Here is a 69,949-nt window from a genome sequence, read left to right as displayed (position 1 = left end):
TGATGTAAGTAATAACCGTTTTGTAGGAGTTTTCCCGGAGGTTGTGCTTGAATTAAAGACACTCAAGTATCTTGATCTTCGATTCAACAACTTTGAGGGTTGTTTACCTCCGGAGGTCTTTAACAGGCCTTTCGACGCATTATTGCTCAACGATAATAGGTTTAGGTGTGCCATTCCAGAAACCATTGGTAACTCAACAGTTTCTCTTATGGTATTAGCAAACAACAAGTTTACTGGATGTATCCCCAAAACTATAGGTAACATGGCAGGTAAGTTGAATCAAATTATTTTCAGAGGAAATAAATTAAGTGGTTGCATGCCAGCTGAGATTGGGTTGCTTCATAATGTGTCCGTTCTAGATTTATCTAAGAACGAGCTTGTTGGTCCTATTCCAACGTGTTTCTCGAGCCTTGCAAGTTTGGAATCTTTTGACTTGTCAGGAAATAAATTCACTGGATTTGTTGCTGATGATATTTGCAAGCTGCCCCTATTGGAACAATTTTTGTTTTCTAGCAACTATTTTAAGGGTGAGGGTAAGAGTTGTGACCCATCTCTAAGAAGGAATGTTGATTTTGAAGACAAGAAGAATTGTTTGCCTAGTAGGCCTAATCAAAGATCCCCTAAAGAATGTTTCCAAATGGTGTCAAACACAGTTGATTGTGAAAAGTTTAATTGTGGTGGGCAACCTTCTAAGCCTACCCCTGGTAAAGGCAGCGGTGGAGGTCATGGAGGAGAGCAACCCAAGCCTCCTACACCTGAGCATAATGATCATCATGAAGATCACCCCAAAGCACCAACACCGGCTCCAGAAGATGATCACAAAAGATCACCAGTTAGACCATCTACACCTCCAGAACCGTATGAACAAACACCAATGGCACCCTCCCCAACACCAGATGATCATAAAAGATCGCCTGTTCGACCATCGACACCTACACCTACACCAGAAGAGTCTCTACCCCCTACCCCAGTGTACTCACCACCAACACCAGTACATTTGCCTCCCTCGCCAGTATACTCACCACCTCCACCCCTTGTATATTCCCCTCCACTGCCTGTTTACTCACCACCTCCAACACCAGTACGTTCTCCTCCACCGCCAGTTTTCTCACCACCCCCACCACCGGTTCACTCGCCTCCACCACCCACACCATCTCCTCCACCACCATCACCTGTTTATCCACCACCACCAGTTCGCTCTCCGCCACCACCTACACCATCTCCTCCACCACCATCACCGGTTTATCCACCACCACCCGTTCACTCTCCACCACCACCTCCTGTCCACTCACCTCCTCCACCAGTTCATTCTCCTCCTCCACCATCTCCAATTTACTCACCCCCACCACCACCAGTAAAATCACCACCTCCACCCGCTCCAAAGCCATCACCTCCCCCACCAGCTCCAAAACCATCACCTCCCCCGCCTGTTTTCTCACCCCCACCCCCGCCACCCGTTTTCTCTCCTCCACCACCTGTTCGATCGCCTCCTCCACCTGTACACTCCCCACCTCCTCCAACTCCATCTCCACCTCCACCTTATCCTGAAGTTAGCCTTCCACCAAACATAGGCTTCCAATACTCATCACCTCCACCACCCATGTTCCCAGGGTATTAATCAATTAGTGTTCATTACAGCTAATTAAGAAGGTTTTTTCATCAGATTTATTAAAGTCATACCCACTCATTTTCTTGTATTATTAATAGAAAAAAAAGGAAGAAAAGAAGAAGATGATGATGTTCATTGTGCAAAATACTTGTACTACTAATGTTTATGTAGTTAATACTTTGTATTGCCAATTATTTTTAACTACATTTTAATACTGATGTCTATTTTGTAAACATATATTTACTCATGTTGAATAATTAATAGAGTATATAAATAGGTGCCAAGTGAAAAACACTTCTTTCATACAAACCATACAATTTTTTACAACATTGTAATAAGAGAACATGCATTTATTTCCTTATAGTATGTACAATTTTCTTTACTTGGGTTTGATGGAGGAAACTGTTGCTAAACAAGCAATGCAGAACAATATCACAAGCAAGCATAAATTAAGTATTATATATAATACAAAAAATGGGTTTGAGTTCCAAAAAATGGTGGTTTATTTACTTGTACGAGTATTTGTTAAAAAAGTTGATCAATGGCAAGCCAAACACAAAATGCTCATAAAATCAAGTCTAAGAACAATTGATATAACTCAAAAATGTAATTCATCTTGAACAAAACCAAATGTTGTAACTTGTAAGAGCTTAACCATAAGTAAATTTTGATATTATATAAACTCTGTACATAAATAGTACGGAGTACTCCGTAAGTCCGTAGTCCATAAATATATATTAAACCTTAAAATTTTATCATCACTTAAAATGTGTACACAATGATTATTGATCGGCGCAAGATTTAAATGTCCTGAAATGTCATTTCTTAGAATCAAAATATAATATTCAAACAAATATCAACCTTAATGGTATATCTAAACTGAAAAAGTTTTGAACAAATGAATAATATACCAAATTTGACATTTTAATCTCGATCGATATATATTAGTAATAAAATTCAAACACTTACCTCTTAATCTATTAATCGAAACAAATCCACGTAATTAGATACATTTATATTAGAATTAATTAACTTTTTGATACCAACACATTCTTATTTCATATTCTCATTAACAAACATGCCAATTCTAATACAATACCAAGACATTACTCCTATTCTTCAATTCTAACTCAATTAGCAACTGATGCAATGGCAATAAAATCTATTTGAAAACAAAAAAAAACTATACGACGTCGTTTAGCACTTCAAGCATAAGGGTCCGTGTGCAAAGCACGTGAGACTCAGAGGGGTAAATCCGTAAAAAACCACAACGACCTCAAAATTACGGAACCTTGAATCATCATCGTCATCCAACCACCAAAATCAAACAGATCTCAACTCTCTTTGTTAATGGCGAAATAGCACCAATCACAACACGACACCAAACATTTTCGATTTTATTTTTGAATTTTTTTATTTTTGAAACGCCGCCATTTTTATGGAGGAAGCTAACACCAAGTCTTCAATGGCGGAGGAGAGAGAAAATGAGGTAAATACTGAACCAGAAACCAAGGCACCCGTCGCTGATGGCGGAGGTGGTGGTGGAGGCGGCGGTGGTTGGGGAGGATGGGGGTTTTCGCCATTGTCGTACCTCTCAGATCTTCAGAAAGCTGCCGCGCTTGCCGCCGAGGAGATACGCACTGTACTATTTTCTCTCTCTCTCTATCTATGTTGTTGATTGATTTCATTATAATTGTTGTTGTTTAACCTAGATTGTGAAGAAATTTGAGAAATGATTTTTGATATGGAAAATTTAGGTTTAGGAAATTCGAATTTAGTGTTAAATATAGTGAAAGTTAGGTTTTATGAGTTATTAATGTGAAAATTATATGTTATGAAATTTGGTGGTAGGAATTTGTTAAATTTACACCAATGATGTTCATTTATGGCTGGTTTGGTAGGTGATTAGGTCTACATTTGTGTATGTTAGTAGTATTAAAGGCGTTTCTTTGATGAGGTACTCATTCTGTTGCTATATGTAAGATGCTACGAATACTCGAGCTATGGCGAGTAGTTTGAAATGAGAGAAGTTTGTCATTCACGGTTGGATTAAAGCGTTTCTTTAATGACGCACTCGTTCTGTTGCAATATGTGAAGTGCTATGGATACATAAGCTATGAAGATTAGTTTAAATTGAGAGTATATTGATAATCACGGTTGGATTATGCATTTACGCTTTAGCTCGGTCTTAAGCCGTGAAATTTTGTTAAGTTGATGTATTATGGCCTTGTGAGGGATATAGGTATCTGGGCGATTGTGCTTTATTCAACTCAATGTGGATTAGCTGATATGATCTTCCCTAAACCAAATATTTGGTGGTTAGAATAATGATTAGTCTATCTTGTTGCTGTAGAAATATCAGGTGCCTCAGGAAGATGATTGAATCGTTCAGTTCCCTAAAAGTTGGAGTGGTTTATTTCTGTACTCTGCCCTTTGGCATTTTTCTTCTTTAATTTCTTTCAAGAGATACTTGTGTTCTTCCGTCTATTACTTTGGCCCTGATTGCCGCTGTCCACTATCTTTAAGCCATTTGCTATTTATGACCACTCAGATTTATCCCAGCAAACATATCGTAATGTGAAGTGAACGGTTCTATGTAATTGCCTAATACAGGAACCTTTTTTGGGGGAGTTGGGTCACTTGGGTGTATCTAGTAATTAACGATCACTTGTGAATTCTTATTACCTCTCTGAAGGATAAGTAAAAAATAATCGTGAATATATTTTCCTTTGCTAGGTGGTTAGTACAGTTGAGAGGAAAAAATGTAGTTCTTTAATATCAGGTGTCTATTAACATTACTTTGTGGGAGAATTTGTTGTATCTGGTGCCTCTTTAGACGCATGATTATCAACTCATGGACTATTTGTAAAATTTCGGCTTGAAAGACCCGAGTCCTGTATCTATGTCCCTTAATCTTCAGAGTGCAGAGTGCTTGTCCTCCAAGTATTTTCTGCTTCTTTCAGTAACCTAAATTGTATCCTTATAAAATAAAGTAATTAGGAGTAGTAAACATTTAATGTTTTCTCTTTTCTCTTAAATCTTTGTAATAATTTCTTATTGACTGAATATATGTTTCCAAATGTAGGCTGCTGAGAGCTTTGGTAACATAGAAGCTGTTGCTGAAGAGGAATCTTCTATCGCAGAGGGTGACACTAAAGATTCTGTCACAGAAGGGGAAGATGGACAAGAAAAGGAAAAGTTGATGTCTGCTCTGGATAAGTTGGAGAAGGCTAGTGAAGACACATTTTTTAGCCAGGTAAGTCATAAGCAGGAAAAAAAGCACTCATACAACTTTATAGTCTAATATAGTAATATTTGAATGTAACTATCTTAGATGGCTTATGTAAAGCTGTATTAGATTATAACGTTGATATGTTGAAGAATTCTCTGGTGTTTGGTACTGTAAGATACTATCATGTGACCTGTCTGATATTTTTTTTCCATTGGCAATAACCTCATGTTATCTCTAGTTTGTTTAAGGCAAATGCTCCATTATTATTTTATTTGCATCTTATTGTCACCACATGTTTTTTGTACATATGTCATTCTGAATGTGTTAATCTTCATTTTTCAGGATCTTGCCTATGTTCTTTCTTTGCATGTCGTTCGTAGTTTCACTCATTCGTTGATTCTAATATGGGCAGGGTTTGAAGGTGATAGATGGTTCAGTGGAAAATTTTGCATCTGGAGCCTGGAAGGCACTAGGAAGTGCATTTCAAGGCGGTTCCAACCTCATTCAAAAGTAGGTTTGAATCTAAGAATGCAAGCTTGCTTAGATATGGTCTCTTGCATTATTGTGGAAGACTACATTATTTGTTGAGAATTGGTGATCATAAAATTCTTGAAATAAGCATATTGCTATCTTTATCTCTTTGACTTTCCTAATTTTGTTTAGGCCTACAAGACTTGTTCAATTTAAACCAGTTCTCTATGTGCCCTTTTCACTCTTCTTAGTTCTTATTGTTCATGTTTTGCTAATTAGCATAGTTGTGGTGTGAATAGGAGGAACTAGGGAGTAGTAGAAATGAATGTTGATTCACAAAAATGCTTCTAGTTGTTCTGATAGTATCACAAAATTAGGATCTTTGGGAACGATAGGTGTGATGTGGTCTAGTATTGCTCCAAGTCAAACACGCAAATATTCATGCATGATTTTTAGGCCTAGGCTCTCACTGCCAGCCTTTTTCTTTTTCAACCAAGGCCAATGTTAGAAGAGGTACCCATGTGAAAGCTAATGGGCATCATGTTTGTTTTGACACTTTTGGAAGCTGGTGGAAGATCTCAGTAAAATTGGAGGAAAGCCACTTGGTGTCTTATTGACCTCAGCCAAGCTTGAAAATTTGTTTATAAGAAAATGACTTTTTAGTAGTTAGAATTAAGTTTCTTTATGGAAACCTTATAGTTTAATCAAATTTGAACTAAAGTAGTACAAGGGTAAGTAAATCTAGGAAGATTATACAAGACTTTCAGTTGAAGATCTTTTGAGGAAAAAAACTTCACAGAATTTGTCCTTCACGGTCATTACTTTAGTATTATTATTATATGGGGTTTCCCTCAACTCCAAAACTGATCTCTGTGGAGCCCTTTTATATGATGGTGACTTGTGATCACATGACCTTACCCTTATGGTACTTCCTCAGGCCTCGCCCTTTATAGTCTACTGGGGTCTCTAAGATTCACCTGACATAGAATGTGCTCCTGGATAAGGCTTTCTGAACTCTATAACTCACACCATGAAACCGTTTTGGTAGCCTGTCGAGATATCTGACAAATTGCCTCCCTGGTCTAACACATCATGAAACCTTATATCTGACCGGAGATTTATGGTCCCCCCTACCAAATGCGAAACCATTTTCTGATAACTTGCCTTTGCTGGGCTTCCATAACATAGCATATGGCTGATTCTATTTTGATGGTAGAGGTTTTGTTTTATCTAGCAATCCCCAATCTTCTCTTTCCACATTTATTGTTTCAAGTGAATAGGGCCTTTCTATATCACGATAAGCATTTTATTCATCTTAAGTGTCCTGCTCTACTTCTACGTAGAATGTGCTTTTATTTTGTCGACATCTTGTATATATAATTCTCAAGATATGTATAAACTCATGATTTGTTTTGGATACCACTGATAATTGCACTCAAGATCTTGTCTGCCTGAAATTGATAGTCACATTACTTTCACATACCTCGGAGTAACTTAGGATGTTTGGATAAGTAGTCATCTTTTCACATGGAGTAATATAACTATTGCAAATAATCTTTTTGTGTAAAGATTTAGTTTCTTGTTAATTATGTGAGGTTGGGGTTACGTGAATTAATTTTCTGGACAGGGGGAGTTGAAGATTTAAGGAAGTATTTTACCCATTCTAAAATATGTCACTTTTTGCTGAAATATCTGTTCAAGATGGAATATTTCCCCCCTTTAAATTGTTGCTGTCTATTTGAGCTTCAGAATACCACACGTCCACACTAGGATCATTTTATTGATTTTGTCCATGGAAATTTGAGTTACGTTTACTTAAAAGTTAATTATGGAATTTCTTGTTCTACAGACTTGAGCATTCTGCTGTTAGCTTAGCTGATTCTGTTCAACATGATGCAAGTTCTATTGCTCCATCGTTCTTAGAGGTTTGAATTGCTTTCCCTATTGTGTCTTTAGCATCCTCACTTTTTGATTCCGAAGGAAAATATATTCAAGCTTTTATTTTGTTAGACTGGAAAAGCTATTACTTTCAAGGGAATGCAAGTTCTTGAAAACGTGGGTAAGGAGACTATGGATTTGTTGATCTCTGAGACTGGTATGGAAGTTGATAAGAAGTTTGATGGAGATGATCATGAAAGTCACGACAACCAGTATGAGGAAATGACATTTGACCGGTGCTTCTATATATATGGAGGCCCCGAACAATTGGAGGTTTGTTTTGTTGAAAAAGGAAGTTTCATCCAGTGAGATGATTTATTGATCACCTAACAAACTTTTACATGTATTTTAGGAATTGGAGGCATTGTCAAGCCATTATGCTCTAATTTTTAACAGAAGAAAAGGCAAGTTATCATCAGAGGAGAAGTCATTATATGAGGGAAAGGTGAAGCAGGTTGAGGAAATTCTTAATTTGAATACTGAAAGTGAGAGAACCACCCTGCAATCAGATAAAGGAAAGAATATAGAAATTGGGGCTGTAGACACTGAGCTCAAGAGCTTACATGACTCAAGTCTTAGTAAGGCTGCTGACTTGGCCGCAGGGTAAACGTCAGCTATTTTCCTTTTTGTGCTATTAGTATATATCTCATGAAGTCGTGGTAATTCATGTAGACAAGATTTTGTGGATAAAGCTCATTTGTTAATGCTCTTTCCTTGATTGTGAGGACTATATGGCCCTATGCTTAATTTGTGCTCATGGGATCCATTTTGATGACGAAACTCTACAGTAAACAATAATGTAGTCATAATATACTAATGTCTGGAAGAACAAATAACAATAACTAACTGCTAAATATGAATTTCTTACAAGCAAATCCTCAAGATCTCATTCCAGAAGCTAAAATTGACTGTTATTCTTTATTTGAAATAATCATTATGAATTGTCCTTGTTCTGCTAGAGGTGGAAGTCTAGGTCCCGTTTCTTGTAATTTGAGGCTTTAATATAGTAGTGGTTTAAAGATGCTAATTGTACATATATGCTCTCTTCTTTTTGTTCATTCTATATTGTCAATTTTCAGGGACATGACTGTGCAAGTGTTATCTTTATGGACATATTTCTGGATGTTAATATATGTCAAACTTGATCTCTCTTGTGTTTTTTATGTTTCAGGTTTACTAGTGCCCTAGCTGGGGTAAGTGCTAATGACATTATCCAGAGGACTACTGGCAGACTGGAAGCTTTACACTCTGAAGGGGTCCATGTAAGTGGTTACTTCACATCTTTTTTCTAAATCTTCTTAACGTTTCAAGTTTATTTCAATTAATTTTTTCTTTTTTGAATCTCGCAGAGGCTGTCAGAGATTTGTTGTTTTGCCATGACTCAATTACTGATGTTGGGGAAATCCATGATATCCAGTGCAAACAAAAATCAGGAGGAAAATGCAGATGAGAATATGATTAAAATTGAATGGCCAGAGGATTCTCTTGAAAAGGCTAAAATAATCAGATCCAAGGCTCAATCTATGATCGAGAGCATGGAAGCTGTTTCTAACAGCTTCATTACTGGTAAGTTCCCCCTCAAATATGTGAAAATTTTGATTAATTTGTCTTGTGCAAAATGCCTTAATTTTTACGTCAGAACTAAGAATTTGATATTCCCACAAGTCAAATATGTCGATGATTGTCAGTAAATTAGATTAGCCTTTTCCTACTTGCTACAACTTTGCGATTTGGCCTTTTAGAATGTTCATAATCTTGCTTCTCCCTCAGGTATATCCGATGTGACTGAAGCTTACCTTGCTGCCATGAAACTTGTTTCAACAACTGATTCTCATGAAACTCCTCAAGAGAAGTCAATTCAAGACAGAGCCGATGCATTTTCAGAACATCTCCGCGCAGATCAGACTATTGCTGTGGATAAAATTCAAGACGGCCTTCAATACTTGTGCTTTGTTGCCGTGTCCACCTCCATGCCTCCTGCTCCCTGAAGAAGCAGGATTTCATCTGTAAATAGTGACCTAACTAGATTTCTCACTTCTGTTTTCGTCCAAATTGTTCAATGAAGGGAAGTAGCATGTCCACTCCATTGAGACATCTTGTGCTAGTTTTTGATTGCACTAGAAATAGGGTCAGTTGCATAGAAATACAGAAGCCAGAAGTAAATTTGTTAGTAGATGTTATAACGTACAATTTGTAGTGCTGTATTGTGATTTAGGTTTCTTTGAAATTTCAAAATGGGATGAAACCTTGGTGTGAACTGTGAAGTGCAATTGTAAAGTTGTCTTTATAAAAAAAAAAGTACAATTGTGAAGTAGGAAGGAAAAGTTACAAATATAAAGCCACAAAACCTAATCAAACGCAAGACTTGGTAAATAAGCAAAACACTACTCGGTAGTAATTACCACGGTTTATAATTATTTACTTTTTGTATTCAGTTTTACCGGACGCTCTATTAGGCGAACATTAGTCGTGCAAAATATTATTACTCCCTACTCGTATCAATTAAGAGATTAAAGACTATAATTATTTATTTACTTATGTAGTATTTATTTATTTCGTTATTATGACTAGTACATGTGTTGTTTGAAAAGATTATATGGGATAAAATGATTATACAGGTCCAGTATTCGAGTGTGAATTTCAATGTATTATCCAATCAATAGTTTCACGATGAATTTATCAAGTTATGGAGTAATTTTGACGTAATAACTAGTGTAGGACAAGAAAATTTATGTAGACATTAATTACTTTTTTAGTTTTAAAAACTGCAAAACCAGTTTTGGAATATTAGCATCAATGATGACTTAATTGACTATTGACACCCAAAAAAACACAAATGCACTACTACTCCCGTAAATAAAGAATAAAACTTACGAACATTTGTCAGCTTTATTTCAGTAACTTCTTTGAAAAATGTAACACCTTACCTTATTTTACTCCACAATTAAACACCATTTCCATTTTCATTTCTAACTTCTGTAAAAAATAAAAAAATTCAGTAGCTAGGATCAATGAAGAAAAGGAGAAGAAGAGAAGAAGGGAGTAATAAAGATAAAAAATTTAAGAAGATAAATCCCAAGAAATTCTTCAAAATTATTCTCCCTAAAATTCTCCAATCCAAAACCCTGGTAAGTACTTCTTCTTTCTCTCTTTTTTTAGTTTATAATTTTTTTGCATGATTATTTTTTTAATTTTTTTTGGAGGCATGCATGATTTATGGTTGATAACTTGACATCAATTTTTTTTTTTGGTATAATTTATGACATGAGCTAGCAAGGTACTTGATGTGGTTCATTTAGTTAGAGGTAATTAACATGGACTTGGCTTACAATTACGAGATGTAATTACGTTGATAATTTTCAATTTTTCATAATTATTGAGACCAAATGCTCCATCTTGTACGGAATGTTAAATATGCATCAAATCTTACACATAGTATGTTGTAAAAAAAAAAAAAAAACACTTACAAATTGTATGTGAAAATTTATAGAGTAGTCCTGAAGAGTGGTACGGCTAGAGATAGATAAAGTGTCATATCGGATTGGAACGTCACTTACATATGTTAAGCCTATCCGAATAAAGCGGACAAAGTTCGTGAGAGTCTAGGTAAAAGGTCCACCCTCAAGCTGCCCTCAACGAGGATTCGACCAGATCAAGTATTACTTGGCCCGAGATAACGTGACATAAGTACTTGTATTAAAGTATGAGTAGAATATAAATCTTTATAATCTTTTACGGTCCACTGTCGAAAAATATTATTTGTCCTGCTTTCATGATGATTTTTCACAAATTATGTTCGACACACCCATATTATGTGTTCAATTGTTTGACTCGGCTATTTTGTGAGAAGTTTACTTAATTTTGACTCAAAGTGAAATGTCCAATTGTTCGTCTTGGCTATCCTTATTCATTATATCGGAAAGATAAATATCATATCGGAAAGATAAATGTCCAACATGGGTACTTGAGTTTAATTGAAGAGTTTGTAACATAATTTCGGATCATTTGTATTACCTTTGTTACAGGTTATGTGCAACGATTTGACATAAAGCAGAGAGGGAAAATGTCTAATCGTTGCACATAACCTGTAACGGAGGCAGTATAAGACTACAAATTACAGAGTAAGGCTTAACAATTTATTCAGTTGAAGGCCAAGTTTGTCAGTTCATCAGGTGCTAGATAGCAGTGATTATTGAGCATATTGAGTGTAACTAACTTAGTTTGTTGTATGAGAACAAAATCGACGACTGACTTCTTTTCGATGGAATGGAGTATTTATGAATGTAATTCTGTTCTTCTTTCTGTAATGCATATCATAATCCATAGTATAAAATATACTTGTATATGATATGATTTGGTTTTTTGACAGAGTATTCCTGATGCATTTGCAAAGAAATTTGGCTCTCGGCTTCCAACAGATGCCACACTTACAATCCGAACTGGTCTTTCGTGGGAGATTGCACTCGAAAAGGTTGATAACAAGCTTTGCTTTACTAAAGGACGGGCAAATTTCATGGAACAGAATGCTATAAAATATGGGTACTTTCTGGAGTTCGAGTATCAAGGTAAAAAACATTTCAAAGTTTACATATTCGATTTATCTTGTAGTGAGATTGACTATCCTACAAAATATCATCAATATACCAAGCATAAGTTTCCTCATAATCAAGGTCATGGTGCCAATGTTAAGAAAAAGGTTGTAGAGGACGACGAAGATGAAGCAGAAAAGAATATGCACAGGAATGGCAAAGTATTGGAGCGTAACAGCAACAGCAAGAGCCCCTCATTCACCATTACAGTGCGAAATTCTCATATCTCGGACCAGTGCGGCTATTTGGTGAGCCCTCAAGCTTATGTTATACTTAGCTTCATATTGAATACTAAATTGTATGCTATCATGAATTAACACTACCTTATATAGTTGTCATGTTGATGCATTAGCCTGCGTAACGTACTAGCTAGTCCAATTTACTCTTATATGTTGTATCAACGTTTGTCACGTTGATGCATTAGCATGCATAATAGTTCAATTTACACTTATACTATCTCCGTTTCTTATTATTTGCAACAAAGGGGTATTATTCTCATCTGTTTTTTCTCAGCAATTTCCCCTGGGGTTTAGTGACAAACACATGGAGAGGTCGTACGAATCTGTCACGTTACTAACAGAGGGTGGAAGGGAGTGGCATTTAGAATGCCATGTTTATGAGAAACTTCTGCGTTTGAGGGGGCGAGATTGGAAGAAATTCATGCAAGAAAACCATTGGAAGGAACATAAAGGACAGGAGTACACATTCATGTTGGTGGACAAGACAAGTAGCAGTGTTACGTTTCAAGTGATTAAAGAATAGATTACTTTGTCTAATCTTATGCTAACTTATACATTTTGATCGTAGTTAGATGTTTGTAATAATTTATGAAGAAGCTAGCATTATTACTATACCGGTATACCCTTGCTATTGGCTCGCGTGACATGTGTGATAAAGTTATAAGAAAAAGAATGTTGGAAAGTGTGGAGAGAATGAAAGAAATTAGAAAACTTGATTATATATTATAAAAGAATAATTCTAATACAATTTCTATGATTCACATAAGGATTTACAAAAATCAAATAACATACTCCGTAATTAGTGATTACAAAAGATAATAGAATGAAAGAAAACTTGATTATATTACTAAAGAATAATATCCTATACAATTCTATGATTCACCTAAGGATTTACAAAAATGAAATAACATAATTAGTGATTACAAAAGATAATAGAATGAGAAAAAGCTTGATTATATAATTATATGACTAAGGAATAATCAATACAATATTTATAACCTTATTATTTTTGCTAAATTAAAAATATTTTACTGATTTTGTATTACATTTAAAGTGAATAGAGCCTTGTAATTACAAAAGATAATAGAGAGAGAAAGCTTGATTATATTACTAAAGAATAATTAAGAACATGTTATGAAATATTTGTGGATATCCATTATCCTCCTTTGTATCATTCCAGAACAATCTAGATCTAGGGTTTATATTCTTATCTATTCAAACCCTAATGTATTGTATTTATATATACCCCATTATATGGAATAGAAATACACATATTTATTCTCTTTCTATCTCTCATCTTTCCCCTTATTTTACAACACGTTATCAGCACCAAACCTCTAATTATTATCTTCTTATGTCGCATCTTGGGAAGAAATTAGAAGGAGATTAATTTTGATCATGGATTTTGATATTTTAATAATGAAATCACACGTTTCAAGAATGTCATATCATTCCCAATCCTCCTTAATTAATTTAGGTCTAGTACAAGGAGTCTCATGGTATTAATAATTTGGAATGTTAATGGTAGTGCCGCTTTATTTAATTACAAAGAACTGCTCATATTATTTTTCGGTTGCATTGGTTTGTTTATCTTGAATTATTGCTATACTTTATTTTCTTTTCATTGACGTTTTCATGAGTTTCAGGCTTAGCAGATGACGTTGACAACATGAATTTGACGATAAGGCTGGTTTTTATAGTGGGAAAGATTTTGATATCAGGAAAGTTCATTCTTAACTATCCTGTTATTGTTAATTTTAAGCCTTTACATAATATGTTTATATTGTTTCCCAAATTTCCGTATCTTTATTATTCCTAGAGTTCAATGAGCAATTTGAGAATAGTTGGATTTGATGCAGAAAATAACTAATTAGTAGTTTTGTTTTGACTATATAAAAGAGTATTTAGAATTATTATTGGTGTTAATTTTATGAACGTATGGTTTTCATGAACTTGTATTACATATATTTGCTAGATTTTGGTATTATTTTTCCTATCCGTAAATGAGTTTGGTTACTTCTCTACACTTCATAGCAAATATGAATGGTTTGATTTAGCAATTATTTACCCATATAATTTGTTTGTGAAATCCTATGTCTAATGTCTTGAATGTTTGTAAATTGTACGAAGTAAGCCTAAGGTACATGTGAAACTATTTATAATTTATGTATTGAATTATGTTTTTATATTTCAAGTATGATATGAACCATGTGGTTTCCACTAACGTGAACGTGTTAATTTTAGTTGCTTATGTGCTTGTTTCTATTTTCTAATTAAGCTTTATCAGGCAATATATTGATATAATTGACCCGACAATATAGTTGATTCAATCGATTCAGGTATGTTTTTATTAAAGCGTGAAGTAGTAGGTTTTCATATTTTTACCTTTTCATTCAATTATAGTATTATGTACTTACTTAAAGTTTGATTATTGGAATAAATGTAAATTGAATACGGTGTGCGGACCTGAAGTTCCTTATATTTATAAAGAGTATTCACACTAGCTTGAATATATAAATGGCTCAAAACCCTTAAGGATAATGCAAAGAAATGAGCATGATCTACAAAGCTAAAGCATATTGCTTAGATTTCCACTACATACTAACGTGATTCTATAAACACAATGTCAGATGGATTGGTATATATTCTCGTACATATGGACTTGAAGTTTCTTAATTAATTAAATATATAGCAAAAAGTGTGTTATGAGTTCAAGTAATTAAACATGACATTGTGAGAAACTATACATAATCAACGTTTTATTATGCCCATAAATATAAGAGGTTTTGTTTTTTTAAAATGAATGTAATTGGGCATGAGGAACATGATAAGTGTTCTATAAGTATAATTTTATATAAGCATATTTTTGCTAAAAGGAACACGTTACTTGATACATGACATTGCCAAAAGAATTGGCAAAAGAATTTATGGCTTAAAAGTTGCAAGGATTTTAAAGGTTGTTGGATTGATTCATTCCATACCCCCATATGCAAGGATTAGGGGGAGATTGTATGTAACCCTTGCATATAAATAAAATAAAATAGATTGATAGTCAGTTTGATACATACAATAACTTAAATATCAACGATTTATTTAATAGAAGTGACCACATGTTCATTAAATATTTTGAAATGATATCATCCTGAAGATGGATATAAACAAATGACATTTATCATATACTAGTTGTAAATGCTCTAATTTAAAATTGATGTCCTAAGAGTACAACATCAATTGTTGAAGAACCTATAGCATGCCTGAAGCGTGATAAATCAATAGGTTCTAAAGATAATTAAGTATCTTTGAAAAGGAAAGGAGTCACTATTGACAATGACAAATTTGAGGAAGTGGTAAATATCATTATATTTCTAGAAGAAATCACTTTTAGTAAATTAAAGTTCATATGTTTCATGATTATATAAAAGACTCCAGAAGAGTATGAAATATCCAACAAGATTAACATGTATCAAGTTTATAGTTTAAACTCCAGTAGAGTATGAGTAATTATTGGATAAAATATTAATTGATTGTCTTGCCAATTGTATAAAGAAACACATGTTGGTGTTCTAAAATCACATGACATTCATGGCCATGCATATAGTAAGTTTAATAAAGTGATCACTAGTGTTGAAAACTGACCAGAATTCAAATTTAGAGAAGTGATTGGATGTGATAATTAAATTAGGCCATCCGGGTTTAATAATAATTACCCGTAATGGAAACCTGAAGTTTCATTTGATAATGTGCTGACGCTTTCTCAATGTTAAATATATAAAATAAATTGAATGGCAAGACGTAACATTGAGATTGGGTTATATTTGGATTGTGAGTTATAATAATTTGTATTGATGAAAATTTCTAGATTTAATATGTTTTGATTTTTTTTTTTTATATAAAGGAGTATTAATGGCTGACCAGAAGTTCACCAAAATAACTTATATATTATTGTCAACTATCAAGTGATTAGAAGCTCACCAAATATACTATTTAAATCTTTAAAGATCCAGAAGATCATCACCAACTAGAATTACGAGCAAGTGATTTATGCTTGTATAACAATTCTTTTGATTGGGGCTATTATATGTCAGCACATATGAAATAGGAGAAGAAAAAAAAACGTACAACTGCACAACATATATCTCCCCATTGACATTGATCTCCAGAAGAGAAAATATTATTGAAAATTTAATAATAAATACACATGAAATATAAAGTTATGAATAAATAATTCTTCATTGAAATTGTTCTCCAGAAGAGATAAATTTTGATTGTGATCCTCCTAATGAAGTGAATTTTATTAATGCAAATTTGTCTACTAAGTTGGTATATAATAAGATGCCCCTATAGATGAGATATTTTACCAACTTAGGGGGAGAAGAAAGAATTAGCAAAAGTTGGAAAAATTAATTAAAAATAAATAAATAATAAATATGATCCCTATAATGGTAGTTTGAAAAGTTATATATATGCCAACTTTTGTATATACATTATCAAGATATGTTGCACATTTATGATTTGATTTGTATTCTGTTATGACTCATGTTGCATAGCGTTGAAGATACATTTTGGTCATATTAATTATGTGTATACATTGAGATAAAATCTTGCCAATTGTACTTGAATCACTACACCTGAAATGTAGGTTGTATATGATCGGTTCCAAAATAAAAATATGTTTAATAGATATGATATTTGGCAAGATAGTGCAGTTGACACTAATAGTGTAATAGTATATAAATACCATAGTGTATGAAATACCCTAAAAGTGGTATAGATATCTGAATTATTATAATAGATGGTCTATGATGTAAGAAAAATTATGATGGTACCAATGAGAATTGTATTCTGATATCATAGTAAAATAGCATGCGGAATGTAAGTTAAAGGAATTTTATGATACCGGTAGATAATGGAACCGATGAATAATATGCATATGCATAATGGAATGGACTAATAAGTAATGGATCTGAAATATATGTACATTTTGATGTCGACATAATGATAATGATCATAAGTTTATCATGGACCCGAAGTCCAATGAAATATGGATTTTTAAATCCACACTGTACAGTGTCTTGAATCATTTTGAGTCTTATATTCATGTGCATGTGAGTCATATGTTAATGGTTTATTGCATATGTAGGAAGTTAGATGCTATACTCATTGTATAATTTGTTTAATATGTATGTTATCATGTTTTATATATCTCATATTGCATGGATTAATTTCTTACAATAATTGTGGTATATGTGAATGTCTGTTCAAAATATATATATTTGTAACTTTGAAGGAAAATTACAAAGAAATATTTATATTCCAATGGGCTTATAGTTGTGATGAAATTATTGAAAACGTCGATTTAATAACATGTTATGAATCATGTAAAAGGTGTTCCCGAAGAACTTATATACGACGTATTAAATGCCCAACCCTACAAATTTTTATGTCTTGAATATTGCAATTATTATCAAACTCTTGAAAAGTCTATGTGACTACATTATTGACATCTCTACCTGAAGTTTGAGCATATGAGAGTTAGTAAGATTTACTATTTGTATTTACAAGAGAGATATCCTGTCAATCATGAAACATCTAAATAATATCAATGGAATACTTATGCGCGAGAATGTTTTCTCGTGGTCCAGAAGAACCATGATTAGCATACATAATTACATATGTTATATTATAATTCATATGATATTGAAGAATGACATTAATGATATCAAATTTTGTCATCAAATTATTATTAATGAATGTTAAATCAAATAATGATCACCAATATTTATTATTAACGACTTCCAGAAGAAGTCATAACCGCATGAGTTTAACCTTTTTAATCAACTATTAAATAGAGATTTGGAATGATGATATTAGAGATAAACACATATATGGTGAAATGAAGACACTTCACATGTTCACATGAAGACTTGAAGAATTGAAGATGCAACTTCGGCTTAGGAGAGTCGAAGATCAACAAGTGATATTTTACCAACTTATTAGAAGATATCCAACATATTGGATTCATTGATGCGACACTAGAAGATCTCAAGTTATGTATTCATCAGGGGGAGAAAATACGCGCTGCACTCTTTTTCCCTTGACCATGGTTTTGTCCCAAATTGGGTTTTCCTGGTAAGGTTTTTAATGAGGCAGCATCTTGAGCGTATTACAAATAATGATGTACTCTTTTTCCTTCATTAGGTTTTTATCCCACAGGGTTTTTCCTAATAAGGTTTTCACGAGGCACAATCTTCGATAATGGACATCCAAGGGGGAGTGTTATGAAATATTTGTGGATATCCATTATCCTCCTTTGTATCATTCCAGAACAATCTAGATCCAGGGTTTATATTCTTATCCATTCAAACCCTAATGTATTGTATTTATATATACCCCATTATATGGAATAGAAATACACAGATTTATTCTCTTTCTATCTCTCATCTTTCCTCTTATTTTACAACAGAACACAATTTCTATGATTCATACAAGGATTTACAAGAATCAAATAATATAATTAGTGATTACAAAAGATAATAACTAAGATGTTTACATAACATAATATCCAAATATGCCAAAGATGATAGATACGACCTCTAGGAGTCTCTAGGATCATATTATGATGTCCATCGATGTTGCACAAGTTGCTACATGCATTTGATTTTTGGTGATTTTTTTTTTGGTTGTTGATTAGAGAGCCACAAGGGTGGGGGTGAGCATCGATCCCATGATCTCCTGGAAGTGAGAGGGAAGCTCTAACCACTTAAGCTATCCCTCACTCTCATTTTTTTTGATGATATTCTACATATGCATTCGATAAATGTTAAATACGGGTCTGGGCAGCACCCGTCACGGGAGAGTGCAAGTCCACCACTTTTACAAGACCAAGGAGGTTCCACCTCAAAACCATATGGCAATAAGGGGAGTAGCCCCTTAGCCTTATATAGTGGTGGTAACTCTTGAATTCTTTCAATGTGGGATTTCATTACCACTACTGTAGACACCCATTTGTGTCTCCCCAAAACCAAACCCGGTGATGAGTACCTTTCACGTCGAATCATAATCGAATGAAACGAAAGTGTGGAAAGGTCTAGTGTTGCGGAAAGTTTTATTTCTTTTCTCTTCTCCCTTTTTTGAAAACTTTATTTTAAGAAAACAGCCAATCCAGTTTGGTTGGTCCATGATATGGGTCCAATAGTGGTGTAGTTGGACGGGGCTTGCAAAAACCTTTCCAACGATATATTATAAGCCCAATTCCGATGAATGTTGAGGAAGTTATGGCCAATTTACTAAACTGGGCCCGGTTTGAGCTTTATGTACGGCCCAATGATCTAGGGGAGGGCCTAATATGATTTATCATTCCTAATGCAATTAGGAATGGTTTTAGTCTTCTAGAATCTTCTAGAAGGTTCTTTTCATTCCTAATTCAATTAGCATTGATAAGTTAACTTTGTTGACTTTTCAGAGTTTTAATCAAAATCAAATAGCATTTTTCGAAGGAATTATATTATTTTATCTTCCAGTACGGTAAATTTATCAGATTTTCGAAAAGGTGTTGAAATCTAGTTTGGCGTCCAACCCCAGGCCTTGGCGCCTGAAACCAGGCTTGGCGCTAGGCGCTAGCCACTGGTGCCTGGCACCAGCTAGCCAGGGTTGGCGCCAATCCTGTTTTGCGATCTTCAGACTTTGTTTTGTTAAATTATCTTTTTTGGATGATTTTCTCTATAAATATCGTATCAAAAACTCCGTTTTCATTCACGAATTCTCATCAACAATTAGTTTTAATTAGCTTTCATCAACAATCATTAATTCCTTAGTATTCAATTCTTTCTTGCTTTTTTTTCATACAAAATTCCGCATTCACAAGATCTAGAAACACCTAGCCATATTCGAAGTTGCCTTCGCCCTAGGCGTGAAAGGTTTTAATTTATGAGGGTTTGGTCCCAAATCTCTATTTAAATTATTTAATTTAATTGTTTTGATTATTATTTTTCCTTGAAGTTACTAACGTGTGTATTTTGTTATTAGAAAGAGGTACGAGGCATCCAAGTAAGTGCTTTAATTGATCAATTGATATTATGATGTAGAAATCATGTTTATATTGTTATTATGATTCCTAGTATCATGTCTAGGGTAATAAATATATTAAATATGATTGTTACGATGCTTCCTATGTTCTTCCTAATGTTTATGATTGCTAGTACCATGTTAGGGCTAAAGATTTGATTTTTATTGCTTAGTGACATGCTAGGGTTTGTTATTAATCTTGTTAGTATCATGCCTAGGATCTTGCTATTTTTATTATGCTTTAATATTAACATGAATATGATTATGATTATAATTGTTATAATGATTATGAATATTATTATTTTGATGATTATTTTATTTATGATAATTATTTCAATTATTATTAATATGATGATTATTTTCTTTTATGATTATTATCATGATCATTTCAATTATAATTTATTTTTATGATGATGATATTCATTATTATGTTGCTTGATGCTTATTATTTATTGCTTGATCACACCTTTATTGCATGTTTAAAGGGAATTTGTACTTGTAATAACGCTTAATAAGATAATTAATAATCTTGTTAGGGTTAATTTGATAATAATTCAAGTGATCGCCAATAATATATTTATTTGTGCATTAATATTCAACCAACATAGATTAAACAGGTTTAGGGTTAATCCTATTGATTGCATGTTAATCAGAAAGCACACATGAATACGAGCAGAATAAAGTAGAGGCCTATTATTAGGGCAGGTTCAATCTCTTTTAGGTTGGATTTGTACCATCATCCCCGAACCCTTATTTGGTTCATGACCTTATGGAGTTGACGATCTCTTGGATCGTTAAGGGGTGTAACCTTCACCGTACTTTAGTGTATGATCACAGTGGGGTTCAAGCTAGTGGGATTTTAAAGGTTGAAATTATTCCTTACAACTACACTCCCGTTTTAGTGTTTAGTGTTTTAGTGTGGGACAAGAGAATGCTCACATGTGGGTTGTTCATGGGCTCAACACTCCCCCTCACATGTGAGCTGTCCATAGTGTTTGGCCCAGTATACATTAGTCATTAAGGCCCTGATCGTGGGTCTGGCTCTGATACCATGTTAAATACGGGTCTGGGCCACACCCGTCACGGGAGAGTGCAAGTCCACCACTTTTACAAGACCAAGGAGGTTCCACCTCAAAACCATATGGCAATGAGGGGAGTAGCCCCTTAGCCTTATATAGTGGTGGTAACTCTTGAATTCTTTCAATGTGGGATTTCATTACCACTACACTCCCCTTTTAGTGTTTAGTGTTTTAGTGTGGGACAAGAGAATGCTCACATGTGGGTTATTCATGGGCTCAACAATAAATGTGATATCAAATTATGTGACAAATGTGTGTCTAAAAATTGCATTCAAAGAACAAATAATAACCAACCTAATTTCGAAAAATACAATGTATCTTGACTCTTGTAGAGTCTAATATAACAATGGAATACAAAAAAGATAGAGTAAATATAATATAACATAATATAAATTTCACTTATAAATTGAATATCAAGGCTTCCATTTAGAATGATCCATTACATATGATGAACATTAAAGTATGAAAGCTCCTTATTTTTAATAATTGGATAAGAGAAGTAGGTATAATAATCATTGCGAAACTATAGAATATAGATCAACAATAACAATGACAATAATGATTAGGGGGAGGGTGTGGGAAAACTTTGCAAAAGCCTCCTTTAGCGCAAGGTCTGTTGAGACATAAAGTGTTACAGTTGCTTTCACTTGGAGATCCTGGAATACATTCTCCTATATGGTTGTCTTTACAACATGACACTTGTAAAGTTCCAAGATCATCCGCTGCCAATATCATAATGATTAATAAATAAATAATAATTACATGTAATTTATTATGTTAATGAAAAAGATAAGTAATGTACAAACCTGAACAAACCACAAGGGCAACAAAGAGTAGAACTATCATCATACTGATTTTCTTCATGTCTTCCAAAGTTTATCGAGGTCCTAAAAATAAGCAAACTTAAGTATTCACTCTTATATGATATACTCTAAAAAAAAATATGGATGTAATAAAGTAATGAATTTAATAGAGGGAAAAAATTGATCTAATACCCTAGAATTTTGTTGACAATAAAAATAATTTTTTTTTGTTTTTAGGAAAATATAAAATAAAATTGAGAATATTTATATTTATAAAATTACCTTCAAATCTTCAATAGACAAGTCTAGTGTAGAGACATTAACACCAATGCTATTGATTGTTGACAAGAATTCTTAGAGTAAATATAATCATATATATAGTGTTGAATTTCATCCAGAAGAAAAAAAAGTATAGTTGTAAATAGTATTTTAATATGGTAATTATATTCTTATTATCTTATATAATATTTTAATTTGGTAATTATATTCTTATTATCTTTAATTTGGTAATTATATTCTTATTATCTTATATAGTAATTTTAATTTGGTAATTATATTCTTATTATCTTATATAGAAGATTTCTTACCTCAATATGAGATTTCCTCTCTTTGCATCATTTTTACTAAAACTTATTTTTTAAAAAAAAAAATCTAAATAAAGCAATTTGATAACCATAATTTTTTCTATGCGGCCTGCTGTATCGTGCGGTAGGGGTTACTTGAGTTATCGGTCATGGGTTACTCGAGTTATCGGTCAGGGGTTATTCGAGTTGTAGGGGTTACTTAAGTTACTCGGTCATGGGTTACTTGAGTTACTCATGACCGAGTAACCCCTCAAGTAACCCTTGGTCGAGTAACCCCTCGAGCAATCCATGACCAAACCCCTCGAGTAACCTCGACCGATTAACCCCTTAAGTAACTCTTGACTAAACCCTCAAGTAACTAACCCCTGTCTGAGTAACACCTCAATGAACCCCTGATTGAATAACCTCTCAAGTAACCCCTGACTGAACCCTCAAGTAGTAGCCCATAACCGAACTCCTTAACCCATGACAGAATTACTGACCGGATTACTCGAGTAACCCTGACCGAACTCCTTAAATAACCTCTAACCAAGTAACTTGAGTAACCCCTAACCGAGTAACGAACTCGAGTAACCCTTAAAAAAGTAACTCGAATAACCCCTGCCCAAGTAACCCCTTAAGTAACCCTTGACTAAGCGAACCCCTTTATGAACCCCTCAAGTAACTCCTGACCGAGTAAACCCCCGACTAAATAACTCGGGTAATCCCTAACAAATTAACTCGGGTAATCCCTAACAAATTAACTCGGGTAACCCCTATCACACGGTGTGGCCTGCGTGTTGCACCAAAAAGTTATTGTTTTGATAACTGTTGACACCAAAATTTTGTTAGTTTTTAGGTGTTAGATTTATGTAAATAAAAAATATCAAAAATTATGAGATATTTATCTTTAGAATATATGATTATTATTTTGGTAACTACTCTACTACTCTCTATTTAAAGAGGGTTATTTCTAGGGTTTAATTAGGCTCAGATGGAATAAGTCACAAGACCCCATCTCCTCCCTACAACCAAACATTGTAGGTACAATCAGAATAAGTTGATGGTAAATCAAACTTTTGGAGAGAGGAATCAAGAGATCTACGAGAGTTGTATTCCCATAAAACATCAATGAAATAATTATTCCCGTATATTTTCTACCTCTTTATTTGTATATTGCAGTATTGAAATTTTATGTTTTACAAATTGACACGATCGGTGGGACAATTTTCGATCTTCAACTCCGATAGCTCTTCAAGTTTCAAAACTCGTAGTTTTAATGGGGGCATGCCAAATTTGCTTTTAAATTCTACAGGAAAATTTTCTACATTGTAATATTTTTTCTAAAATTAAAGATTTAGGCAATAATTAGTTTTTCCTAATGATGTGATTGTGTTATATTCTTTCTAAAATTAAACATTTAGGCAATAATTAATTTTCTACAATTATGGTTATTTACATTGTAGTCAGCCTTTTGTTTTACCTCATTAAAACTTTACTTAAAGAAGATTTTTCCAAAATAAGAAAAGAAAAAAAAAAAAATTAAGAACACAACGGGAGATAACACATGTCATTGCTTGTGTGTCTTACATTTTAGCCAACTTTTTTTTTACCGCATGATTAAAAATTTACTACACATGTCATTGCTAGCTGGTGTGTCTAGAATTTTACTCAACTTTTTTTTTTTTTTACCTCATCAAAACTTTACTTAATAAATTTTCCTAAAAAGAAAAAAAAATTAAGATCACAACAAGAAATCTAACATGTATCCTTGCTAGTGTATCTTGTAATTTTAGGAGTTTTCTCCAATTTAGGAGTTGTTGATGATTGATTGATGCCTTAAATCTGTTAACCCTTTCAAACGACCTTTACGGTGGTCTATTCATTAATATGTCTCTCATCATTGGATGTAAAGCATGCCAATGGACATATTGACAAATTAATTCTCTTAATATTTTTTTTTCCTTTTTCCGTCACTACATCAACTAAATAAAAAATTTTCCGCTTTTGTCAAATAATAATATACTACGTATAAAAAGATTCCAACAAGCATGTCAAATTGTTGCAAATAATATGAAACAGAGATAGTAGAAGAGTTACAACACGAATCACACTTGCATATCTTTATGAATCCAAGGGATTACTACAATTCATAGTAGTCGATTGTTTTGTTACATCCTGGTTTGGAAGACATTTTTCCATATGTTATCATACTAAGCTAGTTAAAATTAAAAATTATTGTTACAGTTTTCGTTCAAGCCTCTCTTGACTGATTGTTCAATTCACTAACAACACGTTACACGAATTAGAGCCAGTCTAATAAGAGACAAGCAAATCTTAGAGGTACCATTATACCTTACTACTTCTCAATACTTTAACCAACTAAGATAGTTGACATTCACATGTCAAATTATGACTTAACCAGCGAAGTAGCACAAGATGTGTATGTGCATGGAGCTTAGGATTGCCGGTTAACAGGTATAGTGCTAACTTGCTCTTGATGTACTGCACAAGCTAAGAATGCTGGTGGCTTGATAATCCTTGCACAAGATTATGATGTTGATCGCACTAGTAGAAAAATACAAAAAGGCACCGCTCTATGACCACCGATTTTCAAAAACAGGTGGCTTAAAAAGTGGGCGGGATACGCTATTCACATTGCCACCGGTTCAAACCGAACCGGTGGCATAAATGGTAAAGGCCACCGGTTTGAACCCGTGGCAATAATCAATTAAAAAAAAGCCCCCCTTATAAACCCCAAACCCTACCTCATTTTCCTCTCAGCCGCCCTTTCTCTCTCCTGCTCTCCCCTCTCTTCTTTCTCTTTCAATTCCTCTTCTCCGTTCTCATCTCCTTTTCTTCGATCTTCTCCTTCGATCTCCTCGTTTCCTTCTCTTTCATTTCCACCATCACCAAGAACACCACCGCAAACAATGCACCACGAAGACATGCACCACGAAGACATGCACGAGGTTTGTGTTTAATTAATCGATTTTTCTTGGTTAATTAATCGGATTTTGTTGGGTTTAATTGATTGATTTTCTGGGTTTAATTAATCATTTTTGGAATTGTTTGAGTTTCTTAATCGATTTTAATTTTGTTTTTAATCGATTTTAATCAATTAATTCTGGGTTTTTGTTTTTTGAGTTCGTGAATCAATTTCTTGGTTTTTTTTTCCTCGGTTTTTAAAATTATTTCTGGGATTTTGTCTTTATTTTTGTTTAATTTTTTTTTTCTGGGTTTTCTTCTCTGTTTTTGTTTCATTACTAGTTATTGATTTTCCTGGGTTAATTAGTCGATTTTGGATTTTTTGAGTGTTTTCATCGATTTTAATTCGATTTTTAATTGATTTTAATCGATTCTAAGTCGATCTCCTTCTGGGTTCTATTCGATTTAATTCTGGTTTTTTTTTTTCTTTTTTTTTGAGTTCGTGAAAATCAATTTGTTTTTTTGAGTTCGATTTAATTCTCATTTTGTTTTTCATTCTCGTTTTGAAAATCACTTCGATTTTTTTTAGTTCGATTTAATTCTCGAGTTTTCACTAATTTCTGGGAATTTTGTTTAATTTTTTTTCTGGGTTTTTTTTTCTTTTTTTTTCTGGGTTTTAGTTTTCTGGGTAATTTTTCTGGGTTTTTGTTTAATTTCTGGGTTTTGTTTATATTTTTGTGTGTTTTTTCTGGGTTTATTTAACCGATTTAAATCGATTTATGGGTACCTGTTCTGGTTTTTTTTTTTTTTTTTTCGCAGCTTATTTATTTTATTTAATCGATTTTTTTTTTTTTGATGCAGGTATATTGATTTAGATGTAGATGTTAAATCGAAGAATAAAGATGCAGGATTATTGATTTAGGTGTTATATGAGTTGTTTTTTTTTTTAATTTTAATGTTGTAATTTTTTTTTGGTTTTTTATTGTAAATTTTTTTTTTATTTTAATGTTGGAATTTTAGTTTTGTGTAATTTGATTAATTTAGTTCTTTTAAATTGGAATTGTTGAGTAATTTAGATGTAGTTATTAATTTAGTTTTTTCACTCTTAAAAAGTGTACAATTACTAGATACTGATGAATATATATGTGTTTTTATGTATTTTACATATATATATATATAGTTTCTACTACAATTTAAGTGAAATAAATGCAATTTTTTTTTTGTTTTTTGTTTTTTATGTGCATTATTGCCACCGGTTAACCGGTGGCAATACTTGTTAATACCATTAAAAAAAAAATTGCGGGAAGCATTATTGCCACCGGTTAACCAAAACCGGTAAAACCGGTGGCATTTGGGGGGTGACAATAAATCTTATTAAAAAGCCACCGGTTCAAAACCGGTGGCATAGGGTGATTTTGAACCGGTGGCCAATTCATATTTTCGTCTAGTGTGAAGGGCTCGAAGTGGCCAAATTATAATGGTGAAGGGATCAAAGAGAAACCATCTTTTGTGCTTCTATTGTCAATGTTGGTGATACTATTAAGCAACACATGTTAACTATATAGTATATATCCACTTATATTACAAAGTATTATTAGATTATGAGAAGAAAATTTTAGAATTTCCAATCCCTCTAATTAACCCAAAAATTGGACCGTCCATTTAGCGGAGAGAAAAAAGTGTGAAATAATTTTGCATAAACCTCTTATTATGATAAAATCAATATGAATTCTTTTCAAAGTACTAATTGAACATAGAGCTAGAGTTAGAGACAGAGATGAAATCATCATTCGGGTCTAAATAGTTTTATACTTGGATTTTATTTTATTTTATTTATTTTTTGAAGAAACTTGGAATTTTTTTTACGTTAGGCTTGTTTTCTTAGGGCCTGTGCTCATAGTTGAAATTCAATTCAGTTCAGTTCAGTTCATCTTCTAATTTTCAGCTCCTAATTTCCTTTTGTTATAAAATATTCATTTCATTTCGGTTCAGCTCAGCTGAGTTCAGTCAATGAGAACAGACCCTTAAATCTTATCTTTTATTAATAAAATTCTTTTTCTTCATGTCAAAAAAAATAAAAAAAAATCTTGTATTCATATGAGATGGTTTTACAATAACTTATCTGAAATGAGGTTAACAATTAAATATTTTCAGGGACTAATGACATTTAGTGTCCTATAACAAGTTATTGTGAGATTGTATCATCCAAGACGTGCTCTTTGTTATAAAGTACTACACCATAGGAAGAATTTTTTCATCTAAGACAACTTGATTTATCTTGAATGCGATAAGACATATGTATCTTAATACATCACTGTACTTGGTAAGAAAATATCAACATCAACTAGGTCAAAGAACATGTACATAAACACAAGAGATAATGCATGGTTTTTGAAAGAGAGAATTCAAGATGTTAAACAAACTTCCAATTTAAAGATATATAGATAGATAGCGAGACATTCATTCGAATCTCTCTCTCTCTCTCTCAGACTCTCACTACAAGATAAGCAATCATATTATCGAGGAACATATACCCTGAATTCATGAGTTCAACAAATGGTAGTAAAAATTACAGCTATATTACATTAAGTCATGAATCAATTGAATGGAATAATGTAAAGGAATTTGTCATCCAAATTGGATGATTATTCTTTCTTACATGTGATAAATGTAAATTTATACCATAAGATATAATGTAAATTTATTCCATGGGATAATTTGAACTTTGCATTACATTTTACATAACATAGGAGCTTGTGCGGTGTCAATCAACAAGCCTTCACATCACGAGAAGGTGGAGAAGCATTTTTTACTGTGCAACAAGCTAACACACCACCAAAATACTGACCGGGTAATCCCTGAATAATCCCGGCCACATACATATAAATTTATGCATCACTATCACGTGGATAAAATAAACTCATCACATTAAGTGGATTCAAGAGTTTACTCATGACTCTAAAAGAAATTAAATTTCTCTTTCGAATACCCTTTATTTGGTCAAGAACTGAAAAACCTAAAAAAGTCCATAAATATCGCCAAAATATGCCATAGTGAGTGTAACCTTTCCTAGGAATCTATCATCATTTTGTACCACAACATAGAGCAGCTGGAGAACTAATATTTGTCTTGCAAATTGAAAGCATCAATGCATTACAGCATACTAACATAGTATGTTCGATTAGTATAACTTTATTAATATAGATATTTAGAAGTGCTTTTTTACTATTTAAGTTCATGAATCATAGCTTCATGCCATGAACAAAACAGGAATAGTTTATCCCATGAATGATTCATGAAAACTGGAGCCCGGTTATAAATTTATACTACATCTAACAGTGATTTTTCCCAATAACTTGTAAAATAAGGTTTTATTCTCTTCATGTAAAAATGTCCATACTAGTATTAAGTAAAAATTAGTTAAGTTTAGTAAATATAATCTTAGTTCTTAACAAAATTAACTAGTTATTAGCACGGGCAATGCCTCAGTACATCGCATTTTATAATTGTTTGATCAAAATTAATAAAAACGGTTAATGGATAGATTATGATAAAAGTGAGTGATAAAATTATAACCTTTTATTAATATATATATATTTGAAATATGCATGTCAAATTTAAATATGGAGGTTATACATGTGAATAGTTTTTCATGAAAATTAAATATTATTATAGAAAATTAAAGGTATAGAGTAATTTTAATTAACTACACATCACTACAGAATTCAATGCAGTGAGAAAAAAAAAATGATAATCCCTTTGTGTTTTTTAAAGTGTTACATTTTCTATCTTCGGTCGTGTTTATTTAAGGGTTACACTTCCTTTTTTGGCAAAAAGCTACATTAAAATATTATATCTCTCTCCTCTCACGATCCCCACCCAAACTCAATACTACTTTTTTATTATATCTTTCCTCTCACATTTATTACTTTTCAATAAACTATTAACCCCACTATCTTTCTCCTACATTTAATACTCCAACTATCTCATTTACCTCTTATTTTATTTAAGTCAATTAAATTGCCTAAAACTATGTGCCGTTCAAAGTGTAACACTTAAAAAAAATGGAGGGGGTGCACATATGATGATACATGACACATGTGGCACTAAATAAAAATCAAGGGTGACACATGACATTAGCAATTTAGCAGGTTATTCCTATGAGTTTTAATAATAATATAGATAAGTTGAGTTTAATAAAAAAAAAATGTGTTTGTTTTTTTTTTTTTTTTTTGATTTTTTTTAAGAGAGGGAAAAGTTGAGTTAAAAAAAAAAAAAAAAAAAAACTTTTTCAAATAAAAGCAAACCCTGTGGGCTCCACAATTGATGATAACTAGGGGTAAACAAAAAAAAAAAAAAAAAAAAAAAAAGTACCTTGAACTGGAGCCGGAACTTGTACAAGAGGCTAAGTTCCAGCTCCGAGTAGTAAAATGAAAAATATGTACCAACAGTTTTCGGTTCATTTTTAGAACCGGAACCTATATGGTACCATATTATTAGATACACTTAAGTTTAAATTATACACTAATTCTAACTAAATTTTAAAATGATAAGTATCAAAATAATAATTGAAATTTATAATTATATGTATTACATTTGCTAAACAACTACTATTAATTTGTTTCATTTGCGAGTTGTAATTATTACATAGTAGGGAGTATAAATTTAGTGACCATCCACTTTTTTTACAAAACATAGCAAAAAGTTATTAGTATATTAAAATACATGGTACCCTGAATTAGAACCTGCAGGTTCTGGTTTTTGTTCCCAACTTCCAAAAACCTGTTCAACAGGTTTTGGTTCTGATTTCCATTTTGAGGAACCTGTTGTAACCTCTTTCAATTTCGGTTCCATGAATTTCAACATGGTACCCTGTTATGCTCACCCTTGATAACTAGATAAGATTGTATATTTTATTTACCAAAATGTCAATAAGCCTAAACATCCTTGTAGATTAGCATACTAGAGAATATGGTACATTCCTTAAACCTAATTTTGATAACCTACCAGGCTAACATATATGTTTAGTAGAAGTATTTATTTTCCAAAATATTATTCAGTAAAATTCTATTACTACGGGTCTGTTTTGATTTACTGAGTTGAGCTGAATTGAACTAAATTGAAATGAATATTTTATGAGAAAAGGAAATTAGGAACTGAAATTAAGCCGAAGAGAACATGCTCTACGTATATCATTTTTATTCGCTTACGTGCTACTCGAAAATCGATAGCATTTTCGAAAAAACATAAACTTTCAGCTTTTGCTTTACACATATTAAGCATAAATACCATGTCACTTGACCAACGTTGTAGCCAAATTACCATGGCAATTATCTTCACACATATCCAGGATATAGATGCTTTAAATAGAGAACATCTAACAGTATAAAACTCTATAAAGCATTAACCAACAATTTCATACTCAACCCTCAATTTTATTCAGCTCATCCCATAAAATGTCAGAAATTGATCCAGCATTCATCCAACCCATTGAACATAGGCCTAAACCCTTTACAATTGAAGCTGAAGGAATCCCTATCATTGATCTTTCTCCAATTACCTCAAACAATCACTACGAAAATGATCGTGGTGATATTAACAACATTGGAGTTCTTATAGCTGAGATAGGCAATGCCTGTGAGAAATGGGGATTCTTCCAAGTGATCAACCATGGTGTGCCACTAGAGAAGCTTGAGAGACTTGAGGTCACGGGTAGGAAATTCTTCACCTTACCTCAAGAGGAAAAGAGGAAGGTGGGTCGAGATGAGGCCAACCCAATCGGATACTATGATTCCGAGCATACCAGAAATGTTAAAGACTGGAAACAAGTTTTCGATTTTACTGTTAAGGACCCCTCTTTTATTCCAGTTGATCCTGATGATCTTAAACCCAAGGAGCTGGTTAACTGCTGGCCACAATCTCCTCCTGAGTTCAAGGAGGATGCCCAAGGGTATGCAAGGGAATTGGAAAAACTTGCGTTTAAGCTGCTGGAGCTGATAGCCTTGAGCTTAGGCCTTGCAGCAGATAGGCTGAACGGCTATTTCAAGGATCATGCAAGCTTTGTGCGACTTAATTACTATCCGTCCTGCCCTTCTCCTCAACTGGTTCTTGGCCTTAATCGACACAAAGATGCAGGTGCCTTGACAATTCTGGCACAAGATGATGTTGGTGGTTTACAAGTCCGATGGAAATCAGATGGTGAATGGGTCAGTGTTAGACCCAACCCTGGTGCTTTTATCATTAATGTGGGTGACATTGTCCAGGTAAGCATTACCCCACTTTCGGGATGTATGGGGCATTGGGGCTGTGATATAAACTTGGGCTTCTCTAATTTACAACTAAAATTCAGAAGTTGGTGACAAGTTCTTCTAACATTGTATATAATGGCTAATTAGAGCACTATTTTTCTTAATTTTGTGTGTGTCTGTGTTGCAGGTTTGGAGCAATGATAAATATGAGAGTGTGGAGCATAGGGTGATGGTAAACTCAGAGAAGGAGAGGCTATCTATCCCATTCTTCTTCTACCCAGCACACTACATCATGGTCAAGCCTTTGGAAGAGACAATTGACAACGAAAATCCCCCCAAATATAATGAATATAATTGGGGAGTTTATTTCGCAACCAAAAGGAAAAGTAATTTTAAGAAGCTCCAAGTTGAGAACATCCAGGTCGCTCACTTCAAAATAGTCTCACAGTGATTATGAAATCTGGATGGAAGGAGTATTACAGTTTACAGTAAATCATACCAAAAAAAAAATCTGTAAAATCAGGTAGAATTATCCTCTAGCCTTCGAGATATCTAATACTGTATTAGAGCATAATGTAGTCAGCTAATAGCTGATAAAGTGTTTAAGAATCATTTTGAGTTGTACTTTAGAATATGTATTCTATCTATATGTTAGGGTCAAGTGACCCTTTTAACTATCTCTTTACTTACCTCTCTATTCTGGCTTAGGGCCATGGATGAAAGTACCTATCATATCAAAGACAAAGTTTGATGAAAGACGATCTTACAAGAACATTGCAAGACAAAGTGACTCCTCCTGTTTAAGGGGCAGATCATTACATTTTGGAGGGTTTAAATTAGAAGTTTCATGATAAAAGTCCTCTACTTTCAATTAAAGTTGCTAATACCTCCATCCAAAATCAGTTGTCACGTGCTTGAGTAGACTTTATAATTTAGCAATCATATAGTACTGAATCGGATTCAGTAAAGTAGGTAGAAACATAACCTACATTTTTTTAGACCATAAACATAACCTACATGAGGTAGAGTAGGATGTTCAATAATATTTTTTCAAGAACATGACATTATAAATTTATAATCAGGAGGCTAGCTATCTTGGAAATGAGATTTTCACTGTGCTAAAGGAAACAATGTAAAAGATACATGTTTATCATACTTTGACACAAAAAATAAATTTGGCGTGATCAAGATAGCAAGTTACCATAGAATGTTGCTTTCATTCTGGTAATGACTCTGCCGATGCATCAGTGGCGGAATTTTGTGCTTCCAACAATTGCATTTGGCGCTCTGCATGTTCTCTTTCACAAGCACTAATCCCCATTATAATGTACAACATGGTGCCTATCGTTCCAAAGAATACCAGTGGTGCAAGAGATTTCTTCTTTATTCCAACTGGAATAGCTACCAAAGCACCCAATACCGAAAAAACCCATGTTCCTAAGGCACTGCAAGGAAAACCTAACTAATGAATATTGCATTTGAACAGCTGACTTGCATAATCAAGATGCAAATAGTAGGAACAACAAACACCACAGCTAAATATGTGAGGCAAGTCTTTCCAAACGTCAAAGCCAAAATCAAGGTTGTTTTACTTAAAAGCTATTTATCTAAGAGGTCAGAGTAGCAAAAAGATCCTATGACATTACAAGCTGGAAATAGTTGTTTTACTTAACTAGATTATCCTCCCACAAACACATGAACAAATGTGCACATTGGTATGTGGTATATGGTAGATGCCTAGATGTCACAGAGGTATACTTTTAAATCAGTTTAACAAAACTTAGAAATTGTTTTCCTGTACTCAAGCGTACTAGCTTTCACAATCCTAACAGTTTCATAATTCTATTTTACTGCTATACAATATGAAAGCAGTCTGTACTCAGTATATTACCGGTAAATTACTCATAACCATATCTTTGATACTTCTAGTCTCAACATTACACAGACAGCTATTTCCCCATTAACATCACCCACAAATTGAAATCTTAATTCAAATAGAGTTGGTGCAACCAGGAAGCTACAAGAAAAAGAGATGTTGATCACAAGGAGTTGCACAAAGTACCGTCTATGTTGAGTCAAAAAATCGACATGGGTTTGTGAATCATGAGTTATCCAATATCAAATAATCTGATTCAAGGTAAACTTACCACTGACATAAATTATTATATTGTAGCACTTGTATTAACATAATGCAATTATAAACCATAAATTTCTTCTCTTTCCTTTCATTTTTTGTTTTTCTTTTTGTGGGAGGGGGGAAATAGATGATTACCATAGAAAAATAATATAATTGTCAGTTAATCATGAAAAATTGAATTAATGATCAATAAATTAGCTCACAATTAGCAGAAAAATGCTTAAAAATAAGCAATTAGATCAATTAGGGGAAAAACCCCATGAAATAAAGACAGCAGAACCCCAGAAAAACAATATCAAATTCCAACACATTAAATTGAGTAGAAAATTCAGGGAATTCAAGGAAAGAGACAAACTTTGAAACAGAGCATTCCTCAAGATGCTTAACTTCTTCTTTTCCAGCCATTTTGATCTACTTTGCACCGATATATCAATTGTCTGTTCAATATTAAAAATTAATTGATCAGTGAAATTGGAAATAGGCCCACATTGTAAATGAATAACAGAATTACAAGCATTTAACAGATGAGGAGAGAGAAGAGGGAAGAGGGGAGAACTTACTGATGATGAACCGAAATTAGCAGGGTTAGGGTTCTTTCTGGAAAAGGTAAGAGTAAGAGGGGTTGAGGGAAGACGAGAAAGAAAAGAGAACCCGAGCGAGGGTGACCAATTGTACAAGAATTGAGTCAACTTGTGAGATTGGGTTTGGTTTTGGATCGGGTTCAAGTCAACTCGATTTATGTAAATTGTTGTGAATGAGCCGAATTTAAGTGTATTTTTAATCTTGTAAATCGATATCAACAACCAACCACAATATATACTTGGTTTTGTGGAAATGATTGTCACCTCACAATCATGAAGTTATGGGATTGATTTCCATTAGAGGCAACTTGAGGGTGGAGATTCTCTTACCTTTCCCCCTATTCCTAATACGTAAAGAAGTTTAAAAGTCCAAGTACATAAACTTGTAAATCAATATCATTAACACTATTCAAAAAAAAAAAAAAAATCAATATCATTAACAAGTCACACCAAGATTAACTCCTAATACGTGAAGATTCTGAAGAAGTTCAATGAGACATTAAAAGTCCAAGTACATAATCAGGTAAAATTTGATTTAAACATGTAAAATTGTTCAAGTATATTTTCTATGCATCGTCCAATGTTATCTATATTTATAATTTTATATTAATTATTAGTTAAATTAGTGGTCAATGAGACTAGAACAAACTCCAAATGCTCCCCTTACAAAGAGCCACCTCACTTGCCACATCATAATTCGAAAAAGGCAACCAAGTTAATTATACTTTTAGTAACACATCAATAAAGGATAATACGGAGTAGGATAATTTGTCATCAATCAATCCCAATCAAATAACAAGATGCATCAAGGTTTTAATAGAAAAAATAAAAGAAATTTAATTATTTCAATGTTATTTTCCTTTGCAGATCGACACATTAGTATTTAATTTAAAATTTTCACTTCTAGTCATCTTATCTAATGCTCAGTGACGTCTGTTAAGCTTTTACTTTCAATAATTCCATTTTTTTTCACTTTTCTTTAACACTTCATAATCACATGAAAATGTCGTTAAGGTATTTAACCATCCACTTTCCACTCAATGATGACTCTACCATCTCTGAAAATCAGTGGCGGAGCCAGAAAATCCCTTGACATCTTGAATAATATCACATGAAAAAACCAATTCCGATCATGTACACCAAAATCAATGACAATTAAGAGCAAATTTAATAAATATCTTGAGCCATGGGGGAGGCCAAGGCCCCCGCCAGCCCTCCCTTGGCTCCACCCCTGATCAAAATCTCAATGATGACTCTACCATCTCTCAAAATAAATACGTATCTTGAAAAACGCAAATATCATTCACTCAATTCACTTTCCATCACATACAATATTTCACAATATCACAAATATGTTAAAATCTTTAACCTAAACAAGATAACATAATTGAATATCAAGAGTATCTTTAAAGATATGTATATGACACACCTTACTCAGCAATCTGATCCAATCCAATTCAATTCATCCAATCCAATCCAATTTCTAAACGAACATTATAACACTGAAACATACTCGTATCTTAATGTCTAACACTCTAAGCGAGAGTAGCAATGTACAAGTATATTTTATAACTTCATTCCTAAGCAATCCTATACTTAGCATTAACACTTTGGAACACTTTTCCAATCTTATTAATCACATTGAATTAAAAAAAATTAGCGTTACAATAAAGCTACTCGTATTGGGCTTGAATTAGTTCCATTTATAGTTGGTTACTTGCCCAAAATAACCCAATTTCTCATTTTCCCTTTTTCATTTTCTCTCTCCTCTCAAATTCATACTTTTTCAAAGACAACGGTTTAACCTCAACTTTTTCGAACATTTCAAATTTCAAAAACCCAGAAAATCTCAAATCTCCATTTTCTCTCTCCTCGATCCCACCTTCAATCTCCATCAATGGGGGCAGCCAACAGTCGCGAAGGATTAGAGCTTTCAGATTCCGACGAATACGATGAGCGTGATTCTGAGGGTGAAGAAGAAGAAGATTACGACACTTCTGAAGAACACCAAGATGAAGGAAACCTTAGTCATGGCGGTAAAACTGCTACTACTCCATCTTCGTCTTCTTTAGATGATGTTGAAGCTAGATTAAAGGCTTTGAAGCTTAAATACTCAACTCCTGCTTCTGGGTCTTCTTCGAGGAAGAACGCTGTTAAGCTTTACAAGCATGTTGGTGGTGGGACGGCTGATTCGAAATGGAAGACTGCTGAATCTGCGACGTCGTATTCATTTGTGAAGACTCGTGGGGAAGATGAGGAGGAAGAGGAGGAGGAAGAAGAGGGGGATTTGTATTGGGAATTGCGAGTTGGGTCGAAAATTAGGGCTAGGGTTTCGACGGATTTGCAATTGAAGATGTTTCCGGATCAATTGAGGATTGATTTTGTGTGGAATGGTGTTTGGGCGATGAAATTCTTTGAGAAGAATAATTATTATGATATGTTTGTGTCTGAATTTCAGGATTGTTTGTTTGAGAATGTTCATGGGGTTGAGCCAACTGAGCAGAATAAGGTGAAGGTTTATGGGAAGGATTTCTTGGGGTGGGTTAATCCTGAAGCCGCCGACGATACGATGTGGGATGCGGTTGATGATGAAGGGCCTGGATTGAATACCCCTAAGTCTACTCCGGTGAGGGTGAAGCAGGATTTGCTTGAGGAATTCGAGGAGGCGGCGAGCAGTGGGATTCAGAGCTTGGCATTGGGTGCTCTTGATAATAGTTTTCTTGTTGGGAATGAGGGTATTCAGGTTGTAAAGAATTTCAGGCATGGAATTCATGGAAAGGGGGTTAATGTTAAGTTTGATAGGGGTAATGGTTCTAGCTCTAATGGGAAATCTTCGAGTTATTCAACCCCGAAGAAGGCGATTTTGATGAGGGGGGAGACTAATATGATGCTTATGAGTCCTGTGTTGGAGAATAAACCTCATGCTGGAGGGCTGCATCAATTGGATATTGAGACTGGAAAGATTGTGACTGAATGGAAGTTTGCTAAGGATGGTGCTGATATTTCAATGAGGGATATCACTACTGATAACAAAGGGGCTCAGCTTGATCCTTCAGGGTCTACATTCTTGGGATTGGATGATAATAGGTTGTGTCAATGGGATATGCGTGATCGCCGTGGTAATGTGCAGGACATTGCCTCTGCTAACTCTCCTGTGTTGCATTGGAATCAAGGACATCAGTTTTCTAGGGGCACCAACTTTCAGTGCTTTGCTTCGACAGGGGACGGTTCAATTGTTGTTGGTTCGATTGATGGAAAGATTAGACTGTATTCTAAGACCTCTATGAGACAGGCTAAGACTGCATTCCCTGGCCTCGGTTCGCCAATTACCAATGTGGATGTTACCTATGATGGCAAGTGGGTGTTGGGTACTACTGATACATACTTGATTCTCATTTGCACCTTGTTTTCTGACAAAGATGGAAGGACTAAGACAGGGTTCAGTGGCCGTATGGGTAACAGAGTCTCGGCTCCTAGGCTGCTTAGGTTAACTCCTGTTGATGCTCATATGGCCGGGGCAAACAACAAATTCCATGGCGGTCAATTTTCATGGGTAAGACGGATATTACTTGTGTGCTTATAGCATTTATACTATTTAGTTACCTCATCTGATTGCTCATTCATGATTTCAGAATTATTATTATTGGATAGGAAGATATATTTGCTGATTTCTAGCTATCTGTTAGCTTATGTTTGCTTGTTGTTTGTGTGAAGTGTGAACGGTTTGTCTATAGTGCATATGCTAAGTTACAAAATTCAACAAGGTGCAAATGAAATTATTCTCTTTAGGCAAGGTAGTGAGCATGGGGATAGTGGATTTTAATAGGGAAATTTATAATTTAACTCAATTTTAGAGTAGTTAAGTATGAAACTATTCTCATATTGTTAGAATTCCAAATTAACAACAATATCAGAGCCTTAATCCAAAGGATGGGGTTGACTACATGAACCAAGGTTATATATCCTGTTGATATTCTCTCCCTCCCCACATGCCCTTCTATCTTTGTAAGCCCAATTTCTTCATATCATTCATTATTCCTTCCATCGGTCCATCCTAGTGTTTTTTTTGTTAGAATAGTTTGATTAATAAGGATTATTGGAAGTGTTGTGTCGGTCATATATTAATTTCTTTATACTAATAGATTGCTTCAAATCTGTTGCTGTTTAAAGGAACAGGGATGGCAAACAAAGTTTTATGCTCTTCTTATGTGCCTTTTGTTTGGTTTTGTCTATGTTGACGCGATGTCAATTAATGCCTTGTAGTAGAAAAGAGGGATGGTGTGGAAATAGGTTATTGGCCTTGATTCCTATTCCTCTATTTATTTGTATGATATGGTGTGTATACACACACACACACACACACTTCTGATTTAGATTAGTTTGGGTCACGTTTAATCCTTCTATTCATCAGAAGTTTAGAACCTTAATATCATTGACTTCTATGATGATCCGGAAAGCATGGGAGTTTTGGGCGCAGAAGAAGAAGAGCTAACACGGGCGGGATACCCAGACTTAGTCCTGAATGATATCATCAACTGCACGATTGAGCTGCTCCCCCTCATTCCACTCGTCCAGCCCATCCCCCCGAGGGGGTTTTGGGGGGAAACGTTCCTTTCCTGCCTCCTTCGATAAGGAAGGTTTCTTTAAATTCAAGGTTTTGTAAGCTCGTTTTCAATATCTTTCTATCACGCCTATAGGCAAAAACCACTAAAAAGCAGTCGACTTCAAGGTACCTATACTTGAACCCCTCTGGGCGCAGTCCGGTTCACTTCATTTTGCTAAACCCGAACAACTCGGTTGACTGCTTCTATAGATAAGGCGGAGCGTCCTTGGCTCAGTATTTTCTCACATAGGGCTGGAGTTCGGGAAAGGAGCGGGGGCAGAAACAAGCAATGACTTCCTCTTTCATTACTTCATCCTTTCCATATCCTTCTCCCGAAAATTCTATGGCAAGGACGTCTCGATGCGAGTCTCATATGTATAATGGTTCCGCCGACTCAAAACTAAGAAGGAATGCCGCCTACTACGGTTACTGAAGGTAAGAGGACGGAAGAGCCTATAATCCCGCGGGTACTGAAACCATTAAAAGAACGCCGTTATGTTAGAAGGTGCAAAATCAACGGGTGCCGGAGCTAAGATTAGGAAGGAGATCCTCAGTAGTGGTGACCCTTTCAGACTAGGTTTATCTCAGATGCGGGATTACCAATTCTACCGGGGGATGGTGGCAGAGAAGAGGGGCGAGAAGTCAGAGTTCTATTGGAGACTTCACTGCCCCGGGAAGATGCGGATGCCTTGCAATCTTGCATCAAAATAGGTAGGATTGGATTGATCTTGTTTTCTATGTTTCTGTTTATTTTTGTGATATGGTATTTAATTTGCCTTGGTTGGGGTGATGTTGTTAGACATAGCCCCCCCTTCTCCTTATGTGCTTTGTTGATGGACCCTTGGAGTCTTACGTGACGTATGGATGAGTGTTTGATTAAGTTTATCTAAGCAACTAGGCCACTTTTGATGTGTTGGGTCTTTCTGATTTGAAATTTTTTTGTCGGATGTTTCTGATGTGATGAAGGATTTTATTGTCTTGCTTAATATTCTCGCTTTAAGTAATTGGTGAACTTGGTTAAGGATTTTTATTGTCATGCTTTGTACTTGGGCTGTTTGTCAAGCTTCAACAAGCTATGTAATTGATGTAAGTTATCACTGAAACATATTTAGCTGGCCTGAGTTTCTTTATAGAGATGTATGTGTTGGTAATTTGCTGATTTTTACCCCTTAAAATTTTTGAATGCTGTATTTTTTCAATGCATTGTATTTATTGAAGGTACATCAGATAATTAATAGAGTCAGAAGACAAATGGGAAACAGAGGTTGTCACAAAATATTGACTTAGTTATTTTTTGCATGTTTGCAGGTCACCGAGGAAGGGAAACAAGAACGTCACATAGTTGTTACAGCTGGAAAATTCAGTGTCATTTGGAACTTTGAGCAAGTGAAGAACAGTGCGCACGAATGCTATCGGAATCAACAGGGCTTGAAGAGCTGCTACTGCTATAAGATTGTTTTGAAAGACGAGTCTATAGTGGACAGTCGCTTCATGCATGAGAAGTTTGCTGTTAGTGACTCTCCTGAAGCTCCTCTTGTGGTGGCAACCCCTATGAAAGTGTCCTCATTCAGCATATCAACCAAGCAATGACAGTATAGTACTGCCATTGTATGACATGTATGCCAGCTATCTAATGATTGTGAAGAGCATGCCTGCTGCATCAGTAGAACAATTTTTTTTTCCTATTAGAATTTGTAAGTAGGAGTGCAGCACGTGTTCTCGAGTGCATTTCTAAATTGTGTGCTTGAGAGTGTTCTATAGATTGTATTGCTTTAAGTAGAAACGTTTTATTTCACTAGTGTTGATTAGGATATGGAAGACAGCATTCTGAAATCTGGATGACTAAAAATGCAGGTATTGAAAATTTCCGAATTTGTTTGGAAATGAGTGATGCTGTCCTGAATTGTGGTTCTGTATTTTGTTGAAAACAATTTCATATAATGTTGAATGAAATTGAACAAGCTCTTTCTGTTTTCTTTCTTCTAATCCTATGGTGCTACGTCTTTTTCTAATGATATTAACTCTCCAATAATTCAACTAACAAGGATAGTATTGGCTGCCAAAGTTACTGTATTTTTTTTGCAGGGTAATTTTATTTCTCGGCAGCTAAACACGACGAATTAGCTTAATACAAGTATATCTTACCATTTATAGACAAAGAACTGCACCCAGAAAATTCCAAATTTATAGCACATGATAAAACCCCCCTTAACCCAATAATTGGGAAAAGGGGGAGTTACCAAAGTTCATACTTTGTACTTATAAAACATCCTAAAATACAGAGTTGTTGACAAGAACTAGGTCCGAGGTTTCAGTAGTGATGGGGGATGTAAACCCAGAATTTATTCAACCCACTGAATTCAGACCAAATCCCACCTCAACCATTGAAGCCAAAGGAATCCCAGTTATTGACATATCCTCTGCAAATGATGAGGTGATAGCAGAGATTAAGGAAGCTTGTGAAAAATGGGGATTTTTTCAAGTGATTAATCATGGGGTGCCTGTGGAGAAGAGACAGAAAGCGGAGTTGGCGGCGAGGAAGTTCTTTGGCTTAACCCTGGAGGAGAAGAAGAAAGTAAGAAGAGATGAAGAGAACCCTTTGGGATATTATGATTCAGAGCATACAAAGAATGTTAGGGATTGGAAAGAAATATTTGATTATACTGTTTTGGACCCAACTTTGATTCCTGCTTCACATGAGATTGGAGATGAGGAGATCAGAGAACTCAGGAATCAGTGGCCTGATTATCCTCCTGACTTCAGGTACTTTTAGTTTTTTCATCGTTCATTACAAATTTGGTACGGAGTAACATATTTTTTTCGATATTTGTTCAATCTGGAATGCATATTTTTTGATATTAAAGGTATATCATAGGGTGTTTTGAAATATAAACTAGTGGTTGTTCTGTTGACACACACATATACATGATCAAGTCTTGGAGATTGGTGAAGTGTTCTGGGAACAGCGGCGGTGCTAGAACGGTAAACTTGTATTTGATATTCTGTGATTATAATGAATTATTTACCTTTTGATTATCTTATATAAGGATGAGAACTTAAAGAAAACTAAATTATTATTTCAGATAGTTTATTTGTTATATGCTGACTGCCAAGCACTTTTCGTGGATGATTACTTATGTTAGCTCCCCAAAACATTTTGGGACTAAAGGATTTGTTGTTGTAGTTGTTTGATGGACCAGATTGTTAGATTGATCTGGGAGATAGATGAGGTAATTCTATATATTTGGTAAGAATCATTGCAGAATTGAGATTGAGCAGGACATTAATCGGTGTCACACGTTTCCTTCTTCTCCTGGATGATCAGTTTTTAATCTGATCTTTCTACTTGGAGGATTACAATACTCTCAAATTGTTATTTCTTTCATGCTAGTCATGCTGCATTATAAAATGCCAATACTTCAGAATTGTATTTCTGGCTGTGTTGGTTTCTTGTTTCTTTCTATTGCAGTGGCTTATAAGTTCTTGGTCAGTTTGATTGAATTTTGGTGCATCTCTTTTTGATTGATAACTCGCCCAGGGCCGCTTGTGAAGAATACACTCAAGAAATGGTGAAACTATCTTACAAATTGTTGGAGCTTATTGCATTGAGTTTAGGTGTCCCTGCAGATCGTTTAAGTGGTTTTTTCGAGGATCATGCATCCTTTGTTCGTATTAATTACTATCCACCTTGCCCCTACCCTGACCTGGCTCTTGGAGTTGGTCCTCATAAGGATTCCGGTGCCTTGACTGTCCTTTCCCAAGATGATGTTGGAGGACTAGAAGTTAGACGGAAAATGGATGGGGCTTGGATCCTTGTGAAACCCACCCCAGATGCATATATTATCAATGTCGGAGATGTAATTCAGGTACTCTTCTTATTTTTCACCCCCTCCCCAATAAATAAATCACGCACACAGACACATCAGGGAGCACCAAAAAAATCATTGTATTTTCCATTAGCTAGCACTGGTCCTGTTCTAGTTATATGCACTATATAAATTTTAAATAACTCGTGGTGATTAAATTCTTTCTGTTGAACTTGCTAATTTCTTATATGGTTAATATAAATGTGCCAAAATCTAGGGATTTCTAACTAGAAAAAGTATGCAAATTTAATGATCATTAGTTTTTGGGTACTTTGTATTCATTTTGGAAAGTGTATTTTTAAAGTGCCTCAGTTAAGTACCATACTGTAACTTTTCCTTCCGTTAAAAAGATCAATTTTGATGATTTAATGGAGTGAAGAGGTTTTGAATTTTGAAGTTTGCATAGAATTATATTATTTACGGGCTATTTACAATTTATTTGGGAATTTGATGAGTTAGCCGAACTTATGTGATGATTTTTTACTCAAACCTTGCATAGGTAAGTTTGACAGTAGGATCCCCTTGTCTAGAACATGATGGTGATTTTGCACTGCTTATTATGCCGGTTTGGAGCAATGATAAGTATGAGAGTGTGGAGCACAGAGTAAAAGTGAATACTGAGAAAGGGAGATTATCAATTCCATTTTTCTTTAACCCGTCACACTATGTTACAGTCAAGCCTTTGAACGAGCTGATTGACAAGCAGAACCCTGCTAAGTACCGGGATTACAACTATGGGAAGTTCTACACGACAAGAAGGCTCAGCGACTTTAAAAAGCTCAATGTTGAAAATGTCCAAGTTGCTCATTTCAAAATAGTTGAATAATATAGGATTGGTTGCAACCACAAAATATGTTACTGTGTCTGTGTGAAAGGACATTCAGAAACTTCTGATTGCAAAGTCTGCTGTTTCAGTAAGAAGTATAAAGCTTTTCTCAATAAAAGATGATATACTAGATGTTTGATACCTTTTGTGTTCTCATAACAGATGATATACTTGCGTAAATTTGCCAAAATATGATGATAACCTGCCCATTGTTTTGATATATATACTGATGCAAGTATCACAAACTTCGTGTATATAAGATGCAGATTATGACTATGTTCGTTAACTTGGCTCACTTGTTAAAACATGTCTTTATGAGACTTTTTGAACTATAATATTTCAGTAACATATTCTTAACTTTGTAGCCATTGTCTTCGGCTGATGTTACGAATCTATGATTCTATGCTGGCCTACATTTCTATAGTAATATTAATCTGTCCAGAAATTGGCTTTTCAATCCATATGCTTTCATCAACTAGCATGATTTTTGGAATTTATTGTTTGAATATGAAAAAGACTTTTTAGTTATATTGTGTTTTTGCCATATTCTTGAGGTTGTTGATACTGTCCAAGTATTTTCTATTAAATTTTTGGAAAAAAATATCTGATGCCAGAAATCAACAACTTTCCTGACCACATGTAGAGCACCTTATCATTAAAATCTTGCACATTTATTCTTCCAGATTGATTTCACAAAGAATTTTGCAAAACCAGCCTAAAACAGAACTGTAAAATTTCCATGGAGAAAACTATGAGACGTGTAATATCCGTTGCCCTCATCCTGTTTCTGTTCTTTGCTGCTGCTTCTGCATCCACAGCGAAAAATTCTCAGCTTGAAAAAGATTTTTCCAAACATTTTGTGTTAATTCATGGGTCTTGTTTTGGAGCATGGTCTTGGTACAAAATAGTGCCACTGCTAAAATCTGCAGGACATATGGTCACAGTGATTGATTTAGCTGCCTCTGGGATCAACCTTTTGCACGCTACAGATGTTCGATCCTTCTCTGATTACACTAAGCCATTTATGGATTTCATGGAGTCCATTCCCCCACAGAGTAGAGTGATATTAGTTGGTCATAGTTCGGGTGGGGCTGTCATATCCCAGGCAATGGAACATTTTCCGGAGAAGGTCTCTGTGGGTGTATTTCTGACTGCTGGAATGCCTGGTCCATCCCTCAATTATTCAGTTATTGCTAAAAAGGTGACATTCATGTATGTGGTTTAATTTGAGTATGCTCATTGATATGAATTCAACATTGCTAAATTCTCTTTAACTGTAATGCAGGCATCGAGTATAGTGGCTCATGCACTGGACAACAAATTTACATATGATAATGGTCCTAACAATCCTCCAACGACGTTTGTATTTGGCCCTAAGTTTCTATCACAAGTAGTATTACAATATAGTCCATCTGAGGTATGCAGCAGTATTTTTCAAAATTCCAGTTTCTTTTGCCATAAACGCGATTTCATGTGAATATATGATGTACTTGATAGTAGATATGTAATTAGCCATTTGTGAATTTATTGACAGGATGTGGCTCTTGCAACAATATTGGTGAGACCTAGACCGGTGGTCAGTATAGAAGGTTTGATCTTTACGAAAGAAAAATATGGGTCAGTGAGTAGAGTTCTCATTATTTCGGAGGAAGACAAGATTGTGACAAAAGACGCTGTGAAGTTGATGATTGAGAAAAACCCTCCAAACAAGATTTTTAAAGTAAAAAGTTCAGATCACATGGTTATGCTATCTCAACCCACACAAGTTTTTGCTCATTTACTTAGTATTGCGCACGAATTTTCCTGATTGTTTGCTTCTTCAGAATCAGCAAAGTTACAAGGTTGCAGATAAAAGTATTCACAGTTATACTGTTATACCTTATATACTCTGTCAGAAAATATGTCAAAGTTCTTTTGCAATAATCAACTATCTGTACAATTAAATTCATCACTCATTCATGAATTTTCTATATGTAAAGATGACCTGTTTTGTTTATAATTGTATTCAATATATGAACCAATGATGTTCCATTTTCCAATTTCAATCAAAATACATTATTCTTTTTGTGTGATTTTTCGATAGTTATATATTTATACCATTACTTGCAAAGGACGGAGTAATATAGATCATGTTAGCACAAAGCTTTAGATATTTCCACTGTTTGTGGATTACAGGCATGCTTGTGTCATTTATTTAACTATTTACATTTTAACCGCGAAGTTTCCTTTTACTAGGAGAAAGCAAACTTAAGTTTTGGTACACTAATCAAGATCATTATGAGGAGATCTTCAACATCCCTCAATAATTATAATTACATAGCCATAATCCAATTTATTTTTTATTTTGCTTAGCTGAATTCAGCAGCTTAGCTTGTTGCAGAAAAGTCAATGTCTTGAGTTCTTTGTTACTGTATTTTTAATTTTTTTTCATTGAAGTTTGAACTTTCTTGTTTTTAAGTTTAGCAAAGTAGCAAACTTTATAATCTGGTATTGCTAACCATTTCTAAGCTTCTGCAAAGGGTTACCATAGTCAAAACGCGAAAAATGCTGAAAAGAAATCTGCATCAGGGACTGATTTCTCTGAAAATCCTTCTGATTTTATTTGTTGTGATTGAGGCATCCTATGAGCAGCTTGATCATCAACATGATCATAAACCTTTGAGCAAGCACTTTGTACTGGTTCATGGATCTTGTTTAGGAGCATGGTCCTGGTACAAGCTGCTTCCCCTCCTTAAATCATCTGGTCACACAGTCACTGCAATTGATTTAGCTGCTTCCGGGATCAACCCTTTGCAGCCAAATGATCTTCAATCAATATCCGAGTACTTTCAGCCGTTGACAGACTTGATGGTTTCTCTTCCCTCTTAATGAAAGGGTAATCCTTGTAGGTCATAGTTTAGGCGGGTTGGCTATATCTCATGCTATGCAGCATTTTCCTGATAAAATCTCGGTGGGTGTTTTTGTCACTGCTCAGATGCCAGGACCATCTCTTAATGTCTCCATTCTTAGCCAAGAGGTAACCTTATGTTTAACTTGTTTGTAAACCTCTGACAAATTTACTAACAGTATATTTTCCTCATCTGAATATCTGTTATTTTGTATGAACTACGAGTATAACAAGTTAAGAATCGATAACATTATGGCTTCTGACATTGTTTGCAGTTATTGAGCAGAAGTGGACCTGGATTAGATAATAAATTTATGTATGACAATGGTCCAAATTATACTCCGACTACCTTCTTATTTGGTCCGAATTACATGTCAAAAAAGGTGTATGACCTTAGCCCTCCCGAGGTAAGTTAATAAAGGAGCAGCAAAATCCACACATAGTGCATAATTTTACATTCTTAACTGGATCAGTATATAACTCTGTGCCTGCAGGATATTGCGCTTGCAACAACATTAATGAGACCATTGCGCTTATTCAGTATGCAAGACATGTCCGAGGTGATTGTCTTAACAGATCAGAAATATGGATCAGTTCCTCGCGTATATATCATCTCTGAAGAAGACAGGATAATGGACAAAGAAGTTGAGAGATGGATGCTTAAGAAAAACCCTCCCAACAGAGTGGAAAAGATAAGAGGGTCTGATCACATGGTCATGGTCTCCCAACCCCTGCAGCTTTGGGCTCATCTGCAGAGCATTGCAGCAGATTTTGGTTAACTGTTATTCTGCTAGCTCTTTTTCTGCAGTTTGCACTGATATAAGTTGAGGGGTGGAATTCGGGAACACGGGTAGCTAAGCTAGCCATGGACCCATGGTTGTGCTCCCTAAGAATTACAATACTTGGTTTTCGGGGGATCAAATTCAATTCTTTGCAGATTATAGTATAGGTTATAATGTGTTTACTGTTATTCACTGAAATTAAAAAAATAAAATAAAATGATTCTGTCTGTATCTATTGAAAACATGAGCAAAAACCACACTGTACTTATCAACCTGTTGCTAGCCCATTGACGGTCCATTTGGTAGCCGGTTATAAATGATGATAATTGAAATCTATTTAGTTGCACTTTGGCTAACAAAATAACATCCTAATGACCTAATGTTCACAGTAATGCATGTAATCTTCTCCTTAAATTTGTGTTTTCCTTCATCAATTTCCGTTTTACCACCCAATCTTGGCCTACTCCCAAAAGGTAAAGATTGAGAATGATAATTCGGGGTTATCATACGGTTAATATGGGAATGATCTTTGAATTCACATACATATTTATATCTAAATTCATTCTCATTACCACTATTGAATACAGGGTACCAATTACCAAACAAGGAATTAATATAGTGGGCAGAGGGAGTAAAATGTTTTCATGGATAAAACATGCATATGTATAAATCTTGATGTCAATGTGATAAAATTAATAAATTATAGGTCTTAAGTACGGTACAAGTTTGTTTAGTGTGAAAGTGGATTGTCAAACGAACTTCCACACTCATTGGCACATTGCCATTTGCTAATTACTTCCTTTATTTAGATCAAAATCATCAAAACCCTATTCAACCCTTAACTTGTGAGAAATTAAAGTTATTACTCCGTGAATCTACATCAAACAAAACATTATTTGAAACCAATAGCTAATCATCATATGTTAATACAAAAATCATTATCCTAAGCTTTTTAAAGAAGAAAATAACATTTGAGTGATGAATGAGTTCCTAAAAGGATATTTAAAAGATTCCTCAAAAAATTATAAAACTTGGTAGTATATTGATGTAAGAAGCGAAATGATTGATTACATATGGATAAAAATATTGTCGACTTTGATCATATTTTATCCAATTTATCAATTTGACTTAAAAATTGTTATATGCTTTCGTGTCACTCTCTCATACAGAAGGATGACATTTGGCCGTTTGTAAATGGTTGCTAACTTTTAGGAAACAATCTAAATTATTTTTTTTTTAGAAATAAAGGCGATAAATGTTTTTTTTTATTTTTATTTTTAGTATTTTAATTACAATAATTGTTTGGTGGTCCTAGATCCATCTAGATAAGCTAAGGTATGATACGCATTGATTTCATTTTATTTTAATATAGAACTGTACTTTAATCAACCTACATAATACAAGTAAAATATTGAAATTTTCTCTTTTGAAGGGAATATAATGGTAAGACCACAATTAAAAGACTTTCAACAAAATATAAATTTAGACCATGATTAAGGGTGTCATTGTCAAACGTAGAATTCTATTCAATGGAAGATGCATGGGGTTGCTATGTCCCAAACCTCCCAACCACCCCAAAAAGAAAACGTTATTTATTTGCTTAATTTGCCACAAGTGGGTCCCCCCTCACTCCGCCTTTGCCAACCGTCCCAACAACCACCCCGAACCACCACGACTCTACTCGTGTCCGGCCTAAACTTGCATTGTCAAATTCATATTGAACCATTGACTAGTTGGTGAACCCGTTTTCAAAAAAATAGCTATGTTGCCTATTCTCGATATACATTAGGAAGGGAATTTACGAATACTCAAAGTCATACAAAAAATTACGAGTTTTAGCAAAAGATTCTCTTTATAACCGTACACATTGAAATATACACTAAAGCATAAATAAAAGTACGAGTAATAATAACGATAAAACAAAAATGTAACAATTTAACAAACAAGTTGCCGTGAAAATCAATTACTACTAATCAAAACTGTGATAATAAAATCACAAAGAGTAACTAATCAATCAACAACATCCACTGTATCACTAAACTTCTCCTAACCATCAACTAAAAACATAAAACGAAAATATAAAAAACAAAGAACAACATAGATCTCATTTGTTCTTATGTTTTTGTACAAATTCGATAACACTTAAACATATTTACATATGATACGTACATACATAGTTCGACAACAACGAACTACGTATGTAACAAAATTAAGGAAGAAGGCCGGGGTAAGGAAAAGGTACTTGGTAATTATAATTAAGAGTTCGACGATTACGATCTGTAAGAGCTTCATCATCAGCATCTAAACTTCGATGAACAACTGTTTTAACTGCATGAGCAAACACAACTACAAACTCTACTCCTAATCTTAGTAAACTTAAACACATCTCAACTTCTTTTATCACCATTCCTCCCATTTTTTGTGCTTTTTTTTTTTAATTTCTTTCGAAATATGCAACTTCTAGACGCCGCGTATTTTTTTTTTTTGTGTGAGATTTTCGAATGTTTGATGTTAATAAAAATGGAAGAAAAAGTGGGGTTTATATATAGTTTGAAGAGTGGGTAAGAAAACAATGCATGATTTTTGTGGCAAAGGAAATAAGGGTGAAGTTTTGGTTTAATTTGGCTCTTGTTGTATTCCAAAGGCCGTTTTTAAAAATGAATTTTCTCTCTCTTGTATGATTAAATTGATTAATGTAGTGTGATTTCTTTTGGGACCAATCCAAGTCATCACAAATATCCAAACACGGGTTTTTGAATTCATTCGTCAATATGGTCTGTTAAGGGTATTTTGGTAATTTTACGTCGTGGGATTAATTGTCTTTTATCTACTTTTCTCATCCTATGTAGTTCATTTAGGGTGTATCGTGTACGTGTAAGCATATTGATGTCTTACATATGTAGCTCTATATGGATCGAAGGGATGGACTTTTTTTTCTTATTTGGCATGTCTAAAGATAACGATATATACAAACCGTACCCTACTAGCTACTGTTGAAGGTGTGGTTTTTGTGTAGCTAACTTAAAATTCGATAGATAATCGATTTCATTAGCGATACGGAAAGTACTCTCTTTAGAAAAGGCAATTGGTCAAATTAATTCAATACGCGATACAATACTTTCTTACATAATGTAATTTGATTCGATTCTTAATTTATTCTGCGATGTCAAAATATTAAAAATAAGCATTCTAAGTAATTCGAATTTTTCAATCTAAGGACTAGCTTAATTTTGTTTCCTTAAAGTATGTATCACTGTCGAAATTATTAAGCTTAGAAATTTCCTTTAATTGAATAAATGTTTGATTTCCTAATATTAGAGCATGTTCACATTTACTGATTGGAGCTGAATTGAACTCAACTCAACTGATTGGAGCTAAACTGAACTGAACTCAATTGAATAGAGCTGAAATGAATATTTTATTAGCGAAGAAAATTAGGAGTTGAACTAAACTGAACTGAATTGAACTAATTAGACCTGAACTGAATTGAACTGAAATAAAATTTAAGCTGAAATGAACAGGCCCTTAGATTTTGCGATTAGGAGAGAGTTCAAATCTCTAGCCTTTTTACTATCGATTTAAAACCAAATATAAAAGCTAATTATCTACTCGATAATACATTAAAATCAAATTTTAGTATGCTTTTATCAACCAAACAACTCCGAATTTCACCTCAATATGCTTCACTCTTTTTACACCCAACAAAAGAGCACTATACATTATTAATGTAAATTGTATAGTTGTTCAATTTTAAACATTAATAAAACTATACACTAGGCCATTTTCCAAGGTGGATATGATGATAACATGTGAGATTCGCAAAAGTCTATGAAAATTTCACTTTTCATAATGAAGTAAAATAAAAGAAGTAGACGAATAGTTCATATCATATGTACGTGGTGTTGCAACAACTGAACCTATGATTTGCTAAAACATCCTTGGTGTACATCATGGCCTTATCCAAAGTTCTTAAACACGACAACCTTGGGACATACTTTACTCACTTTTCAACTACTTTCCTCACTTTTGCTCTTTATTACTGACTAATTGGTACACTTAAGAGGTGATTAATGAATTTGTTATCAATTCTAGTATAGCAAATTGCAAGTAGCTCCATATATTTAAACAAATGAGTAAATTAGGAAAAATAACATAATAATAAAGTCTTGTTTGATTCTCTTCAATGAATATTACAAAGCTCCATATAAAACTCTTAAGCAATCCAAATTAAAATCTTGTCTAATTTCTCCACATTTTGTACCGACTATTTGATGATGCATGTTCTGTCCATATTATTACATTTGACTCCCTTATTTAAAGAAAAATATGCTCAAATAATTTAAGAATTCATCATATATTAGTTAAGATATTTGTCTTAAAAAAAAAAGGTTAAGATATTTAAAATTCTAATAAACTTCAATAAAAGTTATTCAAGTTTAATTTACAACCAAATTTAATTCAAATTGTAAGGTCTTATAAGCTTAAATAAATAAGTTTAGAATAAGTTCAAATTAGATAAGTGAGAATTAAGTGATGACATACTCTTAATCTTTCAAATAAACCTCATTGAGTCGTTGGGTTCATTTATATATATTCAAAAGTATCCCTCTTAATTACGTTTAATCAATTAACCTTATTTTCATCCACAAAATTGTATCAACTTCTTAAAAACGTGTGCAAAATACAAAAGTAAGACTTTTAATTAGAGACAAAGGAATTAATAACAACATTATAAGCATCATCACTTAATAGTTAATACTTGTAGTATATACAAGTATATGCATTAAAAAAAATGAAGTAAAATATCCAATTAGGCAGTCTGTTAAGACCAAAAGAAGTATCTATATTAATTAAATCAAAGTAAGTTTTTTGAGACAAAATTAAATTAAAGTAATACTTGTTGTTACAAGAAAAAGTCTGTGATTGAATTCAGCTTGACACCGTGTTCACTATTCATTGATTTTGAATGGAAATTACGGGTCATCCTGTCTCCATTAGGTCACATAAACTATGATTACTTTTATACAAGACTTAGAATAGAATATTATGAAATTATAAAAATTGTTCATATTATTTAAGATAAGTGCATGTTTATTGGTACGTAAATTAATATATGAAATTATTTAGCAATAAAATATACAGCTTGTAACGTTAATCATATGCCAGTTGTTCACTAAATCTACGCAATTTAGGTGGAGTATAATTAAAGGATTTGGTGGGTTTATCGAATCTTATTTGTGACATCTTCACATTGTGTTCTTTTAATTTTCTTCTTATCTTGATCAAACGTGTGAAGCTTTACTGTTATGTCCCGTTCATTTCACCTTATTTTTGCTGAGTTGAAATTATTTTTACTAAACTAAAATTAGTTTTACTGAATGAACTTAAATTATTTTTATTGAAATGATAATAATTTTACTGAACTGAAATTATTTTTGCTGAATTGAAATTATTTTTACTGATTTTCTATTATAATTCTTCTTTAAGTTTACTGATTTTTACTGAAATAAAATTATTTTTGCTAAACTAAACTTATTTTTACTAAACTGAAATTACTTTTACTAAATTGAAATCATTTTTACTTAATATTATTTTTTTAAGGTGAAGTGAACAGGGTCTTACGCCCATGTAAAATGATAGCGTCAAAAGATTGTTACTTGATACGGGACGTGATATGTACATTTCATTTCTAGCTACCATATCCGTATAATTTGCATCTTATTTCGTATGGGAATGAAATGTAGAGTAAGATCAAGAAGGTGTGATTAAAGCGAATGTTGGATGGATAGTGAGATTTTACTATGTATCAAGTAATAATCAATATAAGATTTTAGTGACTTTGGCTTTGGTCTGGTTCTTTTGAGCTTCTGGAGAGAGTAGGGGTAGAGCAGATTTCAACATAGCAGAGCAGGGCATGGCTTCTACACACTGCAGAGGAGAGTGGTTTATAGCAGAGTAGAGCAGATTTCAACAAAGCAGAGTGATTTAAAAGAACGGGGCCTTAGTGGTAATAAGTTGAACTAGTAATTGAATTAGCCAAAGCCTTTACCTTGATCTAGTGGTAAGAAGTCCGTCATTTATTTTTATTTTTATTTTATTATTGAAGGTGAAGTCTGGAAATCACATGATCAACATGGTCTTTTCATGTTGATGAAATGGTCTTGGAATGACCCTTTGCAATACATCAAGGATTCGCTGGTGTTTATTTGTCAATTTTTGCTGTGTACTTTGACTTTTTTCAAATATTGAATATGATTGATCTTAGAGGATACAAGATCAAAATTTAATTTTGCTAAAATTCATTTCAATTTTCAATTAATCGAGGGCATAGTCTTAAAGTAATAATGATAGATATTAGAGTTCCTTCAATTATTAAGAAAAGAAAGTACTTTATATACAACATAGTTTCAAGACTTTAACATGTAACCTTTATGTTTTAACTTTTAGTATATAGAGGTTTTTCCGTGCGGCGGGCCACATGGTGTGGCAAGGGTTAGTTGTAGGGTGTCACTGGTTTTATCAGGGGTTACTTGTAAGTGTTACTTGTATTTTGGGTTACTTGTACTTTGGGTTACTTGTATGAGATACTTATAGGTATTATTACTTGTATTTTGGGGTTACTTGTATGAGTTACTTGTATTCTGAGTAACCCCTACAAGTAACCTCAGACCAAACCCCCATACCAAATAAGTAACACCCGATCAAAATCAGTAACATCCTACAAGTAACCCCAGAATACAAGTAACACCCTACAAGTAACCCCAGAATACAAGTAACACCCTAGCCACATACAAAAAATTGTATTTAACATATGCACTAACTAGACACTTTTGTAGTATTGATGCTTAAAATCTAAGGGGTAACAAGAAAATACACGCTGTTGTCAAAAAAAAAAAAAAAAAACAAAAAAACATAGAGCTAGTGCACTAGCTAGTCTCAATTAAGGATATATGCTAATTAAAAAACTAGACTAGATCAGAAAAATGGATCGGACTACTTAAACTGATAGACTAAACGAAGAAAACTGTTCCTAACTCCGGATTAAACAATATAATTCTCAGGTCTAATGTCCAAAATCCTATTAGGTTTTGGACTAGACTTGTTTTTATTAGTTAAAAATTATGCATTAAATAACTAAAATGAATCCTTTTTCCTTTACAATGTTGGGATATTTTTACAGGGTTCTTGCTAATAAGCACCTTAATAAGGCATTAGATAATGATTTACATACCAAAATCATTCGTAGATCGGTGTAATTATTTTCTTATTCTAATTTAATATAGTAGTATTCTCGTTTAGTTGTGTTATCAAATGCCCCCAGTTAGGGGCTAATCGGGCAAGTTGAGTTCGAAATATGGTAAGCTCAACCTGTGTTCATTTAAGTTTATTCGAACGCGAGCCAAGCTTGAAACTTTGCGAGTCAAGCTTTGACCGAGCTGAACTCGAATTGTTCACGAAAAACTAGGGGTGAGCAAACCGGGTACCCAGTCAAAATTTTAGGACCCGGACTTGGAATTGGTTGGAACCGGGTCCTAAAATTCGGATCCGGAATTGGAATTGGTTCAACCGGGTCCTTAAATTTAGGAATTGGTATTGGAACCACCGGGTACCCACTTATGTATGTAATTGTTAAAATATAATACAAATTATAATTCTTATTTTAGTTAGGTTCATTTTTAGCGTTTAATACTTATATTTATATATGCATTAAGCTATTTGTACATATGTTAGGTATTAATAATACTTTTTTAATTTACAAATTAGATACATTCAACATATTTTTATTATTTAAAATTTATTTAGTTTAGCATATATTAGGAAACCGGGTACCCAACCGGTTCTGGTTCCAAAAAGTTGAGAATGAGAATTGGAATTGGTTAGCAGGTTCTTAATTTATTACCCATAATTGGAACCACCGTGTCCAATTTCGGTTCCGGACCCGCCGGTTCCTAACCGGTTCCGGTTCCAATTCCGGGTACCCGGAATTTTTGCTCATCCCTACGAATAACCCTATAATTATTCATATTTCGACTCGCATAGACACAATTATTTAGTACTTAGTATGACTCAAGTTTAAAATCAGACTTACCTAACTACATCGAACCCGACTCGAACATCCGAATTGACACCTCATAACAACCCCAGCTAAATTATGAATAAGGCCACTCTAATTCTCTAAAAAAATCGATCCAATCTAGCCCAATATATTGGGCTGAATAGCCCTAAGGATAACCCAACCAACCAAGATTTATTAAGGTCAAACCTCAAAAGTCAAAGGAAGGTCCCAATCCAAAGAAACTCATCAATAATTACAAAAATTCAAATTCCATAGCCGTTGTTACATATCTTGAAACCAACTTATTACGATCTTACGGAACTCAACAAACTATATTTTCCCACTTTTTAGTTTTTTTATTTCTTTTTGTCCTTTTTCTAAAAGGGTAATTAAGGCAAATTTAAATTATTTGAACCGCGAACCCAATCCTCACCGTCCAATCTACAACCTATTTTCAAATCCAAAAAATCTCAACCCTCAATTTTCAAATCCAAAATTCAATTTTCACTCTCTTCATTGTCTTCAAGTTCAAACTTCAGAGTGAACTAAAAATGTCGGAGTGAGGAAGAGAGAGAAACTCAGTGAGTAAGTGAGGAGAGAGAAATTAGATTAACAATTTCAAAATCATGTTTGATTGATTAATTCAAATTTTAGGGAAAATACCCTTTAATTTTTTCAAAATTTTCATCGATTTTTTTTAAGGATTTTATTCAAAATTTGGGGAAATAAGCAGCTGAATTTGAGCCACATTTTAGAAAACAATTTCAGGGTTTCGTCCGTTGCATATTTTGTTTCTTAATTCGTCAGTCAGGTAATTATTTTTTGTTTTCTTTTTTTTTTGATGAATTATAGTTGTGAGAGTTTGATTTTGTTGATGATTTGATGTAATTTGTGTGAAATTGATGAATGTTAATGCTGAATTGAAATAGGATGATGCGGGATTTCAAGTTATCGCGTCGTAATCCCAAAAAGAATGAAGAAATTGAGAATGTACCTATAAACCCTAATGACCCATCTGTTAATTTAAGCAATTTAGATGCTAGTAGAGCTCCACTAGTTAATTTAGACCAAGAAGTGAGTGTTGTTAAGAGTAAATTTGAGAGAACACCTGTGAAATCAAAGGTTAAAACCTCAGAACCTCTTCGGACCCCGGAGAGGCAAGGGTTTGGGACTTTAGGAAGGAAGAGGTTCGGGTTTTCGGGTGTGGTTGATGATGGTAGGTCTGAGATGAGTAGTTATTTGGGATTGGGACAATCTGGTAGAAATGGAGGTTCATTGAATTTGACACCTAGGGTTAATGGAGCTAATGCTAATGGGAGGAATTATAGTGGATGTTCTGATAGTACTTCTACTACTACTCAGACTACACCAACTAAGAGTGTGAGTAAGCCTCCGAACCCTGGGTATGCTGCACCAATGAGTAGCCAACGGCATCCTGGAAATAGCAGTGTTCGTGTTGGGAATTATCCCGCGTTGTCTAGGAGGTTTTCGGTGTCTGGTGCTCAGCAATGTGTTGTTGATAGTGCTGATGTTCCACATTTTGATCTCAAAGAGGATCCGTCGTTTTGGATGGATCACAATGTACAGGTACATTTAGTTGTTATATCCGATGTTTGGTTAGTTAACTCCAATAACTCGTACTTGGAAACAATTTTAGCATACTTCAGTGGTTGTTAAAAGTTGAATTCTGGAGTTCTTTTTTTGTAATATGGTGCAATGTTTAGGTTATATTAAGGGTTCGACCCCTCAACAGTGTTGAGAAAAATACACAAGGATACAATAGATGCGTGAGACAGGAGAGTGCACAGAGCATTACTTGGATTGGGCAGCCAGAAACTCGATTTACATTTGATCATGTAGCATGTGAAACAGTAGATCAGGTATAGTCAAAATCTGATTATCTTTCGCAACCTTATGTTTTTAAGTCTGAAAATGTTTCTGATATTATATGCTGATTGCAGGAGATGCTTTTTAGGATGGCTGGCTTGCCAATGGTAGAGAATTGTTTGTCTGGATATAACAGCTGCATGTTTGCCTACGGACAGGTAATTCATCTTTTGTTTGTTTTGTTCTGCATGTTAATTAAAATGTGAAAAGACTAATCTTAGTATATGTGATTTTCTGATTTTGGTGTTGAAAAGCACTTCACTATTTTGATTAGCTGGTATACAGTTTTGCATATACGACATCCATATGATAAATTTGAGGAAAAAGGCATCAATATAATTTTGAAATTTATACATATTGTGGTCTTTTATGTGTAAAATAGTATAATTTTTCTTGTATCCTATGTTGATAAGTTATATGTGGCTATTGATCCCACCGTCATGTAAGAATGTACTTCATTATTGTTTTTGCAAATGTTTATTCACATAAGGGATAGCTAAGATGGTCATAATATCCCTTACTATACTGATCTAATCAATGGCCATCTCTCCTGTGTTAGACTGGAAGTGGAAAAACTTACACAATGCTTGGGGAAATGGATGGTGTTGAATTCACACCTAGTCCACATCGTGGAATGACACCAAGAATATTTGAATTCTTGTTTGCTAGAATCAGAGCAGTAAGTATTATTTTTCTTCAACAATGTTGGCTGATCAACAAATTATTGGACCTCATGTGAGCTAAGAATATCTTCCATATGTTCTGATATCTCAGGAAGAGGAAAGCCGAAGTGATGAGAAATTGAAGTACAGCTGCAGGTGCTCTTTCTTAGAGATTTATAATGAGCAGATTACAGATCTCCTTGATCCATCATCAACAAATTTGCTTGTAAGCTTCACAACTTAATAACATCCAGTCCTTAATATTCATGAATGGCAATAACTCTACTAATGGTCTGTTACATAATCGAAACAGCTTCGTGAAGATGTTAACAATGGTGTGTATGTAGAAAATCTTTCGGAATTTGAGGTTCACACTGTAGGCGATATCCTGAGACTCCTGATCCAGGTTTCATTCTTATTGCTTGTTGACTTACTAAGCTTTTATCACTAGCAAACTTACTATGCGATCAGTTCTGCCCCTGTTGGCTTCTTGTTCTATACGTTTACTTGTGTCTGAATCCTGGAATGCTTGGCAATAGGGTTCCTCAAATAGGAAAGTTGCTGCAACTAATATGAATAGAGAGAGCAGCAGGTCTCACAGTGTATTCACATGTGTAATCGAGAGTAAGTGGGAGAGGGATTCAACAACTAACCTACGATTTGCTAGACTTAATCTTGTCGATCTGGCTGGTTCAGAAAGGTAACACCTGAACTTTAAGAGATTTCATTCCTGGCATATTTGCTTTTCCCAGTACTTCCTTTGGATTGGTGATGTCATGTTGATACCATGACTTCCCTTTGCAGGCAAAAATCATCTGGCGCTGAAGGTGAACGACTGAAAGAAGCTGCAAATATTAACAAATCCTTGTCAACATTGGGGTAATCTACTAGATGCTGAATTTTCTTTGCAACTGTTCGCTAACTTTTCATTATCCTTTTATTAACGATTGATGTTGTGCATGAAAAATATTTCTGCAGTCATGTAATAATGCTTCTAGTGGATATAGCTCATGGGAAGCCAAGGCATGTTCCTTACAGAGATTCAAGGCTGACCTTTCTTCTTCAGGTTACAGTTCATCTTTAAAACTAGCTGTTTTCATGCTTGCCTGTATCAGACCTCACCTTTTAGAGGTTGTGTTATGTAGGATTCACTTGGTGGTAATTCAAAAACCATGATAATTGCCAACATAAGCCCTTCTATCTGGTACGGATCTTGGAAGTTATGTGACTTATATTAACAAGTTTTAACACTACTCTTCTACATCTTAACCTCAATTGATGTGGTCTTATCCAGCTGCGCTTCTGAAACACTTAACACACTAAAATTTGCTCAAAGAGCAAAATTGATTCAAAACAATGTAAGTTATCTTTCCCTCACAAGCGTTACATACACTTACACATATCAGCTATCAAATTTTCTGTTGATTTGACATGTTTATATTGTTTTAGGCTGTGGTGAATGAAGATTCTTCCGGGGATGTTGCTATGCTACATCACCAAATATGGCTTTTAAAAGTATGCTTAGTAAATTATGTTGCTTATAAAGATTGTGAAATTGGTTTTGAGTCTTTCAACAGCTAATTGACGTTGCAATGTCCTAAAACAGGAGGAGCTTTCTGCTTTGAAACGTCAACATCTTTCTCGAGCTTTGACATTCGATCCCTGTATGGTGAGAGTCCAGGAAAACACTGACATTGGAAGTAGAAAAGAAGACGAACAGCCTGGAGAGTCGCCCGGGTGTGAATCCAAGGGGAACCTACAATTGTCTTCCAAACAGGTATTCTGGATAACTCTAAAAACTATTAAGCTTCGAGAAAATAATTTTTTTTTTTTTTTTTAACTTTATTTTTAAATCATCAAAATGAGCTAAATCATGGCATATTTTGTCTCAATAAATTTGTTGTGAATTTGGCTTATGTTTTTAGTTACTAGAACAAGGATTTCATATCATGTTTTCAGTTTTGAAGTATGTACTCCATGTTATACTGTGCAAATCTTAAAACACAGCAGTGTCTCATAATATTTTCATGTTTTTGATAGTTAAAATCCATGGAGTTGATGCTTGCTGGAGCCTTGAGAAGGGAGCAGATGTCAGAAAGTTCCATCAAGAAGCTTGAAGCTGAAATTGAGCAGTTGAATCGTTTGGTACTTGCTGTGTTTTCATGTGTGTAAAATTGTAAATAATACAGTTCAAGGTAGTGGACTCATTTAATATACTATGTTTCAGGTTCGTCAAAGAGAAGAGGACGCTAGATGCAGTAAAATGATGCTTAAGTTCCGTGAAGACAAGATTCAAAGAATGGAGTCCCTTGTGGGTGATTTGAAACCAGTGGATGCTTATCTGCTTGAAGAAAATGCTGCGCTCTCAGAAGAGATTCAACTGTTGCGAGCTAAAGTTGATCGGAACCCAGAAGTGACCCGGTTTGCTGTGGAGAATATTCGGCTTCTAGAGCAGCTTAGAAGGTTTAGCCTCCCCTAGAAAAAATAGAAACCTTATTCATTGTTTCAGAATTAACTGGTGTAATTTGATGCATTTTCAGATTTCAAGACTTTTATGAGGAAGGTGAAAGAGATATGTTACTGCAAGAGATATCTGAGCTGCGGGCCCAGGTTTGTGCATTGATATGAAAATTGATATTTTTCCTTACTGTTCAGTTTCTTTTCCACAGTCAAGTAATTCTTATCATGTTTCTATTACAGCTTATCCGCTCTCTTGATAACATTAACCAGCAGCATAACCATGGAGACCTGGTTCAAGTATGTTATGCCTATTTCCTTTAATTTCTAATAGTTTTTCTGCTAAGTCGGATTGCTGGTAACATAGAAGCATGTTTGATTGGAATAGTGAATTACTGTCAGAGTAATATAGCCTGATTGAGATATTTTCCTCAAAATACAATTAGAATATGGGAACTTCAGTTTGCGGCTGAGGAGTTTGCAAGAACTATTTTACAATGTCTTACAAATGTCCATATTGCAGGTGGTGCAGGAAGTTCCAAATAACAGCAAAGAAGCTGAAAGTGTCCATTCCGAGGTAGCAACTTCATATCCCAGCTATATTAATGGCTTGTAATTTTGGTAGTACTTTCAAGTCTTAATTTTCATTTTTTATTCTTTTTTCAAATTCAATCCTTTTTTTTTTCCAGTTAACTTGTACAAAGAAAGAGTTAGAAGAGTGCCAAAGCAAGCTTAAGTCTTGCCAAGAAACTAATGCAAAACTAACCAGGTAACTGCTTCTCTGGGTATTTACTAGGATGATTGGTTTTCCAGAGCTTTTGTATTTTAGTTAACTAAACTGTTTCAATTGACTTGTATCTAATTTGCTGCAGAGAAATCAAGGACTTACAAGCTTATTTTAAGAATAAAGAAGCAGAAATACATGATAAAATTCTAATTCCTGGTACAATGAAGGTATTATAAACATATTACCGGGTCAAATATACATGAATGGCTATGTCTATATAGAAAGAAAAGCTTGCACAAGTTGAAGCTTGGCCAATAAAATTTGTTGCTTATTATGCTGTTCTTTCGTCGAATCATTGGTTCCTTAGTGATAAAAATATTTATTAGATCTTGTTCATATCACAGAAAATGCAAGTTCCATGTCTTGGAGTTCAAGCAATTGATGCAGTTGATGAAAAGAGTACCAATAAGGATAGAGATCAGGCAAGATATGCTGAAGAATTAGTGAATCTGGAACTAGAGCTGGATATACTGAAAATAATTCTGAAAGAAGAGAGGAATTTGCGTGGAAAAGTGGAGGAGACAGTGTCTTCATTAACTAGAGATGTCGAATTGGCAGAAGAGGGAGCGATATTAATAAGGAAGCAGTGGGAAGATGCCAAAGGGGATCTAACCGAAGCTAAGTCAGTAATTGAAGCACTTGAGTCTCAACAACTTTTATCTATCAGTGAGATTGAGGATCTTAAAGTCCGTAACAGCCATTATTTGGAGCTGTTGAACCAGAAGGAACTTCAAATTGCTGGACTAAGTGAACGAAGACTTGACCAAGAGTCTACCTTCTCATGTTTAAAGCAGTCTGAATCTGAAGATTCTCCCTTGCAGTTACAACTGAAGAGGATGCAAGCTTCTCTAGACAAGGCCAAACGTTTAAATACGTGGTACCAAAGTGACCATGCTTCTCAGAGATCTAACGAAGAAGAAATGGATGAAGTACGGCGGCAAGCTGAGGCAGAAACTGCTGAAGTGATTGTCTGCTTGCAGGAAGAACTTTCTGTACTTCAGCACCGTGTGCAGGAGAGTGACTTGAAAGAAAAAGAGGCAGAAAGCAAGCTGCATACATTTGAGACCAATCTGAAGGAACTGCAGGAATCTTCAGACATGATGTCACGTGAGAATGAAGCTTTACGTCAAAGTCTTGCAGAGAAAAACATAGAGATGGAATCACTGGTGAAAGACTGGGAGACATTAAGCTGTGAGATTGAAAAATCTCTTATTGAGGGGCATGATGCTCTTACAAGTGCCTCTGATCAACTTGCTTCTGTTTCCCTTTCAAATAAAAGGGGCTGGATTTCTGAACAATTTGGTAAAATGATCAGGCAGGTTTCTGACAAAGAATCAATAATTGAACAGCTTAACCGATGTTTAAAGGATGCAAATAGTAGAGCCAGTGACATGGAACGTATGTTGATGTCTCTTAGAGGTGCAGCAATGGCCATGACTGAGTCTCACCAACAAGAGTGTTATGAGAAGGAGATTGAAATACAGCAGCTGAGAGCAGAGTTATTGGCTCACCTCTCTGCTAAAGAAGAAGAGATATACATGTCTGAGAAGAAGGGTTGTGAAAGCAAAGAAGTTGTGGAAGCCGGAGTGCTTAGCCTGCAAGCAGCTTTCACTGACTTTGAAAATAAATGCGAAAGTAAAATCTTGGCTCTGGATCATAAATTGCACAAGGTTGAAGGATGTGCTCAAGAAGCTAAAAGCTCTTGGCACCAAAGAAAAGAAGTAAGTATTTTTTTTCGATTTATTTCTCTGATGAATGTGATAATATGTTGGTGACAAATGCATTTTACATCTGGAATAACTTATACCAAGCCGTCGCCATTTATCTTTTGTCACATGAGCCAATTAGGCAAGCACGTCACTTTACTACGTTCTGTTTGTTCATTTTCCATTTCCTATTACTCCTAAATCTTGGACATGTCTTAATTACTGTTATCATAGTGCAAAATGTACAAAGTTATAAGATTGAGGACAGTTTTTTTATTTTTTTTTTAATTTTTATTTGGTTAGAATTTTTTTAAAAAATAATAATAATTTGTCTTCATTCTTTCTTATGCTATTCTCTTTTCCTGCTTCAGGTTGATTTTTTTCCTTTGTTTTTTTATTTATTTTCTTATTTTGTTTCGATGTTTGCATATTAAATTTAACTCTTTGAAAATAAAATAGCATGTGATCAAACTCCATGTTCATAACAAAACAATCTCTATCATATAGCACAACTCTTGAGGTGTTTAGTGTGCACTTAAATTACTCGAACTGCCCCTACTTTTATGTGTACACTTTTACAATTTATTGTTTTCAATATAATATGAGTTGTTATACTTGTTAAATAATATATGAAGCTCATATCACGTGCATTTAGATCTAGTAATAATAAAAAAAAAAAAATTATTTTAAAAAAAACTGCTATGAACAATGCGGGAATTCTTTTTCTTTTGTTATATTCTTTTTGCATAATCTGTTATGCTTTTGTGCTTTTGATCATCACGATTTCTGTTTTTGATCATCCTGATTTTTGCTTCTTAATTCCCTTATACTCTTTTTTGTAGTTACTTGAGCTGCAATTGGTAGATGCCAAATCAATTACTGCTCAAAATACTGTAGAGACTTCTTGCCTTCTTGCTAAGTTTGAAGAAGCTCAGGACACAATGGAAGAGGCTGATATAATGATCAATGAACTGCTTTTAGCAAATGAAACAGTGAAAATTCAAGTAGAAGACCTCAGAAATATGAACAACATGCTAACTACTGAAAGAGACAGTCTAATTAGTGAAGTAAAGCGACTAAAATCTGCCAATGAATTGAATGATCAGACATGTAGAGATCTTGAGAAACAACTTGAGACGGATGTTTCACAAAATTTGAGTCTTATTGAGGACTTGCAGGGTATCATTTCTCAAATGCAGAATACATCTGAGGAGGCGTTTATGTCTTTAACCCATGATTTTAACTGTATAAAGTCCCAGCTTCACGATACTGTCCAAGTGATGCATTCATCACTTGAGGACATTTGGTCACAGATTTTCATGAAGGATTGTGCTCTTTCAGTGTTACATCTTTGCCATATGGGGGTACTGTTAGAGGCAGTGACATCATTGAACGCAGAAAATGGACTTCTTCACCACAGAATATGTGAATCTGATGCTGTGGTATATGATTTGAGGGAGCACGACTTGAAATCAAAAGAGGAGCTTGAAATCTGCCAAATGCTCAAGCAGAAGCTGTTGGCTGACTTTAAGAGCAGCTTTGATCGCATCGTAAGGAAAGAAGGTGAAACCAGAGAGCTTAACTTGAAGCTGGACCATTTTCAAGAAAAGCTATCAATTCTTCAGCATCAGGAAGAGTTAATGTTGGAAAGGTCGAACTTCATGAGTTCAGAGCTTTCTAGTTTGATGATGGAGTTGGGTCAGAGCAATTCACAAATGATGGCATCCCTAGCCGAACAAGAGGAGCTTTACACTGTTGAACGGCATTCAAAAGACGTTGAGCAGCTTATATTGACTTCCAAGCTTCAGGACTTGGCGGTCAATTGTGCTTCTATGCAAAAGGAACAAACAAACTTCCAGTCTGCTTTTGATTTCTTGATGTCAGAGGTTGTTATCCTCCAGATAACAGCAGATCTGAGAGAAGAACTCATGTCTGAAAGGGAAAAAGATGCCATTAGAATGCAGAAAAGAGCTGATGAAGCTGTGTATGGTGAGGCACAAGTGTTGAGCCAGATACAAACACTCAATGCAGAGAACAAGTCTTTAAGAAAGCAGCTGACCTTGAGGGAGAATGATTTCGAGAATATGCAGAATGGGATGTTTTTACTGCAATCTTCGTCTCAAGATCTTCAAAACAACCTATTGATGTTGGAAAGAGAAAATGAATCAATGCAAAACCAATTACTTGATCTGAAGAGTGAAAATTGCATCCTGGGTAAGGATATCCAGGAGAAAGACACTAATATAAAGTCATCTACGGGATTTATTGATACACTCAAGATGGAGAACTCGAGATTACTAGAGAGCATTTCTAATTTGGAGTCTAAAATTGCCTTCCTTGAAAATGATTTGGATCTGAAAAAGGCAGAGCTTAATGACTTCCAGTGTGTCCAATCTTCTACAGTTGAGGCACTGTGCAACAAGAGCCAGGATTTGGAAAGCTACACCACTAAAGTGAATGCACTACAGGAAGAGAACCTCATCTTGAGAAACGAAGTTCGGTCTCTTGAGCAAAGAAACACTGAAGAGCTTAGCTGTTCCAGTTCTAAGGTAGCCAAGTGTGCCAGTTCATTTGAAACTGCAGAGCTACAGAGTTGCAGGATGCTTAAACAGCTTGAAGAAAAAATCATGATGATTCTGAATCAAATGTCTGAAGATGGTTGTCAAAACCTGGATTTGGTGTCAAGGTTTTTAAAGGAGTTGGAGTTCATAGACTCTATGGCCAATAACCTAGTATCTGAGAACTTGTCCATGCAAGAAGAATTGCTGAGGAAAGACGAGGTTCTGAATGGATTGCTGTTTGACCTGCGTCTTTTGCAAGAGTCTGCAGCCAACAGTAAAGATCAAAAGGATGAGATTGAAGAACTAGCTGCTGCTTTGGAATCTACAGAAAGTGAATTAGCTACCAGATCACATGAGCTTGATGGGGCAGTCACCTATGGACAAATGCTTGAAGCTAAAGTGAAGAGACAAGGAGATACTGTATCTGCATTAGAAATGGACTTGGATAAGGTTAACCAGTCTGTAAACCTGCTCTCTGATGAGAATTTGTTGTTGAGGTCTCAAGTTGAGGATATGCAGGCAGCAAGAAGCTCTCTTGAGAGAGAATTGAGCGAGAAAAAGAGCATAATTGACAGCTTAGAGAATGAACTACTTGAAATGGGAAACACTCTAGGCCATGTGAATGATTTAGTTGAATCTTTAAAGAGCAACTTGAATGAAGTAAACAATGAAAAGGATCAACTCCAAGAGGAGCAACAGAATCTGGAAGGAAAGGTGGAAACTGCTAATGCTCTTGCTGAGGAGAATGAAGCCATTGCTGCAGAAGCTCAACAGGTACCTGTTGATATAAGCATGTGTTGTACATATAATTTTTCTTTTAATCTAGAAGCAGAGAATATTCATCCATTTCCAAATGCAGATAGCTGAATCTAGGAGAATTTATGCTGAAGAGAAAGAAGAAGAGGTTCAGCTTTTAGAGAATTCTGTTCAAGAGTTGGATTCGACAATCAGTGTATTGGAAAACAAGGTGCTTTTCTTTCTTTTCACATTTTTTTTACTTTTCAGTTAACTCTCACTTTATTGTGATCTCATATATTATTTTTGTCTATGCAGCTTGATGTACTAAAAGGAGAAGCTGAAAGGCAAAGGTTGCAGAGGGAGGAGCTAGAATTGGAGCTTCAGTCTCTAAAAACCCAGATGTTGAATGTTGAAAATGCTGATGCTGACATTAAAAGGTTTTTGAATGTCATTTAAATGTTGTGTATTTGATTGGATTAAATTATTGCTACAACATGTTACTGATACTGTGGTGATGATCTTTTTTTCTTTGCAGGCATTTTGATGATAAATCAAGAAATCTCCAAGAAGCCTTAATGCGTATACAAGTTCTTGAGAAAGAGTTGAATAATAAAGACACAGAGGTTTTTTCCGATAACTTATCTTACTTCTCTTGTTTGAAGATTTCAACTGTGACCTAATCCAAATATGATTTTGGTTCTTTTATCTGTTTGTAGATTGCTAAGTGCAAAGCACATATTACTGAGTTGGCACTGCATGCAGAAGCACAGGCTAGTGAGTACAAACACAAGGTTAGAATTTTTTATTTTTTATTTATTTATTTATTTATTTATTTATTTTTATCCCTCAAGGTTTTGAAGTTCATGCTGTCTTCTCTGGGACCCTGATGGCACAATTTGTTGATTTGCATTTCTTATATTATATTAATAAACTGACGTGCAGTTCAAGGAGTTGGAAGCAATGGTTGAACAACTTAAATCTGAAGAGGTTTCCAACCATAAGTTGGAGAAAAATACCAGCAAAGGGAGGGGATCTGCCTCCCCTTTCAAGGCTAAGGGTTCAGGTTCTCCTTTCAAACCAAAGGGTTCTGGTTCCCCTTTCAAGTGCATTGGTCTAGGATATCAACTTAGATCAGAGAAGGATGAGGACTTTAGTGCTGAAAGGCAACGCATAGAGGAGCTTGAAGCCTTAGCTTTAAGTAGACAGAAAGAAGTAGGTTATTCTGACACTAGGACTTTTGCTTTCCTTTCTCTGAATACTATGTCATCTATTATATTATGCGCAGTTCCTCTCTAATTTAATTACTTTCCTTCCAGATATTTACGTTAAATGCAAGATTAGCCACTGCAGAAAGTATGACACATGATGTAATCCGAGATTTACTAGGAGTAAAAATGGATATGAGCAATTATGTGGTAAGTGTGTGGAGGTCGTGATTGGCCTGGAACATATTCGAGTCACTTAGAATGTATCTTAGATGTTAATTAGTTTGTGTGTATTTGCACAATTTTATAAATCTGATTGTGATTGCTCCCCCGTTTACTGATTGCAGACACTGCTAGATAAACAAGCTGTTAAAAAGATTGCAGAGAAGGCTCAACTTGATAATATACAGCCGCAGGTGAAGTATAAGTTTTAACGAGTTAATACAGATCTGTTTGGTAGGGATACCTTAGTCCTAAAAAGCATTGGCTTCTTTTTTTGTTTGGCTCAGGACCAGGAGGTGGTGAACAAGTTGAAAAAGCAACTCAATGAGTTTATTGAAGAAAGGCAAAGGTAAAATCTGTTAATGGAATTTAGACTCATCAATGATTTTACTCATCCTCACTGACATGCTTTGAATTAAATTTTAGATGGCTCGAAGAAATTGACAGTAAACGGGCTGAGTTGGTTGCTGCACAGAACGCATTAGAAAAACTCCGCCAGCAAGAGCAGTTCCTTGCCTCGGAAAATGAAGTTTTAAAGGTTAGGATACCTCCTCTTACAGATTTCTCTTTTGAAGTTGTTGAAAAATATACACCGTACTTACTTTTCCTGTGTAAGTTGCAGGTGGAGATACGTAATAATATGGAGAGAGTAACGGAGCTTGAAGGGGAGGTGAAGAAATTATCAGGTCAGCAAAACATCCAACAGCGTATACACCATCACGCCAAAATCAAGGTAGTATCTAATCTTATCTCTAATTTGGATGATCACTTATATCTTTTGCTCCCCAAATCATAGTTACCTACAAAAGCACTGGCGTTTTGTCAAATTTTATACAATTTCTCAGATATTATTTTCTATAATTGTATCAGGAAGAAAACTATGAGCTGAAAAGCCAAAATGAAGACCTTTGTCGTAGATTGCGGAGAGCTGAGTCATATCTCACACGTATAAAGGAAGAACTGGCTCATTATCGTTCTTGCAATGGAAGAAGTCCTTACATTTCTTTTGACGAGGAACAAAGACTAAAGAGAAAAATAAAGGTTAGTTTAGGCAAAATTGTTTGATTCTGGCTAGAGTGAGCACTGGTAGTTTTAAGTGGTTCTTCAACTGACAAAATGTGTGTTTTTTACAGGAGATCGAACAGGAAAAGCTACACCTGGCACAGACATTATTTGAGCTATATACAAGCATTCTAAAGGTAGACACTTAAATTCAGCCTGTGCTGTATAATAATACTAGCCTTATATTTGGCTTGATCGTGTTGCTAATGTCTGAGTTTTCTATCCATAGGCTGCAGGAGTTAGGAAACCAGCATCTGAAGTCAACCATTCTGCAGTTGAAGAAGCTCTCCAGGAGCTCGCAACTCGAGTGATTTCATTGGAGAGAGAAGTTGATGATTTAAAATTAAAGGTCCATATACTTACCTAGCCATTTACATCTATTCTATATCTTGATAACATGATAAGTGATAAAATATTACTAGTATATCAATAGGATCGCGACTTACTGTATTTATTAGCTTCTGCTGCTGTGATTTCAGTACTGATATGTATAATGCTGGTCTTTACAGAATAGGGTCACCAACGAACGAATCCGATTATCAGAGCTTAGGCAAGATCCTTCACCATTTAGGTCGAGGTCAGGGGATAATCGCCAAACTCCTAGAAGAGGTTCCCAATCACCATTTTTTTCGGCACTTGATCGATAGGTGAAGCCACAGAGTACTAATTAGGCCATGTATAGCAGTAAGTTAATAACTTTCTGCAAAATTGTAAATATGTGTATTCTTTATTTACCAGTAAATGTAAGCTTAGTTTGCTGGCTTGTATAGGTTTATTCATTTGTTGTATGTAACTTATACGTATGATTTTGTTAAAATCAGTGTTTATAGCAATTCATGCGTTGTGAATTGTTGTCACTTAAGTTAATATGATGTTGGGAAGAAATTGCGATTGTGCAAGAAATACTCTAGGAAATAATTACTTCGTATATGAAATATTCTTAATTTACCTACTTACTAATAAACTTGATTAAAAAGAAGTATTACATAGTTACATTATAATGATTGCATAAAGTTACTATAAGCACGAAAAATTTATATAAGTGTCACATTGGATATTATATGGGTCAAAAGTCAATTTATTGACTTGATGCTAATTTGACTATTAATTAAAATTAATTACATTGGATGAATAAATTTAATTGGCCCATTTCAGTTAGTT

At 34.5% G+C, this 69,949-nt stretch overlaps 8 protein-coding genes, 2 long non-coding RNA genes and 1 pseudogene across 11 annotated transcripts in view; 10 read left to right on the top strand and 1 right to left on the bottom strand.

The window, feature by feature from the left end:
- The window catches only part of LOC145560187 (leucine-rich repeat extensin-like protein 7), a 2,142-nt gene extending 524 nt beyond the window's left edge, over positions 1 to 1,618 (top strand). The window contains exons 1-2 of the mRNA XM_081621447.1: positions 1 to 860; positions 1,080 to 1,618. The exon at positions 1 to 860 is cut by the window's left edge and continues 524 nt beyond it. Of these exons, the coding sequence (XP_081477573.1) occupies positions 1 to 860; positions 1,080 to 1,618 (1,399 nt within the window). The remainder of the gene's footprint in view (positions 861 to 1,079) is intronic.
- A 1,291-nt stretch (positions 1,619 to 2,909) lies between these two features.
- Positions 2,910 to 9,507, top strand: LOC145560186 (uncharacterized). The gene is made up of 9 exons (XM_081621446.1): positions 2,910 to 3,251; positions 4,695 to 4,865; positions 5,254 to 5,351; positions 7,162 to 7,237; positions 7,323 to 7,523; positions 7,603 to 7,853; positions 8,422 to 8,512; positions 8,600 to 8,816; positions 9,021 to 9,507. The coding sequence occupies exons 1-9, from the start codon at positions 3,048 to 3,050 to the stop codon at positions 9,236 to 9,238; spliced, it is 1,527 nt and encodes a 508-aa protein (XP_081477572.1). The 5' UTR covers positions 2,910 to 3,047; the 3' UTR covers positions 9,239 to 9,507.
- A 729-nt stretch (positions 9,508 to 10,236) lies between these two features.
- LOC145560185 (putative B3 domain-containing protein Os03g0621600) lies at positions 10,237 to 12,698 on the top strand. The gene is made up of 3 exons (XM_081621445.1): positions 10,237 to 10,378; positions 11,620 to 12,087; positions 12,353 to 12,698. The coding sequence occupies exons 1-3, from the start codon at positions 10,262 to 10,264 to the stop codon at positions 12,599 to 12,601; spliced, it is 834 nt and encodes a 277-aa protein (XP_081477571.1). The 5' UTR covers positions 10,237 to 10,261; the 3' UTR covers positions 12,602 to 12,698.
- A 12,577-nt stretch (positions 12,699 to 25,275) lies between these two features.
- LOC145560184 (uncharacterized) lies at positions 25,276 to 26,686 on the top strand. The gene is made up of 2 exons (XR_014093108.1): positions 25,276 to 25,559; positions 26,377 to 26,686. It is a non-coding gene; the product is annotated as an uncharacterized LOC145560184 (long non-coding RNA).
- A 4,024-nt stretch (positions 26,687 to 30,710) lies between these two features.
- Positions 30,711 to 32,595, top strand: LOC145560182 (protein LATERAL BRANCHING OXIDOREDUCTASE 1-like). The gene is made up of 2 exons (XM_081621443.1): positions 30,711 to 31,778; positions 31,951 to 32,595. The coding sequence occupies exons 1-2, from the start codon at positions 30,972 to 30,974 to the stop codon at positions 32,212 to 32,214; spliced, it is 1,071 nt and encodes a 356-aa protein (XP_081477569.1). The 5' UTR covers positions 30,711 to 30,971; the 3' UTR covers positions 32,215 to 32,595.
- A 127-nt stretch (positions 32,596 to 32,722) lies between these two features.
- LOC145560183 (uncharacterized) lies at positions 32,723 to 34,614 on the bottom strand. The gene is made up of 3 exons (XR_014093107.1): positions 34,461 to 34,614; positions 34,256 to 34,337; positions 32,723 to 33,208 (listed from the first exon to the last, which is right to left on the bottom strand). It is a non-coding gene; the product is annotated as an uncharacterized LOC145560183 (long non-coding RNA).
- A 1,621-nt stretch (positions 34,615 to 36,235) lies between these two features.
- LOC145558794 (protein CYPRO4-like) lies at positions 36,236 to 41,070 on the top strand. Its single transcript, XM_081620128.1, has 2 exons — positions 36,236 to 38,034; positions 40,393 to 41,070. The coding sequence occupies exons 1-2, from the start codon at positions 36,379 to 36,381 to the stop codon at positions 40,672 to 40,674; spliced, it is 1,938 nt and encodes a 645-aa protein (XP_081476254.1). The 5' UTR covers positions 36,236 to 36,378; the 3' UTR covers positions 40,675 to 41,070.
- Positions 41,071 to 41,305: 235 nt separating this feature from the next.
- On the top strand, positions 41,306 to 43,917 carry LOC145558792 (protein LATERAL BRANCHING OXIDOREDUCTASE 1-like). Its single transcript, XM_081620126.1, has 3 exons — positions 41,306 to 41,847; positions 42,623 to 42,952; positions 43,518 to 43,917. Exons 1-3 carry the CDS (start codon positions 41,405 to 41,407, stop codon positions 43,774 to 43,776), a joined length of 1,032 nt encoding a protein of 343 aa, XP_081476252.1. The 5' UTR covers positions 41,306 to 41,404; the 3' UTR covers positions 43,777 to 43,917.
- Positions 43,918 to 44,336: 419 nt separating this feature from the next.
- LOC145558793 (methyl jasmonate esterase 1-like) lies at positions 44,337 to 45,848 on the top strand. The gene is made up of 3 exons (XM_081620127.1): positions 44,337 to 44,977; positions 45,062 to 45,193; positions 45,311 to 45,848. The coding sequence occupies exons 1-3, from the start codon at positions 44,516 to 44,518 to the stop codon at positions 45,581 to 45,583; spliced, it is 867 nt and encodes a 288-aa protein (XP_081476253.1). The 5' UTR covers positions 44,337 to 44,515; the 3' UTR covers positions 45,584 to 45,848.
- Positions 45,849 to 46,201: 353 nt separating this feature from the next.
- On the top strand, positions 46,202 to 47,619 carry LOC145560180 (methyl jasmonate esterase 1-like; annotated as a pseudogene). The gene is made up of 3 exons (XR_014093106.1): positions 46,202 to 46,792; positions 46,939 to 47,070; positions 47,158 to 47,619. The product of XR_014093106.1 is annotated as a methyl jasmonate esterase 1-like (transcript).
- Positions 47,620 to 55,921: 8,302 nt separating this feature from the next.
- On the top strand, positions 55,922 to 69,673 carry LOC145558791 (kinesin-like protein KIN-12D). The gene is made up of 37 exons (XM_081620125.1): positions 55,922 to 56,312; positions 56,431 to 57,088; positions 57,226 to 57,381; positions 57,463 to 57,546; positions 57,948 to 58,067; positions 58,163 to 58,276; positions 58,364 to 58,456; positions 58,590 to 58,750; positions 58,855 to 58,929; positions 59,029 to 59,116; positions 59,196 to 59,254; positions 59,345 to 59,408; positions 59,500 to 59,565; positions 59,657 to 59,827; positions 60,091 to 60,195; positions 60,278 to 60,513; positions 60,591 to 60,660; positions 60,751 to 60,807; positions 61,031 to 61,084; positions 61,197 to 61,276; positions 61,380 to 61,461; positions 61,639 to 63,015; positions 63,843 to 66,335; positions 66,421 to 66,528; positions 66,615 to 66,736; positions 66,835 to 66,922; positions 67,016 to 67,090; positions 67,242 to 67,511; positions 67,616 to 67,714; positions 67,852 to 67,920; positions 68,014 to 68,075; positions 68,153 to 68,264; positions 68,349 to 68,459; positions 68,597 to 68,767; positions 68,860 to 68,925; positions 69,018 to 69,137; positions 69,298 to 69,673. The coding sequence occupies exons 2-37, from the start codon at positions 56,432 to 56,434 to the stop codon at positions 69,433 to 69,435; spliced, it is 8,073 nt and encodes a 2,690-aa protein (XP_081476251.1). The 5' UTR covers positions 55,922 to 56,312; position 56,431; the 3' UTR covers positions 69,436 to 69,673.
- The last annotated feature ends 276 nt before the right edge of the window (positions 69,674 to 69,949 follow it).

This window comes from Chenopodium album, chromosome 9 (genome assembly GCF_948465745.1).
Source record: "Chenopodium album chromosome 9, dcCheAlbu1.1, whole genome shotgun sequence".
In the NCBI taxonomy this organism is placed as follows: domain Eukaryota; kingdom Viridiplantae; phylum Streptophyta; class Magnoliopsida; order Caryophyllales; family Amaranthaceae; genus Chenopodium; species Chenopodium album.
This window is presented reverse-complemented; position numbering and strand designations above follow the sequence as displayed.

Excerpts from the sequence above, each read along its gene's own strand:
- LOC145560182 (XM_081621443.1), top strand. The coding sequence starts at position 30,972 with ATGTCAGAAATTGATCCAGCATTCATCCAACCCATTGAACATAGGCCT. Across the intron at positions 31,779-31,950 it reads ATGTGGGTGACATTGTCCAG|GTTTGGAGCAATGATAAATA; the intron begins GTAAGCATTACC and ends TCTGTGTTGCAG.
- LOC145558792 (XM_081620126.1), top strand. The coding sequence starts at position 41,405 with ATGGGGGATGTAAACCCAGAATTTATTCAACCCACTGAATTCAGACCA. Across the intron at positions 41,848-42,622 it reads GATTATCCTCCTGACTTCAG|GGCCGCTTGTGAAGAATACA; the intron begins GTACTTTTAGTT and ends TAACTCGCCCAG. Across the intron at positions 42,953-43,517 it reads GTCGGAGATGTAATTCAGGT|TTGGAGCAATGATAAGTATG; the intron begins ACTCTTCTTATT and ends TATTATGCCGGT.
- LOC145560186 (XM_081621446.1), top strand. The coding sequence starts at position 3,048 with ATGGAGGAAGCTAACACCAAGTCTTCAATGGCGGAGGAGAGAGAAAAT. Across the intron at positions 4,866-5,253 it reads AAGACACATTTTTTAGCCAG|GGTTTGAAGGTGATAGATGG; the intron begins GTAAGTCATAAG and ends TAATATGGGCAG. Across the intron at positions 8,513-8,599 it reads TACACTCTGAAGGGGTCCAT|AGGCTGTCAGAGATTTGTTG; the intron begins GTAAGTGGTTAC and ends TGAATCTCGCAG.
- LOC145558794 (XM_081620128.1), top strand. The coding sequence starts at position 36,379 with ATGGGGGCAGCCAACAGTCGCGAAGGATTAGAGCTTTCAGATTCCGAC. Across the intron at positions 38,035-40,392 it reads ATGGCGGTCAATTTTCATGG|GTCACCGAGGAAGGGAAACA; the intron begins GTAAGACGGATA and ends GCATGTTTGCAG.
- LOC145558791 (XM_081620125.1), top strand. The coding sequence starts at position 56,432 with ATGATGCGGGATTTCAAGTTATCGCGTCGTAATCCCAAAAAGAATGAA. Across the intron at positions 59,255-59,344 it reads AACATAAGCCCTTCTATCTG|CTGCGCTTCTGAAACACTTA; the intron begins GTACGGATCTTG and ends GGTCTTATCCAG. Across the intron at positions 69,138-69,297 it reads TTGATGATTTAAAATTAAAG|AATAGGGTCACCAACGAACG; the intron begins GTCCATATACTT and ends TGGTCTTTACAG.
- LOC145558793 (XM_081620127.1), top strand. The coding sequence starts at position 44,516 with ATGGAGAAAACTATGAGACGTGTAATATCCGTTGCCCTCATCCTGTTT. Across the intron at positions 44,978-45,061 it reads ATTCAGTTATTGCTAAAAAG|GCATCGAGTATAGTGGCTCA; the intron begins GTGACATTCATG and ends ACTGTAATGCAG. Across the intron at positions 45,194-45,310 it reads TACAATATAGTCCATCTGAG|GATGTGGCTCTTGCAACAAT; the intron begins GTATGCAGCAGT and ends ATTTATTGACAG.
- LOC145560185 (XM_081621445.1), top strand. The coding sequence starts at position 10,262 with ATGAAGAAAAGGAGAAGAAGAGAAGAAGGGAGTAATAAAGATAAAAAA. Across the intron at positions 10,379-11,619 it reads TTCTCCAATCCAAAACCCTG|AGTATTCCTGATGCATTTGC; the intron begins GTAAGTACTTCT and ends GTTTTTTGACAG. Across the intron at positions 12,088-12,352 it reads CGGACCAGTGCGGCTATTTG|CAATTTCCCCTGGGGTTTAG; the intron begins GTGAGCCCTCAA and ends GTTTTTTCTCAG.